Here is a 72,089-nt window from a genome sequence, read left to right on the forward strand (position 1 = left end):
ATCTCTCAGAAAAGGGGTTTTCTTTCAGTTGGGATTTGGCAAAGCCTCAGAATACAATGGGGAAAAAACTGCGAAGAAAATGACCAGTGGGTATCACAGGAAAACCTCCCATGAAGGCAAAAGAAAGTCAATGAAGACTCTCAGCTCTCATTACTGATAAGCTGCAGGTGCTGACTTAGCTATTGTGTGAAGGACAGTAGTGTGGTGCCTCAATTTGTCCAAGCTGCTATAACAAAATACCATAGACTGGGTGGCTTAAAAACAAAACAAAACAAAACAAAACAATGTCTCACAGTTCTATAGCCTGAAAATCTAAAATCAGGGTGCCAGAATGGTCAGGCTCCAGTGGAGACCCGCTTTGTGGCTCCAGACTGCTGACTTCTTTTGTGTCCTCACGTGGTGGAAGGGGGAAGGTATCTCTGTGGGGTCTCTTTTATAAGAGCACCAATCTCATCCATGAGGACTCTACTCTCATGACAAAAGCACCTCCCAAAGACCCCAATTCCTAAATCCATCACGTTGGGCATTGGGTTCCAACATAAGAATCTGTGGGGCAACACAAGCATGCAGACCATATGCAGCATATGGGATGGAATGAAAGCGATCAGTATCTTTGTATTAAGTACAGAATCCTTCACCTGTTACTTTCAGATCTTGACTCATCATATTGGTTACGTTCCAGCTTTCTCCAGCAGTGTGCCTTATCAGCTTTTACTCCCCACTATCCACCTGAACAACACCAACCCAATCCACCTAGGAGTAGTAATCGTTCTTTCAAAGTAGGGACACAATGATAAATGGGTGAATGGATGGATGGATGTCTGGATGGGTAGTATACATACATGAACTACCATTTATGGTATAATCTCTGTTCTACTTCCTTCTGCTTTAATAGTCCTTATTATTCCTGGGGTAATGGATAATTGACTAGATGCAAAAAGGAAATCAATGGGGGAAATATATATAAACTATTATTAAAACCTCCACGTTTTATATTCCTTTCTTCCCTGGTGTCTATTACTCCTTCCAAACCCAGTTTAATAATCTCTCCTCTATAAAGTCTTCCTTACTCCCACCTTATTTGATCATTCCCTACTCAATAATAAAAGCATATTTGGTATACACTTATAGTTGTAGTTGCCATGCTATTATTCTTCTCAAGTCCCATCAGACTGTGGGCACCTAAGCACTGTAGCTTATGTAACTATAGGTTTTCTCATGCTATAGTCCTAATAGCACAAGGCCATTTTATTTGTTTGACTTTGCTAGGGGAAACTTTGTTCCAGATGATACAATCTTTGATACCTGAAATAATTTGAATCATGTTTTTAAGTCCAAATTGTTATCACTCGATCTTCCTTTTTTCATGTTTTTAAAGTTTACTTATTTATTTTGAGAGACAGAAAGAGAGCAGTGGAGGGCAAAGAGAAGGGGAGAGAGAATCCCAAGCAGGCTCTACACTGTCAGTGTAAGCCAAACATAAGGCTTGAACTCACGAACCTGTGAGTTCATGACCTGAGTTGAAATCAAGAGTCAGATGCTTAACCAACTGAGCCACCCAGGTGCCCCCACCACTCTATCTTCTTCAAGTATACTGAAGTTAATTTTACCTGTCTTTGTGACTCATGTTTATTATTTAGAACTGCTGTTATAGACGCATTTTTGAGGTCTATCAACATATGGGATCATGCTTTCTTGCATTTTTTACAAATATTTAAAATTTTCTCTGTAGTATCAGTCAGCAGGGTCACCAGGCATGAACACCGCTGCTGGGTGGGGGTAAGGGGGCATCTTCCCAGGAGCTGCTCCTGAAACCGCCACGGTCTTTGGCACCAGCCGCCAGGATCTATGCAGTCATTGGGGTCTGGGACAAAGTAGCTGCTGTTGGGGTCACCAAGGTCACAGGCATCATGGCTGCTGCAAAGAGCACCAAGACTGTCAGGGTCCTGCGAGCCACCACTGCTCCTAGAACCACTGAGGTTATCCGTGTTACCACTGCTGCTGCTCCACAGGATGCTGCCATTGACCCCCAGATTTGCCACCACCATGAGGTCCAACCCACCTACACTTAGCTCTACAGATGTGTGCATCATTCTGGCATCCTAGTGGGCTATGCAGAGAAATATTTGTTGGCTCATGGATGTCCTAGTGGCTGTAAACTGAAGGAGAGAGTCAAAGGGAGTGATTTACACTACCATGATGCCCATGTCCCCCCCCAAGGGGACTTTCTAACAAGTAAATTACATGAACATTAAGACTTGTGTTTCGGCTGTCCTAAGACTTGAAAAAGAATGAATAATTATTCTTCAGCCTCAAGTCTCCAAGTCTATTCTGGATGAGTGAATTCCTTCAGAAAAGTAAAGCCTGCGAATGGACAGTGTGCACTTCAATGTGGTAGTAAGCAAACAAGATAAAAAAAAAAAGTAATAGATAAATGGTAAAAGGTAGCCCCAAATTTTCCCACTGATAAAACTGTTTAGAAAAAATGTTAATTACTGGACTTGAAGCAATAGATATAATCTTCTTAAAGCCTTACTTCTTTGGACCCAAATTTATTCAATTAATTTGCATCTATAATAGTAACCTTTCAATGGTGGTGGTAGTATGTGTGTGTGTATGTGTGTGTGTGCACGCACACACATACACACACACTCTCGAGTGGCAAGTACACATGTAATCAAGTAAATCTTCTGCTGCTTTGTTGAGGCAGGAATCCGTGAAAAGGCACAGATGTGGAAAATGTGGAGGGCAAGTAGCAAGCATGTATGCCCACAAACTTAGCAGGTTCCTAGCTGGAGAACACAGTATAATTTTTACTCAAGTCATTAAACATTATTGGAAATTATCTCTTTACATGAGAGGAGACATTTGTTTCCTGATCTGTTGAACAACTTCTATGAGATTTAAGCTTCTTAAGTTTTCTTAATTCCTATTAAATTAATTCAAATTTTAAGCTGCAAAATGTTCAGATGTTTGTCCGTAGCTGTTTCTCAATACAAAACAAATGCCACCTTATTGTTTAGCAAACATATTCTAGTTTTCACCAAAGCACAGGACACACAAAAATCATGACACGGTGTAACAAAAATTATTTCTTGTTTATAGAGTACTTTAAGCATTAACTAATATGTTTTTGTGCCTGATTTTGGATACTTTGAATTTTCTTAATAGGATCTGGTTTAAGTGGAAATTGTCTCTGGAACTAAAAATTAAATCCTGTTCTAAAAACTGTAGACATTGCTATTTCTCATTAGTACAATTAAGAATAAGTCCATACATGAGTTTAACTGTAAGTGATTCATAATTTAAGAGAATAGCAGATTGTTCAGGACTTAATATTTCATCACTATAATTTTATAATTGTCATTTGTAATAGTAGAATTTCTATAAAAGGTAAATGGATGTTTGTTAACACTTACATTAGCAAGTAAGCTGGCTGCTGAAATTTTACTGTAATATCTGATGAAATTCAAAATCAGCAGGTATTTCAACAGTCACCAAAAAGTAAAGTTACTTTGCAACTGCTAGTCACTAAGAGGCAGAGGGACTGTTTATGTTGTGATTATTATTTGTGTAGTCTCGGTAAATGTTATTGGACACTTCGTGATGTTATTTACTTGCCATTATGAATCCTATTTTTACTGGGTTTTTTTTTTCCTTTATTCTTTGATGACATACTGACATCGTATAATAGAACCTGTAATCATTTTGCTTTATTTCTATATTCCATAGGGCGTTTGTTTGTTGTTTTATCTAGAGCCTTCAAAGTCCTTTTCAAAGTACAGTCCATGAACTAGAAGGATTAGCATGACCTGAAAGCTTCTTAGGGACATAGAATCTAAGGCCCATTGGATCAGAATCTATTCTTTAACAAGATCCCCAGGTGAATTCTATGCACATTATAAAGAAGCACTCTCCGAGAGCATAAAATTCCACGTGCATGTTATTGGACTTTGTAACGTAAACATTCAATATTGAACCCGGGAACTGTTGCAATTGAATTTTTAAATTGAGAGAAAAGAATTATATCAAAATCGTGCTAACTTAAAAAGGTATGTTGAGGTCGGTAAACTTACATCCCTTAAATGTTTTTTGTGATAAATAACCATAAGTGAACAAAACAATTTTAAGGCCAGTGAGGTATCGAAATTCTTATTTCAAGTGTCATTTAGAGTATTTGGCAGAATCTTCATTCAATCAACAGTGCCAGACACTGACTGTAAGAAAGCAAAATGTCATCGATACAGTCACTGTCCTCAAGTAGATTATGTTCTGGTGGAAGATATGGACCAATAAGCAGCCATCTGTGATAAATAAAATTTAAAATCATATGCAATCTGAGTGTGCATAGCAAGACACATTATTCTGAAATTTTAATACTTTCTCTGACATTTCCATCCACACTGTGACAGAGAGAATTTAGATTGCTGTATCAAAATTACTAAGAGAAAGAAACAATAGAAAGAAGGTCGTTGTTATTGTTGTTTGTTATCTTCCAACTAGACTCCAGAGAATAAAACATGAAAGGTGAAAAGGGGAGCGGATCACAGAGATCACACCCCCTCAACAGACTGCAAAGAGAACACAGAAGAGTAAGGGTCTGGGCCTCTAACAGTCTTTCAGCCTCCACATGGGCGCAAGTAAGAAGGCAGGTGTGAAGCGTCATCAGAGAGACAGAGATAAGAGGTCTGGACAGAGAGACCACAAGGAAAGGAGGATGGTCAGCATAACAATCTTGGAACAACATTCACACTCAACACCTGGCAGCTGAGGGGAAGCCAAAACCTGCAGAAGAGCTGAGGAACTACTATCTTCCAGTAGCTGCTTGAGTGAGACCACATCATCAGTAGTTATCAGTAAGTGACCCCAAGTTTGGCTGAGCAGCACGCTGCGATTTTCCTTTTTAATGTTCCAACACCATCATACCACCCCCCAAAATAAATAACAACAAATAAATAAAAGAGGATGAATCACTTAACACCTGAGCAGTGGACCACCAAAGTGGTCCTGGAAAAGTCCCATGACCTGGCTCTAGGTGGAACTGAACACGTACATGTTTACTATGTGCCAGGCAAAGGGTACATACTATATTTTATACTCCCTCCAACCCTGTAATGTAGGTGTTATTATTATTATTAGCCTCACTTAAAAATGAAGAAACTGATTCTCAGGAAAATGTCACTTGCTAAAGAATATACAGAACTCAAATACAGCAAATGGCAAGCCCAGGATCTGTCTGATTACATGACGGTACTTTTAACCTCCATGGTATAGAAGTAAATCATAAGAGACAGGAGCACATTATTATTAGGAAATTATTATGTAGAAGGTTTATCTAATTTTGACTTTGGAAGAGAGAAGAAACATGCTGAGAGATGTGAAATCTGTGCTCAGTCTTCAAGATAAGGAGGCTACTGAGGCAGAGACCTGGCATTCCAACAAACGGGAGTTGGAGCTTGAAGCATGAAGACAAGTTCCAAGGTGGGACACAATCTGGTGCATGGAGGTGGGGAGGGGAGTAGATGAGCATTCAGTGTGGCTGGAGCTGAGCAGAGTGTAGGAGGAGGTGGAGTGAGGAGGTTGGAGACACGAGGGCTGGGAGCTGTCTTACAGCATGTTAACTCCTGTGAGCTTCACACATTTCAGAACAGATATGAACTGAAGACTTTTGCATAAGGAAATAAACCAGATAAAAATTAACTGCTTCAAATAAAGTAACATCACTTCAGAGCCATAATAATTACAATGTAATATTGGAGACTACTATGGTTCTAAACAGCACCTTCTGTATAGCCATTATTATGTCATTTACTGCTAAGTGGTTTCAATATTTACTGATTCCATCCCAACCCTCCTCCAAAGTAAATGTTTCCACGGCTGTCCTAATACTTGGTACATTATAGGATACATTAGTTGGACTGAGTAAAAATACTAAATGTTCAATATACTTGAACAGATGTTTTTCAGAAAAGGAAACATAAATGGCCACAGCAATGTGAAAATATGCTTAACCTCATTCACAGTAAGAAAAATATAAATACAAGCTATAAGTGAAGTAGGGTACTCTATTACCCTGTCAGACAGTAAGTCAGAAAGTCAGGATTTGCTGGTGGCAAGTTTGATGAAATATGTCAATATGTAAAATTCATATATCCTTTGATACAGTAATTCTACTTCTATGAATATATTTGGCAGATATACCCAATATGTGTGAAATGACACGTTCTCAAGAATCTCCACTTTGTCATGACTCTCTTTGCCATATGTTCAATCCCTTGCTTTCTGGATCCCTCTGTTTCTCATCTTATTTTCCCATCTTGTAACACAGCCTATGGGGCACTCCTAGGATAGACAGATTTTTTTTAATTCATTTCGTGTTTTAAATGCCTTTATTCTATGCTCAAAATTGTAGTAATTTGGTTGGGTATAGAATTCTAAGTTGTGCATAATTGTCCTTTGTCTTTCAGTTTCCAGGGTTAACAATAAAAAGTCTCAAACCTTGTAAATCTGTGTTTCTCTTCTGAAAAGTTTCAGAATCTCTTTTTTCCCCCTCGTCTTCTGGAGAGATTTCACAATGATGTGCTGCTGTTTTCATTTTATTTTTCTCTACTTCATAGGTCGATATTCAGTGAGCCCTTTCAACGTGAATGCTTTAGTTCTGGAGAATGCTTTCATGTTATTTCCTTAATAGTTTCTGGCCCTCTGTGACCTCTGTGCTTATTCTCTGGACATTTTTTCAGTTGCATGTGAAACAATCAGGAATGAGTTAGTGTTCTATTCTTTCTTTTTTCTTCTTATTAAAAATACCACACTGTTCTAACCATGTTGCTTTTGTTAGCCCATTCAGTCCTCACAAGAATACTATACAGAATGCTTACTATTATCTCACTGTACAAATAAAGAAACTGAGGAAGAAAGATGGTGGATAGTTTAGATGCCTACAATTTGCACAGCTGGTTATGTGGTGGAGCTACTTCTTAACCAGTTTTCCTCTTTGAAACAAACTGCTTCAACTCGCTTTACAAATCTTCAGTTGATTTTTTTCCCCCTGTGGTAATATTGTATTAATTTCTAAGGTTCTATCTTGTTCTCTCATTTTATCTCTTGTGTAATGACTTGTTCTGTTTTTCACATATGCAATATCTTTATTTTTAAAATTCATTATGGATTTTTGGAGTGTCTGGCTCCATTCTATGTTGTTTTTGGGAATTTAATGTTGTCATTTTTCTTTTGGTTTTTGTTTCTTTCACATTAAAATTTTCTTTAACTGCTTAGTGATAGGGAATGAAGCCTTCAAGACAAAGTGGCAGGTGCATATAATAATCAGATTTGTTGACTGATGGGCCTCACTCTGGGGCGATACTTCCCAACTTTGGCTGCTGGGTATTTTAAAAAAGAATGCTATTTCAGGGGCACCTGGGTGGCTCAGTTGGTTAAGAGGCTGACTCTTGATTTCAGCTCAGGTCATGATCTCATGGTTCCTGAGTTCAAGCATCCCCAGCTCTAAGCCTCCCTCAGCTCTGAGCCTCCCCAGGCTCTGAGTGTTCCCAGTCTCTGAGCACACAGCATGGAGCTTTCTTTGAATCCTCTCACTCTCTCTGTCCCTCCCCCACTCACAAGCACTTACAAAAGTGTTTTTTTTTTAGTACTGGTAGTTCAGTCTATCCCCAGATATTTTGATTTGGTTGAGTGGAGGTGAGACACAGGATTCAGAATACTTAAAATCTCCCCCCGGGAGATTCTAACATGCAGACAAGATTGAAAATGACTAATCTTGGTGGACCCTTAGCATCATTTGGAACTAGGTATTCTGTTTGGGGAAAGAAGCTTTACAGTCTCCTTGGATTGGGAAGTTGAGGTAAGACAGAGGACAAGAATATCAAGATGTCCATATGCAAGGTATGAAGATGGGGAAAGCAGTGAGATGGGGTTTTATTATATGAGTAAACTCATACAAAATCCTATGCTTTTAATAGCAAGTCCCACCCCCACCCTCAAGTGTCCAGTGCCCCAAGTGAAGAAACCCTACAATTTCACCCTTTCCAGAAAATAAAAGTCCAGTCTGTTGCCAATGGGAAAAATGGTGTCACTTGACTGTGAGAAGTTGGAAGGGGAAATCTGGAAAGTTTAAAAACATACCATGAACCCGTTTCAGCTCAGGTGTCTGATCATTTGAGTTTCAGAGTCTTTCCAGAATTTTGTACTTCAGCAGGGGAAATCTGCTCGTTTGTGGGTTGCCCCCACCCCCTATAAAACAGTCGGGCTTCTCTTGGTTGTTGAATCAGTTACCATGCATCCTCTCTGCTTTACAGTTCCTAGAAGGTTGACTTCTTTTGTCAGCTAATCTGTGCCATTCTTTTGTTTTGGTGTATTTGTGCCTTTTATGCCTCTTTATTTTCATTTTTTAAATGTTTTAGATAAAATCTAAATGCTTAACCATAAATCTCCCTCTTACTGGTTCTAAATCCAGCTAGGAATCGGACTAATGAAGAATGTGAACCTCGAAGTCACAACATCAAAATACGGAAGAAGAGAGCTTAAATACGGGTGAAATATCAACAGAGTTTCTCAGGACTTGTTTTTCAACAAGTCCTGAGAAACTCTGTTGATATTTCACCCGTATTTAAGCCACAGGAAAAAATGTTAAGGAGCTGTAGTTCCAATAATACCAGCACACACGGTTCCTCTACTATGCCTTGGGCTAGGAGTTCTTCCTGTTTGACAATTAGTATACCATTTTATGAACAGTTTATTGGAAACATTTCTTTATATGTTTGTCCCAACCTCTTAGCAGACCATGGATTTCTCAGTTTGAAGTGCCTAATAGACCATTACCTAATGGATGGCCAATTAATTTTTTTCAGAGCAAAGGAAGAAGGGAGGAGGAGAAAGGAGAGAGTTAGGAAGGAAAAGTGATACCTGTTCTCAATAACTTATCAGAGATTGAGAGACACCCGACCAATGAGACTACAGGTTTGACTTGACCCACTGTTACTGCAGACTTGACATGTGCTAATCACTATGTATGACACTTTGCATATATTCTCTTTTAAATTGCTTGATAATCAGGGGCACCTGGGTGGCTCAGTCAGTTAAGCGTCTGACTCTTGATTTCGGCTCAGGTCATGATCTCACAGTTTGTGGGATCGAGCCCCATGTTGGACTCTGTGATGACAGCATGGAGTCTGCTTGGGATTTTTTTTCTCTCTCTCTCTGCCCCCATATCTCTCTCTCAAAAAAAATAATAATAATAAAGTAAATAAACTTAAATTGCTTGATAATCCTAATAGCTAGAAGGCATCATCTCCAAGTTCGAATTGAGAAAACGGAGTTTATTTTTTAATTTTTTTAATCTTTATTTTTGAGAGAGAGAGAGAAAGAGAGAGGGAGAGAGAGAGAGAAAGCATGAGCAGGGGAGGGGCAGAGAGAGAGGGAGACACAGAATCCAAAGTAGTCTCCAGGCTCTGAGCTGTCAGCAAGAGCCCGACGTGGGGCTCGAACTCATGGACAGTGAGATCATGACCTGAGCCAAAGTCGGAAACTCAACCAACTGAGCCACCCACACACCCCAAGAAAACTGAGTTTCTGAGAGGATAAATAAATTGTCAAACTCACAAAGTTATAAAGGCTTTGAAATGGACTGTTTTTTCTGAGCCCCGAGTCTATGCTTAGAACCCAATGCTGCCTCAACTCCTGAGTCAGGAATGAAACTCAATTCAATACAGTTGTCTTTCCTCATCAACAGAGTCATTCAGAACATGAACAATATCCCACAGCATGGAAATAAGCTTGTGGAAAGGAGGATCAGCATCATTTGCAGGCCCATATTTTCATTAATTCATTTTAAATGAATCCTACATACTGACCAGATCTACTTAAATGTAATAGCCCCATAGAAACAAACTGTATCTAGCACCAAATCCTTCTACTCCAACTTAAACCCATTTCTTCTTCTTTTATCCTCAAGAGAAAAGGGAGATATCTGATAATTTTGTTTCTAATAAGACTGCCACACTTTTGAAAATTGTAATTTATAGTGTCTCTTACACAGTAGCAGAAAAGAAAAATCTTCTCGCTATACTCAGCATTGACCAGCCTCTTATTATTTATGTATTCATTCTTTATTGGATTTATATAGTATCTTTCCCCTGAAGAGCTCAAGGTTCTCTTCGAGAACTTTTAAGCAGCAAATATTATTTCAACATAATAAGCCTGACTCTGTCTCCTACAGAAAGAAAGCAGAATATCATAAATTTAGCCAGAAAAGGGTCACTAATCCACAACAAGCCAAGCCCAATTTGTAAATGCAAAGCACCCAAAGAGGGTCAGCGTCACTGGGAGTAGGAGCAGAGCCAGAAGGGAGAGTTTTCTCTGAAAGGCATCCAGGTAAAAGAGGAGTATCAGCTTTTCTTGCCCGTGAAACTCATCTCTTGCAGTGCCTGTGGGAAAGAGTGGATGGGGAGGTCCTGTGGGTGGGAAGGAATAGCAATGGATGGGAGAAGAAATGATATGGGAAGGGCAGTTCCTACGGTAAAGACAGCAGAGAGGAGAGCTCAGAGTGAAAGGTAAGAGAAGTGAATAAGCTTTAATGGGGTACCAAGGAACAGGGGTTTATAGCAGATCCTGACCTTGAAGTCATCTGTGCCACTATCCATGATCTAAATACAGCCACCAATGGTCCTGGGGATAAACTATCTCAGAGTGATTCTTTTAAACATATATCTTTACACAAGCTTTGTTTAAACATACTGTGATGGTAAAGAAATTAAATAGATCATATGGTTAAGGGTATAGTCTCCTAACTTAAGAAAAACTCACACCTTTGAAGAATTTCATTGTTAGTTTGTGTGTGGTCTAGCTAGGAGGTTTGGCTATCCAGACATGAAAGCATGGGTTTTTCTCCATGTTTTTTTTCTCTATCGTCCAGAGCATGGGAGTCTACTTATGGGATTCATATGCCCTGAGTAGATAGACAACCTTATCAGACCCAAGATCTTGAGCCGCTGTTGCACCTGGTGTGGTTAATTCTGAAACAACCAGATTAAGAGGCAGAACACCCAGTTAAATGGCCCATAGCAACTCAGAATATACAAGAAGAAAAAAATTAAGACACTGAACTGATATAACTCCCTAACAAGAAAATCTGATTCCATAATATCAGGGAGAGAACTATCAGAGTCGGAAGGAATATTTTGTAAAGCTACTTGGAGAGAGATAATAGGGTGAAGCCCCCAAAGAAATGCTTGAGTAATAAAAGACAGTCATGAAATACCCTTCTGGGAAGAGTGAGCCTCATCTTAGAAGGACAAAGCTTTTGTTTTAATAATTACTGTTTCTCAGAGCTACAGAAAAAAAGTAGAGAATTTCCCTCACTATTCTTGCCCCAACAACACCATTACAGGGGTTAAGAAATTAAGCTCTAGAAGGACTTGATTTTGCTTCCAGGCCTTCCTGCTTAGTTGTTGGATGACTTTAGAAACTCAAACTCTTTGAGCCTCAGGCTTAGCAGTAGGAAACGGGACTAGTAATAGTATTTGTTTTATAAAATATGTCTGTTGATTCAATGAGATAATGCATATACAGTGGTTCATGTAATGCATGATTACTTAGCCTATGAACACTCTACGAATATGTCTTTATGGACATCATTATTATATTTTTATAGATTCAAACTTTTTTTAAGTTTATTTGAGAGAGAGAGAGAGAGCATGAGCAGCGGGAAGGGCAGAGAGAGAGGAGAGAGAGAATCCGAAGCAGGCCCTCAGAACAGCCCAGCACCCCACGTGGGGCTAGATCCCACAGACCATGAGATCATGACTTGAACCAAAATTAAGAGATGCTCAACCGACTGAGCCACGCAGGTGCCCAGATTTAAACTTTTACCTATCAACCAATAAAAAGAAATAACCACACTTGAGTTCTTATCATTCCCTATGCATAAACTTTCTTCAAAGTTTTAAATTATTTTTCTTCTTGACACAAATAGTTTATTTTTTCATAACAATTACAGTTTATTTCAGTTATTATTTGACTCCCCCACTGGAATATAAGCACCAAGTGGACAGACCCTACATCCTTCGCCAGAACCATTGTAAGTACCAACCCAAGTCTGATGAAGGGGAAGCACAGGCTTGGCACATGGTGCAGGATATGTAAACCTTTACTTGGGTAGATATGAATATAAACCAACGTGTGGGTCCAAAGAGTGGTTGGAAACAACTCCATCTTTGGTGTCAGTGGCTGTTCCGCTCTGTGTGCCCTTTCTTACACGGCAGGGAACACAGTGAGTGGCAGCTGCTTTATTACTGATTGAAAACTGGTTAATGAATTATGACTGCTTAGCATAACAGAGAGGTGAGTAAATTTGAAGAGGGCCAGGTTGATCAGCAGAGTGATTTAAATGTTCAAAAATAGGATTTAGGACAAGAGGCTGAGGGAATTGGGGTTATTTAGCCTGGAGAAGAATATGGGAGAATGTTGTACAGCAGGCTAAGGCCAGCTGTTCTCCATTTTTAAAGACTAATCCGTGTAATGAAATGCAGGAGGTGATGTGTTAAAATAAATTCATCAAGGGACTGAGGATTTTTTAAACATACATTTATGTTCCGACTTTGGGGAACTCTCAGATTTAAATTATACCGAGAATTAGAGTTGAAAAAAATCACAATGGAAATAGCTATAATTAGTCAGAACACAAACCATACAAACAAACCTGACTACCTTAATCGTATGTGTAGCCCTTGCTTACTAAATTTGTTGTACACTTATTATTTCCAAGAAAATGGTTTAAATTCAGTAAAATTTTGATTCACATATGATTCATCACAGGGTTTTCCCCAGGAAATAAACTAATCTAGAACTTTATGGGTAAAAGAAATATGCAAGATAATTAATAGCATAAAATTTTGCATAATCTTGATTCGGTAATAAAAGTACTAGGATTTGATGATCTGGAATAATCACTTAACTTTCATCTCACTTTATGTAATTTACTTCCCAAAACATGTCAATTGTATCCATTATGAATGCATTAAAACAAATTACAATTTCAAAATGTATCATTTTAGGAATCTCTTAGTAAGGAATTATTTTGCAACTTAAAAACTAATCTTCATATGAACAATTCTGTCGCTATTTAATGACTATTTCAGAGTTAACAGACCTGTACTAGAAATACATGTTCTAATTTTACTCAAAGGATGTTGCCTTAGTCATTTTTTTCCACAGGTCTTTCTTTCCTCTCTGCTGACTTAGAGTTTGCCTATAGAAGGAAATCAGATTTTTTTAGATATCTTCTGAAAATAATTACTGCCACATAATGGGTATGTACTAAATATAAGCACTGTACGTGCTTCTGTTTTTCACAACAGCCTTTAAACTCACCAGTATTGCACTGATTTTCTAGATGAAGAAAATCTAGTGAGTAGCATTGTTGGCATTCTGTCCAAATACATAGGACTCCAGAACATATGCCTAACACTTTCAAATGTGCTTACGAGGGGCGCCTGGGTGGCTCCCTTGGTTAATTGTTCGGCTTTGGCTCAGGTCATGACCTTACGGTTCATGAGTTCAAGCCCCACATTGGGCTCTCTACTGACAGCTCAGGGCCTGGAGCTTGCTTCAGATTCTCTCTCTCTCTCCCTCTCTCAAAAATAAATAGACATTTTAAAAATATGCTTATGAAAAATAATTGCTCAAAAGAGTAACAGTAATCTGGGGAAGTTTAAATAATACATTTTATAAATATGGATTCAAATTATAGGCAACATAGTTATAGGGCTGTTACAGCATAGTGGTTAAGACTACGAATTTTGAAATTAGACGGATTAGGTTCAAATGTTGGCTCCAAATGTTTGCCATCTCTACACAAGCTTCACTCTCCCCCTGTGCAAGATGCATTTGATAAGAGTTACACCTACTCAAAGCTGTTTTGAGGATGAATGTACATCCTGAATGTAAAACACGTATCACAATACCAGGTATACAGTAGATGTTCAATAAATGTTACGGGTAATGCTAAACCACATGTCTTACATAGACATAGAAAGCCCGGTGTTCATTTTTACATAACAAAACAATGAATTTCTGATTTTCAAACTAGCATATATGCCTTTAACATATTATTTCACTATTTCCTTTTTTCTGCCACTCTCATACTTCCCTTCCAGCTCTGTTGTTGGAATGGAAGACAGTAAAATGGTTGCAGGATCCTGCATTTTTCACAAGTGTTTTAATTTGATTTGTTAGCTCTCTTGTGGATGGCTGCTGTTTAATAATACATTTTCAAAAAAAAAAGCATATCTTTTAAATTAAGTTGTTTACATTTCAAATGCAATATGGTAAAACTCAAGTACATTGTCATTATTCCACAGCCTTGGAGGTTTCATACCATCAGATTCTTTGAAAGATGTTTTTTCTCTTCCCAGCTGCCTAAGTGGTACATGAGCGCCATCTGTTGGCCAAAAGGAGTCATGAATTTGACTTTTTTTCATTAACCGTTGTTCTCAACTACTGTCTTGTAAGGCATCACTCTAAAATTGACCCAAATGAAGATAAAATTAAAACAGCTAAATTGTCCATTTGTAAACTGATTTTAACCTTGAAGGAATGAATCAAGAAACTTCTTTCATTTCTCCCACAATAACTCAAAAAAATGAAATAAACAGCAAAGATATAGTTTAGAAATATTTTGTGGATCCAGAATCTTCTTAACCATTCCGCTCCTAACAGGCACGTGTCCAAAAAGGCCAATTCAGAGAAGAGTACTGACTCCATGACTGCTGTGTTGTGTGTGCCAGACCTCATTGCAACAATCACCCAGCATCTCTGCACTGTTCCCAGGTGATGCTCCACTACCTACCGGGGCTGCTAGGCCAAACTTACTCAGTTCTAAGGCTGGATGGACTCGAGCCCTCTGCCTTTCCCGGGTGTGGGCCACTCTCGAGATTTCTATCGGCCATTTTACTAATGTGACACTATTTTTCCACTGTGACATTGTGAGGCCTTTGCTCTTACTGTTCCCTTGACAATGTAATATTTTTTAATCAATATATTAAAAAATTCTGAATATATATTTATTCAACTTCTGAGAAGACTCTGAGTTGCACAAATTTAATAAGGTCGTTGTTTCATGTCTTTGGAGAAGCAATAAAATGAGATAAAATCCTGTTGTACTTTTATGCATGTGGTTGTATCTAACAAAATCGATTGGAGACAATTTGTTCACTGGAAATAATTAAGAATTTTATTATTTTTAAATGCTAAAAAAGATTATATATACTAATTTGCATTTCCAATGGTACAAAATTTCCCCAACTCTTAGAATTTATGTATTAATTTTTAATGGGAAAAGGAGGCATCCCAGATTCTAAATATAACTCTCCGTCTTTCCCTCTTTTCCTCTCTTTCTCCCTCTCTCCCTCCTTCCTTCCCTCTCTCCCTCCCTCCCCTGTTTTTGCTTTATCATAATATGAAGAAGAAAAATTTTTGAAAATTTATTGGTGAAAAAAGATATAGCTCAATCTATTGTTCCTAGGGCTTTGTATTTAATACAATATAATGACAGTGATAAAACAGTATAAATTCAAAGAAGTTAACAAATCCACAGTACTTCAAAAGTGTATATTCGTAAGTAAAGATAATACGTTGCTTAAGAGACATTTTATGTGATCATTGTAACATCTTGTTAGATCAAGTCCTCTGGTTTCTTTCTAAAATGGAGATTTGTATGAAGCAAGTTTGTCAGATAGCACTCGTGTTACCAAAACTCCTGGGCAAACCAGAGAAGGAAGATTAGGTAGAGGGGAAAGATTGAACTATGATGCAATTCAACAGAAGCATAAGTCTATCCCTTCGACAGTTCCAGAGCAAAGATGGATCCTCAGAGGTGTCCCAAAATTAGGCAAGGGACCTGGACCTTTGCACCATTTCACTGAGCAGTCATCAGATGTGGGCTGACCACACGGAGACCCCATGACCTTACGCAAGGCAGCTCATTTTGACCAAATGTAATTCCCAGGATCTAGCAGCCATAAGTACTACCGACAGCTGGTGAATGAAGGCTTCTAACCTGAAGGGGCAATCTGGGCCTTACACTTCAATGTCCACTGCCTCGCTAGAGCTAGATAAGGAAAACTCCCCATTGCTTATTTTTTTAGTTTTTAGCCTTCCTCACTCATCTGATATATCCAGCCCATAGTTTAAATTCAAATACCATTTAATGCAGAAATTCTGAAAGTGAAATCTAAAATTAAAATGTTAGACTTACCGACTCTGAGTTCGTAGTGACTTAACAATTACGACTTCTTGAGCAGAACAACTGCTACATTTTTAAGTGAAAGAATAAACTCAGTGATGGGGTGCCTGGGTGGCTCAATAAGTTCAGTGTCCTAGTCTTGATTTTAGCTTAGGTCATGATCCCAAGTTCTTGGGATCAAGCCCCACATCAGGCTCTGGGCTGGATGTGAAACCTGCCTAAGATCCTCTCTCTCTAAATAAAAACAAATAAATAAATTTAAAAGTAAAAAAAAAAAAAAATCAACTCCTGTGGTACTATTTTCAATGCCAGTCTTTCAGCATCATGTTCCCAAACTATGGGCCAAAGTACTGGGGTACTATACCCCTATACTGTACTATACCTGGGGTACTATAGTAAATCCACTGGAGACCCACAGAATGTTTCTAAATTTCTAAGGAAACACAAGAATGTCAGATAGCACATGAAATAGCACCTCAAAATAGTTCACAATTTTAACATTAGATCAAACTCTATTCCTTTTAATGATGAGTCTTTGTAGAGCTGCAGTTTCTGGATGAAAAAAACTACTGACATGCAAAAATCAATGTAGAATAAGAAATGAAGGTGGCAAGATCCAATCCAATTGTAAGACTTGAGATATTGTGCAGTACCCAACAGATGCACACATCCCACTAATAAGTAACCATGGTTAAGAAAGAAATATAACATTTTCTTCTTTCACTTTAAGTGTAATACTTCTTAAAATGGTTGCTGAGTTGCTGGGAAATAAATATGTATTGACATCAGTGGGTGCTAAGTAAATATTACTGAGGCACTAAAGACGTCATGAACCAAGAAAATTTGGGAACCTCTCTTTCAGCATTTGATCACAGTTGAGAGAAGGATGTTCCAGGTAAAAGAAGTTGCATGTGCAATGGCCCTGCAGTAAGGGCACATCTGGCATATTTAGATCAGTGTGTCTATCTCGTACAAGTAAACACTGGCACACGCATGTAATAAAAGGCACAACAGGATGTGGCAGAGGTAGGGCAGGCTGGCTCCGACACACATTATAGACTTAACTATTAACTTAATATTACTTCTTGAAGGCAATAGCGAGGGTTTTAATACTGGGGAGGCACAGAGTCAGAGTTGCATTCTAAAAAGATAACTCTAGCATAACTATCAATAGAGTGTAGTATTTTATAAATATTTGAGACAGTTTAATGACCCAGGAAAAACATAATGAGGACCTAAACCAACACACATTTGGTTGGAGTAGAAAGGTCAGACTCTAGATATGTAATTAAAAGAGCCTGGCCATCAACTGGATGTGAGAGAAATTCAAGAATGACTACCTGACTTTTGTCTAGTACAACATGAAGATCTGTCTATGTACCGTGATAAGGAATGCAGTGGAGAAGCGTACTTTCACAAGATGATGATAAGTTTTGATTTGGCACATAGATCATCTAAATAGAGCTGGCCAATAAAGCTACCCACATGGATCTAGAACTCCAGGTAAGACCAAACAATGATATTATGCCCATAAAGTGAAAGATGTTATCTTTCTGCCTTAGAAATACAGAAGAAGGGAAGAGGAGGGGAGGGGAAGGGAAAGAAAGGGAAAGGAAAGAAGGGAAGGGAAGGGAAGGGAAGGGAAGAGGGCCATATACCTGCAATTATGTTCACCAAAAAAAAAAAAAAAAAAAAAAAAATCTAGAGTATTTGAAGCAGTATAATAAGTGGGTGACTCCACAGCATCATCAGGAATTCAAGCACCTAAGTTTTCTGCTCTACTTCCTGAAGGCCTAATCAAATTCCAAGATGGTTTTTGGAGCACTAATAATCTCATCAGGCAGAAAGAGAAAGAGAGCTGGCCCACTGTCTTTTAAAGAGAAAGCTATATCCCACATGACATTTCCTTCACATACTATTGACTAGAAACAAGTCAGATGTGAGATGACCAGTTAACCCAGGTTTGCCTGTGATTTTCCCAGTCTAATTATTGAATGTCTCCCAAAACAGAAAACCCAGCAGTCCCAGGCAGACTGGGATGATTGGACACTCCAGTCATGTGATCCCATCCTGCAGCCTGAGAGACTAGAACAAATGCTTTTTAAGCTGTTGAACAATGAATTCGATTAAAACCAGGGTTTTCTACTAAGAGGAAAAGAAAAACTGACATGCAACTAGCATACAAGAATATAATAGACATTGATAAGCAATTAGCGATGTCTTCTGTAAAGATAATAATCAAGACTTTGAGCACATCAATACATAAGAGAAAGAGAAGGAGAAAGAGAAGGTCATTCAGGAGGTGGAAAGGACTGTTTAAAATGGAGAAAAACTGTAACAAGTGAAAGAAATTACAAGAAAAGAGTAAATTTCAAGAGGAAGTTTTCACCATATAATCACATGCTGCAAAGTCTGAAAATTACCGCCCGCCCCCCGCCCCCGCCAGTTGTGTTGCAGCTAATGCAGCCATGGGTTGGAGTTCAGGTGCCCTGGATACCTAAGAAGAGAAAGGTTATCAAGAACTGGGGGTAAAACACAGAAGGAGAGGTGAAGGGCAAATGAAAACAAACCTCACTTCTATCAGAACTACCAGTATCAACATTAGATCTCAGGGTGATGCTGAGAACAGATGTGCTTCATTTTTTCCCAGCTGTTTGAGATATAATTAACACACAACATTGTGTAACATTGTGTAAGTTTCATGTATACAATGTAATGATTTGATATATGTATACATTACAAAATGCTTACCACAGCAAGGCTGGTTAACATATCCACCACCTCACATAATTGCAATTTTTTTTGTGTGGTGAAATTTTTAAGATCTGATCTCAGTAACATTTACATACATGGTATAATGGTATTAACTATAGTCACCACTAGATCCCCAGAACTTACTCATCTTGTAACTGAAAGTTTGTACCCTTTGACCACTTCCCCCAGTGAGATATCACCTCATGCCTGTTAGAATGGCTATTATAAAACAAACAAAAACGTAAAAATAAATTTTAAAAAAGCAGTAACAAATTCTGGTGAGGATATGGAGAAAAAGGAACCCAGTGCACTGTTGGTCAGAATATAAATTGGTAAACATTATGGAAATCAAAATTATTCAAAAATTAAAATACAACTACAGCACGACCCGACAATTTTACTTCTGAGTATATACATGAGGAAACAAAATCGAACCGTGAAAAGATATCTGCACCCCCACGTTCACTGGGTTGCTCTTCACCATACCCACGTCTCGTGCCAGGTGTTTCATAGCTGTGTACACTAGTGCTTTAACAATGTGAGAACGTACATTTTCTTTGCCCTGGACACCTTATTTCCTCTGACAGAGAGCTTCCTATAATTTAGGTGCTCTGTCCTGGCTGAGTCTTTCTTCCTGGCAACATCACAAAGTATTTTATCTGTGTCTGCCATAGAAACTGCCCACTTCAACATTTGATCAGTGAAAAAAAAAAAAAAACGTTCATGGTCTTAATTCTCAAGTTTTCCTGTCTATGATCATAAAATTCTTGACAGGGTGGAAAAAAAGCAGAGGTTATGGTTTTTGATGGCAAATGAAACATAACTTCATTTTTTAATGTTTATTTAATTTTGGGGGGGGAGGGGCAGAGAGAAAGGAGGACAGAGGATCCAAAGCAGGCTCCACACTGACGGCAGCCAGCCCATGCGGGTCTCGAACTCACAAACCATGAGATCGTGAACTGAGCCATCCAGGCGCCCCAAGCAAAACTTCATTTTAAAAAACAGAACTCCAACACTCTATTTATTCCAGCTTATTCACTCAATTACTTTACCATATAATGCTTACTTATGAGGATTTTAAGTTCACTGGCCACCCCTCTGCCTTCTCCTTATTTCTCCTGCTTTCTCAATTTCCCACTGACCTCACTTCTTTTCCTGTCCAGCTTAGGTTTCATGGCCCACCACATCAATCACACTTTTTTTTTTCCCCAGTATCCTCATTTCCCCTATTTCCCTTGTCCTGGCAAATCTCAACCATGATCCACCCAGCTGCCCAGTCTGTCCATCTCCGCAGCACAGCACCTGAGTACCACTAAAGAAACTCACATGCTACTCCTTGTAGACTCTCTCGCCTGTTCTTCACAGAGGGCTACTCCATCCTCAAAATCAAACCGCTTTCTTCAGTCACCTGTATTTTAAACTCAGCAGATGACCTTACCTTCCACCTCACAGATCAAAGAGAAGCCATCAAATAGGTACTTCAACCTCAGCACAGCTGCAAAATCCTCTTGTTCTAATGGAAGAGGAGCTGGCTCTCCTATCTCTCCATGTGTCACACTGGACCTCATCTTCTTTGACCTTCTTTCTTGAAATATTGTCAATTGCCCCTTCCATCTCCCATGTTATATTTTTCCTTTTTAAATTCCTTCCCCTGCATAGCCAAGCAAACAACTCTCAGAATTAAAAAAAAAAAAAAAAAAAAAAAAAAATCCTTTCTTGAGTCCTTTGTTTCTACTCTCTCTTTGCAATCAAACATCTCAAATAAGTTTTTGTGTACATTACCTCCATTTATACCTGCCCCCAATCACTCTGCAATTTGCTCTAATCTGTATTCTGTCCCTGGAACTCCACTGAAATGACATTCAGTGAAGTCACCAGTGACCATGATGTTACTATAGCCAATGAATGTGGTTTACACCCTTTTTGCATAGACCGTGTGTCAGGACACAGTAGGACTTCAAAGAGTATTCAAGTTGATACGGCTTTGCCACTTGCTAGCTATGGGACTTAGGACAAGTTCATCAGTATCCACTTTTATATGTAAAACGAAGACAAAAAGGGAAAGTACCTAAGAGTTGTTTTCATAAGTAAATGAGATAAATAATAGCACAAGATACATAAATAAATATTAGTTTTGTTGGTAACTATTTTTGTCTCTCCCTTTTATAGGAGACAGTGTTCTAGGAATTTCTCATATTTTTGCACATCTTGAGAACAGAGACACTGATAGCTTTTTGTTGTGGAATATCTTTCCAAAGATTTCTATATACCATGTCTTCTTAGAAGTAAGCATGTTATTTGCTACCCAGTATAGTGGAGATAATATCTCCCTCCCAGGAAAATTTGGGTAATTTTGCTCATGGTACATGTTAAAAGACTGGGGTCAAGGTCCATATCTGTCATGTACACTCACGGTGTGTGCAGCATCACCTGGGTCCGCTCTTCACTGCCTCGCGGAACTTGGAAGACATGAGAGCAGATGCAAATGCAAAGTTCATGGCGTCTTTTCAGTCACAGACAATATAGTCCTTTGTATTCTGACTCAAGAGTCTCATGGCTTCTATCAGTACCTTGAAATTGTGGTAGACTTACTTGTTAGCTGGCAAAACAGAGTGAATAAACCCTCCACAGTTCTTTTGTTTGTTTACCCTTCACAGTTCCCAGGCTCTTGGATATCTCAGTCTTTGGAAACTTGAGAACATTTTCATGAAATTCTGTCTTCGGCTTCCACTAAACTCCACTCTTGGCTTCTCCTCTTACCTCTTCTTACTGTATTTTGCTTCTTAGTCCTACAGTAGTCATGTGTGCATTGTTGGTGTTCCTCAAAGTTCTGTCTCTCTTTACTTTTCCATCTTAATCCTTCCACATTTGTCCAAAAACACTCTTCTCTTTCTGCATGCTTTCACTTAACCTTTTTTGTTTTTTGGGTTGTTTTTTTTTTTTTTGATAGAGAGACAGCAGGAGTGGGGAAGGGGCAGAGAAAAAGGGAGACATGGAATTCAAAAGAGGCTCCAGGATCTGAGCTATCAGCACAGAGCCCGATGTGGGGCTCAAACTCAAGAACAGCGAGATCATGACCTAGGCTGAAGTCAGATGCTTAACTGACTGAGCCACCCAGGCAACCCTCAGTTAACATATCTATGTCAATGATTCAAAATCTATACCCATAGTCCAGATCTTTCTCCCAACCAACAAAATAGAAAGCAACTTTAAGAAGTCAAAAAGCCAAACAGAAACATCAGCAATTTCCTCGTACTGGATATAGAGTTCAAGAGTCATTAATGAACAAGGGCCACGATAGACATCCCATGATAGACATCTCAGGTCAGTTAAGACCTATAGTAAACTGAACTCTAAGAATAAGGCAAACTCAAAAGGGATTTGACTTCACTAAACATGATCTGTCTGTCTTCTATTTCCCTGACAGAAAACAATCAAATCCTCTCCAGGCCAAAACAGAGTTTCCTGAAGATTCTAAAATTGTCAATATACCATATCCATCATTTAATTTACAAAAACCAAGCATACCAAGAAGTAGGATTATGATCATGAATTAAAAAAATAAACAGACCATATATATGTAGACCCACAAGTAGTCCAGATATTGAAGTAGACAGACAAGGACTTTAAAATAACCATATAATACATTCAAGCAAAGAAACTTTAAAACAACTATTTAATATCAAATAGAAATTACACACCTAAAAAAATCCTCAATAAATAAAACAGCAGAAAGAATTAGAGCTAGTCAACTAGATAAAAAATTTGATAGAAACAGATCAAAGCACAAAGAAATAACAGGGTACAAAACATAGGAAATGATTTAAGAAGCATATGAACAGGGTGCTGAGGCCTAACACATATGTAATGGGAGGTCCAGAAGAAGAGGAAAGATGTAGACAAAAGCAATATTAAAAGATAATTTGGGGGTGCCTGTTTGGCTCACTCAATTAAGCGTCCAACTCTTGATTTTGGCTCAGGTTATGATATCAGGGTTCATGAGTTCAAGCTCCACATTGGGCTCTGTGCTGACAGCATGGAGCCTGCTTGGGATTCTCTGTTTCCCTCTTTCTCTGCCCCTCCCCAGCTTACATTCTATTTCTCTCTGTCTCTCAAAATAAGTAAATGTTTTTTTAAAAAAGATGTTTTGCTTGAAGATTTTTATAAAACTGATGAAAGGCATCTATCCAGCCTAAAATTTAAGAAGTTATATAAACTTCAAGCAGGATAATAATAAGAAAACAATGGGTGCCTGTATGGCTCAGTCAGTTAAGCATCTGACTCTTGATTTCAGTTCAGGTCATGCTCTCAAGGTTTGTGGGTTCAAGCTCCATGTGGGGCTCCATTCTGATGACACAGAGCCTGTTTAGGATTCTCTCTCTCCCTCTCTGCCCCTCTCTTGCTCTCTCTCTCAATAAATAATAAAATAAACTTTTAAATAATTTAAAAAAAAGAAAACCACACTTATCAAAAACAATGGGCATAAGTTTGAACAAACAATTCACAAAGGGGTGCATTCAATGACCAAAGACACTTTTCATGGCCAGAATAGCCCTGTATGGTCTGTGCACATCTACCTCTCATATCTTATTTCCTACCACCTTCTACCTCAACCATGACTCTTTCCATTCTTACAACAAATCCAATCACATTCATGCCTTAAGCTCTATCTAAGTGTTTCTCCCACTCTCTGGAATATGTTGTCTACATTTTCATGTGGCTGTGTTCTCATCATTTGGAGGCAGCTCCCGATTACCCAACTAATTATATTCCTTCCTCACTCTCTCCCTATCACATTATTCTATTTAAGTTCTTCATAGCACTTCTGCTATTGAATGAATATCAGCTTCTCTGCTCACTTGTTCTTTTCTTTATTGAGTAGAGCCTCTCCAGAGCATCTAAACCTCATTTGTGCAAAGACATTGTCTATCTTATTCATCACTATATCACATTTCAGAGCTGAAAAGAAAACTGGGCATGTAAAACATGCTCATTATTTGATGGTTAGATAAATTAACAAGTTAAAGGATGTATATGTCATGCTCATCACTGACTTCATGAGCTAAGATATGTAATTATCTTTAGATATTAATATCCTTAGAATTTTCTCCTGCTCTGTTCTACTTACCTATACCTCTCAAGGTCCAGCTACATTTTTGTATCTACATAACAACTTTGTTGATTAATTCCACCACCAGTTATTTTCTGAATTTTGGTGGTTTTTTTTTTTTTGTATTTTCTGAATTCATACAGCCTTACAGCTTCATCAATATTTTATCATTTCATTTTATGTTCTAAACTTATTCAAAATCGTAAGTTTAATTATTTGCTTCTGTATGAGACTAAAAGCTCCTTGAAAGCAGTCCTTTTTCTATCTCCCACAGCACATGGCATTTTTCTGAACAGTATTCACTGATTTACAGATTGGTCGATGATGAATGTAGCATAATAGATAAAAAGGGGAAACAAGGCAACAAGGATTCAGAAAGTAAGAAAAGTGGTGACAAGAGAAAGGTTGTAGCTCTCTAACCACCTGAGACATATGGCTGTAATCCTTTAAAGGGATTACCCTCATGTTAATGGTTTTAAAGGTCATTTTTCAGTTCATTTTTTCCTGTATCCTTTTTCTCTATCTTCTCACTGAAAATAAATGGAACTGATATGCTGGTGATTGTTAGTGCCTGACTGTCTTTGAATCACTTTAGTTTGGTCTGTCTCCAAAACTGTGAATTGTTGTCTAAACCATAAAAGAAAAATTGTGGTGTTTGGCAACCTTTCCTCTTGTTAAACCACCCAAAACCTATCAATCCTTTAAATCTTGCTCAAATTCTTACCCTCTCTAAAGTCTTCCCTGGCTCATATAGACCAGATTAATATTCCCCCAACACTTCTTGTGTATCCCTCTTTGTTCTCGGCATGTGGATAAATAAATAGGTATTCTGTAAGTCTCCATTTGAATAAATTATTTTTAATTAATAAAGCAATTTAGGATTTAAGGAGTAAAAAAATAATACACTCTGAATCTATTAGAAAGCCAGTATGTTTTCAGAATTTAAAAGAGAAAAATACAGAATCCACAAGTAATTGAGGAATGCGGAGAGTGACAGACTTATAAAACAAGTTGAAGCAAAATAAAAGAATATTAGGTACAAAAAAAAAAATCAGATGGACCATCACTTTAAAAAGTAAATATATATAAAAGTACTTACTGTGGTTTAAAAGGGAGAATGGATCATTTATGAAAAGCAAAGGTGATTTAGCTCAGCTGCAATAACATGAAAGATTAAACAAGACATAATGCTCTTCAGACACAAAGGTGACAAGAGACTGGATAAAAAGAAAATCGCTATGTGAAATGCAAGAGACTTCACAATACGGAGAAAAACTAAGCGAGAAAAAAAAAAAGTAAAGGTGAAAACAAATCATTTATCAAAAGGTGAGACAGAAAATAAGGACACCTGGATAAAAAAGCAAAAACATCCTTAGAAGAGTGTGAAGAACAAAAGCAGACTCACCTGAAGAGAGACAAAAAGTAGCTGCCGTAAATCCGGTGAACGACCTGGGCCCGAAGAACAAGAACACGATTGACGTACACCGGGTGGAGGTAGAAGGAACGTGAAGGAGCTGAGATACAGAAAGGGCTTTAAAGATAACCTTGGAGTACATTAAAAGAGTTAAAAATAGGTGAGGCACAAAGGGAATAACTCAGCTGCAGGGAAAAGTACGACCCTTGTACTGCCCCAAATGAGAACGCCCCGTTACCACGAAGATACACGCGACAGCACACAGCGCACGCGGAGCTGGAAGAGACTGCACGACACGGAATCGGAACACGGCAGGAACCGGAACACGCAGGAGTCGCTGGACGAGCCGAGCGCGCGGGACTCGAAGACGCCGGGCAAGAGACTAAGCGGCCAGGTACTCGGCCACACAGCGCCAGAGTAAGTTGTGATTTGCCGGAAGCCAAAATAATGGTTTCGGGGGTTTACAAAGAGTGTGGGCAAGTGATGCAGTTGGTGCAAAATGAATTCATGAACAATTGTTTGGCATTGTGGGGGGAAAGGAAGGGATGGGAGGTGAAATAATAAAGTCACACAGAACTCGGAGGTCTTTACTAGATTACCATGGTAGAAAGTCAGGAGATGGGCAAAAGTGAGATGGGACAATGGCCTTCTGTAATTTAAGGATGGGATGGCGAGGGTGGGGCGGGAGGGCAGGGAAGGGAGGATTTTCCTACACAGATGCTGAAAGCGTAACACACCAACATCTTGATTCTGGAAAAATGAACTTACCCAGGAATCAAATGAAGAAAGGTGAATTACATTATATAAGCAAAATAAATAAATAGACAAAGAGAAAAAAGAGTGAGGCTGTAAGACCTGGCTGTAAACCTGAAAGAATTATTTCGTGCATGTATTTTACAAAATAAATTTCAAATCTGTGAAGAATAATATATAGAATAATAGGAATAATAGTAGAAAATGCAGTTTGTATCATTTCAAGAAAAGGAAAACCTTGCTTACCTCACATCATATACCCAATTCACTGCAATTAAAAAAAAAAAAAGTGAATGTTTACCGAGTCTGAAGTATAGAATAGCCTTCCTGAATACACATATCAAAATAAATCTGTAAATTAGCTAAAGTATGTACATATCAGAAATCACTATGAGAAATATAAAAGGTAAATTTAAAATAAACCAGGAAGACCATTTACAACCTATATGACAGTTACCAACTTTGCTATAAAGAGATTACTCCAAAATAAATAAGAAAAAAATATCCTAATCAATGAGAATAAGCAGTCCCCAAAAAGAAGAAATATAAAAGCCCACTACCCTTTTAAAATTTTTATATTTCATTATTATTTCAGGAAATATAAAGTTACAAAATAATATGATAGCTCATTATGCCTTTTAATTTAGAAAAGAAAAAAAGGAAAAGAAAAACTAAAACAAAATCATGGTAAAACTGTAATATCAAGATATCATGTAAATGAGCACTCACATATACTCTAACCCCAATTCACATGTAAATGGATGCATGTTATATGGAAGACAATTTAGCAACGTATATCATAGCCTAGCAGTTCAATTTAGGATAGGAATTTATCAAGATTAAAAAAATAAAAACAGGACTATAAATCAAAATATTTCTAAAGTGAAGCTAATTGCAGAGTTGTAAGAAAAAAGCATTGGGAACTAATATATTTAATAATCTAATTTGATCAAACAAATCACTCAATATACATAGGGAAAAACATTGTTCTAACGTGTCCTAATATGTTAAAAATTAGTATTGGAAAATATATTATGACACGTAATACCGTTCACTATATGCTACATAGATGAAAACATGAACAGTGTTTATCCTGAGTAGTTGGTTATAAGCAATTTTTATTTTCTTTTTCTTATTTATATCTTATCCAATAAATAATCATTGTTTTAGTAATATGAAAAACAATGTAAATATGTTAGAGTAGAAGGCAGTTTAATGCCATGGGGAAAATGACTTATAAGACAGGATGTAGGGGCACCTGGGTAATTCAGTGGGTTAAGCATCCGACTTCAGCTCAGGTCATGGTCTCCTGGTTCGTGAGTTCTAGCCCTGCATCGGGCTCTGTGCTGACAGCTCAGAGCCTGGAGTCTGCTTCAGATTCTGTCTGTCTGTCTCTCTCTCTCTGCCCCTCCCCCACTCATTCATTTTCTCTCTCCCTCTCTCTCTCTCTCAAAAATTAATAAACATTAAAAAAAATTTAAAAAGAATAAGACAGGATGTATTTTATACATTTATGAAGAGAAGTAGACTACATACACACACACACACACACACACACACACACACACACACACACACAAGACAGACACACATAATTAACTTCAGGAAATTGTATTCCAGACTATTTTAATGGGTAATTTTTTCAAATTGTTCACAAGAAATGTATATCACTTTTGCATTAGATTTGTAAAATGTTCTTGAATAAGAACCACTTTTTTTGTTAAGGGGGAGCAATTATTAAGTTGAAGTTTGCAGAAAATCAAGGTACATGAACTACAAAAGCTATCCTTGTATGTGTATCATGGTATAGAAGAAGATAACTCAGAGAAAGGAAGAACGATGAAGAAACAAGTTGTTTTACTCTGATTATGAAGAAAAACAACTGCATGGGGAAGATTTCAAGAAAAGTAAAATACACAGAAAATGAAATAAGTGATCAAAGTTGATTTTCCTGGGTCTATAGTGATGAATACCCTTCCCAAAAAAACTAGGAGACAGGAGTCCATGAAGAATGGGGCGTTAAGATGACACATCAGTAGTTCCAATGTTAGGGCAATAAATAGAGAACTTGAATAAAAAGATCATGTTCTGTGGACATTTTTAAAATTTACTATTGAGCACTTTAAGAAAATCATTGCTTGGGGCACCTGGGTGGCTCAATTGGTTAAGTCTTCAGCTCAGGTCATATGATCTTGTGGTTCAAGAGTTCAAACCCCCCATTAGACTCTCCGCTGTTAGTAAGGAACCCACTTTGGATCTTCTGTCCCCCTCTCTCTGCCTCTCTCCCGTTGGTTCTATCTATCTTCTCTATCTCTATCTCAGAAATAAATAAACTTAGAAAAAAAGAAAAATCATCACTTTGTGTTGTGCATACAAAGGAGAAAGAAATAGATTTTTTTTTAATGTTTACTTATTCTCGAGAGAGAGAGACTGAGACAGAGTGCGAGTGGGGGAGGGGCAGAGAGAGAGAGGGAGACACAGAATCTGAAGCAGGCTCCAGGCTCTGAGCTGTCAGCACAGAGCCCGACGTGGGGCTCGAACTCACAGACTGTGAGGTCATGACCTGAGCCGAAGTCAGACGCTTAACCGACTGAGCCACCCAGGTGCCCCAGAATAGATTTTGAGAGACAGAGAGTGAGAGAGAGAGAGGGTTACTCTGCCCTTAGGACCTAACAACCTAATGGAAGGAACAAGAAATATAAGTAAATATAAATATATGTGTAAATAAATATGCACGTATTAGACATTGTTGGTGAATGTCAAAATAAGCAGTATCAACCATGAAGTATAAAATAACTCAGAGCAGGGAGAAAGAATGAAGGGTTGCCTGGGGTTATTCAGAAAGTTTTCACAGAGAAAATGGGATTCTGAATACCATTTAGGAAGTAGAAAATGGGAAAGACAATGTAACAACGCACCTAGGGTGACCCAAAAGTTCACATCACTGTTCCTTTTCCAGAGAGGAAGAAATAACACCTCAAGCAAATGGCAGCCCAACTATGCGGCTGTGCACTCCACCTTTATGTATGTGCGGCAAAGAGGAAAGCCCTGCCTCTTCATGTGTCAAGCAATGTTGTACTACATGGAATCGTTTCTAGCTGTAAATCGAGGGTTCTGCAACCCCCTTGTACTCCACTAGAGGGCTAACAGAAAAACCAACAAACAACAATTGAGGATGTGTACACAAAGTTAGACGTAAACCATCTGTAGTGTCCCTGAGGTGAGGAGGGTGCCGAAGAGAAGCAAAGACAAAGTGAAGGCAGTAAGCAAGCAAAGATACGCTGCCTGGGGTGGTCTCAGGGGTAACTCATGAGAAGAGTGAACAAAAGTTGTGTTTCTCCGGGAAGCAAACTTTCAAAAAAGAATGGAAGAAATGGACCGACAGTTCACAAGGAGAGAGTCTGATTTATGTCATGCACCTAAAGCCAAGTAAGAAAGGAAACAGCTGGAAATCAGAAAATGGTCCTGAAGTTCCACTCTTGCCATGCCTGCAGCAAACATTTGAGTGTGCATGTTCTTGTTTGACCTGAGAATGAATAAAAAATGCGATGTCCTTAGAAAACTTGATACCCTGGGGTTATCATAGATAGAAGGAAAAGGTTTGTAAATAAGTATAAGATACCATATTTGTTGAGATCAATTGTGAAAGACGAAACAGGAAAAGGAAAAGGAGAAGAGAGGAGAAAGTGAAGGGAGGGAGCCCTTAGGGGAAAGTCCTTTAGCCCATTGGAGAAAAGTCAGCAGCCCCTAGAAAGGGGGGGGAGGGGAGGCAGGAACAGTAATGGTCGTGAGGTCCACGAGGAATAAAGTTTGCATTTATGAAGAGACCTCCAGTATGGACTTCATGAAATGTAAAATGCCTACAAGGCCCTGCCCAGCCTGAACCCATCTTCTCTCTAACCTTACTTACCTCCTCCGTCTTCCTCACTAACTGTACTGCGACTTCCTCCCAGTATCCCATTGACACCAGTGCATACTCCCAGGTTAGAGCCTTTAAATTCCTGTTCCTGTCACCTGGAATATTCCTCACTCAGATATCAATGGCTCACTCCCTCACCCTCCAACTGAGACCTTCTCTAGGTGCCTAGTAAAAGTGCAAAATCCTATCCCCCTGCAATACACACAACAGTACCCACATATACATTTCTTATCACAATTCCCTGGTGTATTGTTTTTCCAACAATCATTGAATGCCTCTTAATACAGTAAACTGCATTTTGCTTATTCATTCAGTTGTCTTCTGTCTTCCTATTTAAGATGTAAGGTTTATGAAGGCAGGAGTTTATGTTCACTTCCATATTATCGGACCTAGAAGATTGCCTGGCACACACATGTGCACTATAAATATTTGGAGAATGAATGAATACTTTAAAAATTAACAGTGTACTAGCTTAGCATTCAAATAGAAGAACACTGAAATTCCCAAGCCCTGAGGAACAAAGGACAAGTAAGCACTGGACAGAAAGAGGATAATTTAGGTGTTTCGTGTTTTTACTTAGCTGAAAGCTACATGAACGGATGAAACTGATGCAGGAGCAAGGTTCCTTAAAGACTTAATATTTAAGAAGAAAAACAATACCTCTTCCAGCACAAAAGACCATGATGACCACTGTTTGTAGAGATATTTTCTGTGCCAGGGGAGAAAAGTTACAATGTTCCCAAGGAGAATTACTATGAACTGAACATGTAGACAGAAGACCTGACTGGGAGATAAAAGTTAATGAACATAGTTTGTATTTTATAATTTCTGTGGAGTCAATGATGAATAACACATACCGTAGAGGATGAAATGTATACATTGTGGCTACCTAAGGGAAAATTCTAAGCAAGACACCGAGAAGACCAAGTAAATATGTGGAACACAAAGGAGAGTGTGTATTGCTACAGCATTGCTGTGTCACACTGATGAGTAAGCAAACTGAATTTATGAAATTGACAACCTGGGTCATTGTGGAACACAGGGAGAGAAGACGACTTGGCTCTACGAAATAGAGGTCCTTCAAGAAAAAGTTAGAGGGGTGCCTGGGTGGCTCAGTTGGTTAAGAGTCCAGCTCTTGGTTTTGGCTCAAATCGTGATCTCATGGTTCACTAGATTGAGCCCCACCTTGGGCTCTGTGCCACCTGCACAGAGTCTGCTTGGGATTCTCTGTCTCTCTTTCCCTCTGCCCCTCCCCTGTTTTCTCTCTCTCTCTCTCTCTCTCTCTCTCTCTCTCTCTCTCAAAATAAATAAACTCTATAAAAAAGAAAAGAAAATAACTCGTGTATAATGAGGAATAGCTATATAATTTATGTAAATTGTAGACATACAGAACCCTGTTTGTGTGTTCTGACAGACACAAAAACAATTTTGTATAAGAAATTTGCTTTCTCCAAAATCTTAGGAATGAGATTATATTGTACAAAACAGCACATTAACTAGGTCTTCTTCATTTTGATGAGCATAGAACTCACACTAGGCCTTGCTCTTAACAAACTGAACAAGTGTTTACCTGATGTAATAATGAATATAAATGAAAAGGCAAATGATGAACCCAGAGTCTGTCTGTTTTTATTTAAAAAAATTTTTTTTTAATGTTTATTTTTGACAGAGAGAGAGAGAGACAGAGCTTGAGCAGGGGAGGGGCAGAGAGAGAGGGAGACACAGAATCCAAAGCGGGCTCCAGGCTCTGAGCTGTCAGCACAGAGCCCGACACGGGGCTCAAACTCACAGACCACGAGATCATGACCATGATGCTCAACCGACTGAGCCACCCAGGCACCTCCCTAGAGTCTGTTTCAAAAGAAAGGCACAACACTACATATTTCTACTGGGACGAGGAAGATCAGGGGAAACACTGCAGTGCCGGAGAGTAAAATCTACACGTATGCAATAGTATAAAGTCAGGTATACCTAAACTAGGAGAAACAGAAACATCTCTTGCTCTCCTAAAGCAGGAGAAGCAACCTGCCCTCCTAAAGCAAGAAATATTAATAGATGCTGGCAATGAGAAAAGATGACACAGCCGAGCAGCACATGAGGTGAAAAGGTATACCAGGAGCACGTAGAAGAGCAGGAATAAGAGAACAGAAGGTGACGGTATTATACGTCTGTGCTGGGAAGGAGAAGAGCCATATGCACCGTGGCACAGGGGGGAAAAATACAACAAACTTGGGCACAAAGACAGAAAGATGACTCACGGGGGATGGCTTATAAAGATCCTGCTTTTCCCTGGAAGGAAATACAAGGCATCTGGATCACATTGGGAACAGATGAAGCATACAGGGGGAAAAGGTGCATCTGGAGTCCACAGAGGTGTATGTGGTTGAGGCGGGGGTGGGATTAGGTGGAGGAATGGAGGCAACTAATAAGTACTGTGAGCAAGAACGATACTCTTAGGAACACTGAAGGAAAATTAAATATTCTTTAGTCCCACTAGAGGAAAGGGAGGTACTTTATGCTGACTGACAGATGTAAACACTGTTAGGGAAGTGTTGTTACAAGTGAAGCCTTAAGAAGTATATCAAGAATGGAAATAATAATTATACAGCAAAAGGAAGCAGATCTACTTTGTGCATTGGTGACAAGTGTGTGGTAGGGATTCCATTCCAGCTGAGTGTTTTGAGCACACCAAAGGAAAGAGGAGAAAGATAGCCATCTTTCTTGGGGATGTTCTTGGGGAACTTGGGGATGGGGGTAAGTCTACCAAGGAGAAAAGAAAGTCTGAAAACAAAACACTGGAATGCACTAGAAGAACATTTGAAACATCCAAGAACTTTGGCAGATCAGTAAAAGTACTTCCAGTATCTAGAAGAGACAATACCCATGGGATTTACTGAGGGGAAAAGGAAGGAGAAAATTATGAGCTATGAGTGTGGACACATGGAGCATCCCAACTAAATCTGAATATTATTGGGCTCTTCCAGGAGACAGTGACTCATATTCTACCTTTTTTCAGATTATATTTGAGTATTTTTAATGTGGAAAAGTATTTGGGTGCATTTGTGTATGAGTTCCACCAGCAAACTGGTTTGTTGGAATATTGCTGGGATAGGCAACTTAACCCTCACAACATGCTTAGGAAAATTATTTACCTAGAATGTCAATAAAATTCCTCAGTATAAAATAGCACTGTTCAACTTTGGAAGCAAAAATATCACAGATTAGGGTCTCCCTAGGTCAACAAAACTTTGATTCTGTGGGTCAGTCCTTGCATAAGGAATCTACATCCAGAAGTCACTTTATGAGCTGTAGCATGATGTAAATTGTAGCTACTGCACTTCTGGCATCCACCACTTGCAGCTGTCCTGAGATTCCTGGCTACCTCAGTGGGATGTGTTTCTTACAAAGAAAATACTGTATTAAGCTACAAAACAGAAAGTGATGACAGGAAGTTGAAGAGGTCAGGCTTTCTGATAGAACGCTGTTTACGGTACAAAGAATGAATAAGGTGTACTACTCTTTCGCCAGGGTTACCTGCCTGATTAGTACCTCATTCAGAGCCAGAAATCTGCCACTGTCCTGGACTCTCTTCTCCTTCTGGGGTCCGTGTCCAGTCAGAAACAAGCCTATTCCTTTCCATCACCATCACCATCGCTATTGTCCCACCCCTTCATGTTTGTCTCCTACACAGTAGCTTCATAACTTGCCTTGCTGACTTCTGTGTTGCTACCATCAAGTACATCCTCTGCTGTGACCAAATCAGCCTTATCTGACTAAATCATTTCCCTTCTTCTTTGCCTTTAATAATTTCTTCCCACATACAGAAATAAAGTTTACCCTACTCCTAGAGTGTGAATAGTGAAGACAGTTTCATGACCTCCACACATCTGCCTTTCTATTCCCATCTCTCACAGCTCACCCATACCTACCTACCCCGTCAATGCCCCAACCCACACCTACCTACCCAGTCAATGCTACTTTGCAGCCAGCACAGACCTCGCTGCCCCTTACCTCAAGACTTTGCATATGCCATTCCATCTGTCAGAAATCTCTTCTCTCCTTGTCTGTGTGATGATCTATTTCTTTAACAGTGCCATTGAGGGTCACCTGCCTCCCTCTGTGAAGCATTCTCTGATATCTTCAGTGTCAATAATTCTCTCTTCTGTCCACTTATATAATTTTGTCACTGTGCGTATCACACTGGAATTTAACTATTGGCTTAAATATATGCTTTCCCTTCTGTATTGTGATTTTCTTGAGAGCAAAGACTATTTCTTTGCATCTTTCTAATCTCAACATTTTGTAAAATGCTATGTATAGTCATGTTAAAATATTTCTTTTTGCATCTGTAGAGTATAGACTAATTGAATGAAAATAATCTAGGAGATATGAAGAACTAAAAATTCAAAGAAAAAAAAATATGGAGAGAAGACTTTAAAAGAAAATTGAATTACAGAAGTTAATGTGTCCTGAGATTAAAAGAACAAAATGCAATAATTACCTGTTAAACTTGACTGTTGTATAAAATGGTAATCCATCTATGTTTTAATAGGTCTAAGATATCTAAAAATTATACACAAAAGTCATGAAGACCGTGTGTGAGAAAATGATATCCATATAGATTTACCTTCACTAAAATATAATATCTGTGTTATGGAAAGAGAAACAGTGATATACTGCCAAGATAATAGAGAATAACAAAGTGATTACTGACTGTTTGGATGGAAAAATATAATGCATTCTGCCTGATGTGCCAAATAAAAGAGAAGTTTTGTAAGGCAGCAGAAGAAATGAAATACTTAGAAACTCTTAACCACAGAAGAGTAAGTACGATAGCCTCAAGTTCAAAGAGTCCCAAACCATAGACATAATATGAAATAGAAAATTGATGAATAATAGAACTGATGATAAATTTTATTTAGCATGAGAAGAGAAATGGCAATTTATCTGCTGAGCAAGGGGAAATGACCATATAACTTGGGACAAGTAGAAGAAAAAGTGATGGTTTTACACGCTGAGAATAGAAAAGAACTTTCTGAAATTGAATAGACTTAATAGAGAATTCCATGCTGAAAAACAAAGGGAAGAATTGGCTCGTGGAACCATAACACTAATACTAGTGATCCTATAGAATGGCCTCTTGGAGGGAAGGGTGCTGCTTGTGGGGAGCCAAAGGAAAGATGGCCAGGAAGAAAGAACTGGCCCCCTACAGTGAAGAAGGGGCCCTAGACAGAGGAACAAAGAGCAGAGAAGTTCTGGCGCTCATTCAAAAAACAAGAACACATGGTATTGGCAAAAATGTGAGAAAGAAGGCAAGGTATATAGTATATATAAAAAAGAAAACACTAGATATGTAAGAGGAAGCACTTTGATCTTCAGATGCTATGGGAGAAATCCAATGATAAAATCATGAGAAAATTTGATAGACTAGACATATAAAAAGAAGAAAGAAAATATCACTTTTCTAGACCATCCACTGGGAAGGAAGAAAGATAAGCTTTTTAAGCTGAAAAAAGACCATGCTTTTCTGAGAAAATGAATAAAACTTTCAAAACAGAGTTCTAAGAATATCTTGGGGGAAATGAAGACATAAGTAAATTAAGTAATAAAAAAATTATAAAGGGAAATTTACCATGAAATTTAGTAAAGTAAAATAGGAAACAACTAACATGTATAGAAAGAGACCTATAGAGTCTTAACCCAAATGCAAGAGTTCTCAAAATTGGTTTCTTTAGTAGAGATAGGAAATGAGAGACAATGATGGTGGACAAAGGTTTGGTAGCCAGAGAAAAAGAAAGAGGAAGCCAATCAGCTCTTCATCTTTCCCCAGGTTGGTAACCAGCTTATTGCAAATACTGACTGGGCCACAAGGAAGATCTGTCATACTTAAATGGAAATTGAAGATGGTTAATACACTGGATAGGAAACTCTAGTGGTTTTTTTTTCTTTTTAAAATTGTTTTTTATTATTTACTTATTTTGAGAGATAGAGAATGTGAGCGGGAGAGGGGCAGAAAGAGACAGAGAGAGACAGAATCCAAAGCAGGCTTTGTGTACTCAGTGCATGATCATGACTTGAGCTGGAGTTAGAAGCTTAACCAATTAAGCCACCCAGGTGCCCCTCTAGTTTTGTTTTGTTTTGTTTTGTTTCAAATTTGAGAATGTTCTGTGAATAAAAATAATTTTAAGATTTTCTGTTATTTAGTATTGGTCATTAAAGCTCTGAAGTCTACCACGGTTTTATTTAGTGGCAAGGGAAAAAATGGATGGCTGAATACAATTTCACTGGAGAGCAAGAGACCAAAATAAAACTGCATTTTAATTACATCCCAAAAGTTGTGTACATTAAATATACCAGTTAACTGTATTTGTTATGGGTGTATTTGTGGATATGTATTTGCATATGTATATCAAATGCATATACTCACCTACTCTATGAAACGCCAATGCAAAGTGCCATAAAGACAAAACTAAGCACAAGATACTGTGTATATCTTTTAGATATTTCTGATCAAATTAAGTAGTCAAAATAAACATGAAAAATGGAATACTACAAAGGAATTAAATAACTTGTATAATTAAAACAGTGTAAGAAATAACACAATTTCCTGTGATGGTGATTATCAAATAATTCAAAAGAAGCGTAGATAGAAGGATTTAAAGCACAATTCCTGGAGTAGCCTGGAAAGATTTCACAGGGGAAGAAAGTCCTGTTAGCTGAACCTGGAAGGAAAGTAGCATTTAATCATGCAGAAAAGGAAAAAGAAGAAAGAAGTATGGCTTCTGGGTACAGTAGCACTGAAAATAAAGCACAAGTGGGTAAAAGGTTACATACTGAGTAAAGAGAAAAAATCAAGTAACTTAATAAATAAGTACTTCTGTGGACTGCCAGCCAACCTGGAAAACCCATCATGGACTGTCATGGTGTAAGGTCTAAAACCAAGGCTCAACGTTATGTGTTATTTTGACATCTGGAAACTGGGAGGGCCTAAAATGGTCTAACCATGCTCCCCCTTCCCATTCTGCCCCCATGGAGAAAGTGCCCTAGCTAAATAATACTCTTTCTTGAGCAGGCACAGTTCCCGCTCATCCCTAAATAGTGGGTTTCAGTACCCTCCTGAGCCACAAAATTATTCAAACCAGACAATGACATCCTCTCACTGGGACAGGAGATACACTGTCCTCTTGATACTACAGAGCCTGCTCCCTACCTTCCCTGGTTGTTCACTCTTGTTCCTAAGTGGCCCCATGTGCCATGTAGTATCCATCTCACTCAGGCTATGAGTATACATAACTTCTAAACTGCTGCCAATCTCATCTGTCCAGTGCCAGGTGTGTGTGTTTGGTTATCTCCATAACCCTAGAGCAGGAATCCCTGCCAACGGGCTGAAGAAGCAAGTAAAGCATTTGTTTAAAAACAAACGATCAAACAAAAAAAACAATGTCTTGACCTTAGATCAACTGAGTGAAAATCTCAGGTGTTAAACCCTCCCCTCAGTGATTCTAATGTCAACCCTGATCTTGGAAACTACTGTCTTAAAGGAAGAGGCATGCCCTCCCTTTTTACCATTTCCATCTTGGACAGGGCTTGCAAGGACACCTTAAGAATGGTAGAACAAGAAAATAGAAGAATTGTGGGTCCTTGAAATCTTGCTGGTTCCTCATACAAGATTAGACTTTTATATAAGATCTAAAATGTCTGTCATCTTTTAGCATGTTATTATTATAGGTCTCTATAATATAGACAGCAGCCAAACCTATACCTTAACTAAAACACAGACTTTGGTGGTGATTCCATCACTGTCACCTTTGAGTACTTAATAGTAGACAAATTCTTTAAGACTCTCCCACCTCTCCCACTGTACTATTTATTTCATTTTCAAAAATAGATGGAATTATTATTTCACACCCATTTAAAGGAGTAATAATAACTCAAGATTCTAAAATAAATGCCAGGCATGAGTGGACCAAAATTGAAAAGTAACTATTCAATTTTAACTTGTTTAAACTCTACAGTCCACACTTTCTGCAAATGATAATAGTCACATTTTACAGATAAGGAAATCAGATCACAGAAAAGTTAAGAGAAGTCCTCAAGGTTATATAGCTGGTCAATGGTAAAACTGGGACACTAATCCAAGCACTTCAGCTTCAGAATCTGTGATTTTATCTATTGCAACATACTAAAGACCAATTAAATGAGCATTAATAAATGACAGCACCTACTAACATGTTTATCACATATTAGGCATAAATAAATTTTTCACCCTTCTCTTCTAATCTTCACTGAATAAACTCACACACACACACACACACACACACACACACACACACACACACACACACACTCTTATTTTTTCTTCTCTCATGAGATTACTTAAACAGTAGTTTTCCAGAAAATGATATTGAGGCAGAGTTGAAAGGTAATGTAGGGAAGTTCTTTGGCATGGGTAGGAACATAAAATCTCTACCCAATGTGAAAAGGAAATATCCCATTTCCCCCACCAATTTCCATCAGCCCCCCACCCAAACTACAAAGCTAAATTTGCATCTACTGTCTCAACACAAAATTCAGCATGTAAAAGTGAAATGAAAGTTCATTGATGATACTTATAACAGTAAAATTACAAGCAAACTTGTTTTGACAACCAGAAGTTAAAAACAACATTCACAATAAAAGTACTGAGTCCTGAAAATAAAAAATTAAGTATAGATGCCCCAAGGATGTAGAAATGTCACAAATGGAATGCATGCTGAAAAGAGATGTCCCTCCCTAAACACATTAAAGGAAAAGACTGTCACCTACTAGACACATAGACAGGAAAAGATGTCCTGACGGGGTAGAGAGAAGAGTATACTCCTGGAGCTTATGGTTATAAAAGATGAGGTACTTGAATACAAAGGAGGAGTATGACTGACCCACATGTCATAAAAGATGACACACTTGAGATGCTATAAGGGAAAAGATGATTTATCAGAGAAGTTAGTAGGTAAAATATGGAATGTTGTACTATTACAGAGACAGATGGTGGCTTGTGAATAGCTCTTCTGAGTCAGCTTACCATGCTTTTGTTCCTTTCATGTTGGGAGGGGTGGGGTGAAAGAATTAGAAGAAAGCCTCCTGAGATCTTCCAATCTTACCAGTATTCCCTTTGTTTTTACTGAATGCATTTAATAATTCAACAAAATGTGTTTCCAAATCTGTTAAGAATAGCAGTATAATTTTTATCCCAAGAAGCAGTAAGCAAAACCAGAAAGTCTCCAAGTTTAGGCATATACAAACAAAGGAATTTTCCAATATGATCCTATAAAACCCCTGCCATCTTGGCTTTGAAACGTTGTTGAGCTGTCTACTACTTCATCCATAGTATGCATATAATATTCACTACAAGTAAATTCATCCTTATAACTATCCTTAGAAGATGTTTGGGCTTAATTCTGTGAAGGGTGAACAAAACTAGTGTGAAATACCACACTAATTATGGTTCCAAAGAAGGCTAAGACCTTCGAAATTACAAACCCAAATTATTTTCAAACATTATTTTATTAATAGACTAAATAATAGATGTCTGTATGATAAATGCTTCAAAGGAAATTTTAAATAAATAACTCTTCTAGAAAGCTGGAGAGGAACTGCCACTGACGTTTTGGGCTTTTTAAAGTCGTACCTGTGCACTAAATGTGACAGGAAGTCATTGCTTGAAAAGTATCCACAAAACAGCATAGATTGTGGGAGTGTGTTGAGAGGTGCTGTTCTGCACTGATATATAAAGAAGGTTTCAGGAGCACCTGGGTGGCTCAGTCAGTTAAAGTGACCGACTCTTGATTTCAGCTCAGGTCATGATCTCACTGCTCGTGAGACTGAGCCCCACGGCAGGCTCTGTGCTGACAGCTGCTTGGGATTCTCTGTCTCCCTCTCTCTCTCTGCCCCTCTGCTGCTCATGTTCTCTCTGTCTCTCTCAAAATAAATAAACAAAAAAAAGAGGATTTTAATCCTGTCTAGACCTCTTAGTAGCTCTAAGATTGTGAACAAGTTATCTAAAATTTTGATATCTCAGATTCTTATTCTGTAACATCAGGATCACATTATCATATACATTAAAGCATTTTCATAAAGATTGAATGAGTTAAAATCTATAAAGTGCTTAGGATAACACTTGGGTACATACATATTTGACATTACTATGCTTACCATATGACCTTTAAAAATACTCCCCTCAGCTTCTTGCCTGGATATAGCCAAAACCTGAATAAATGAGGACATTTATTTTTTTTTAGGAAATTCAGAATCTCAAGGAACTGTGCTTTTCCTATCACATCGGCAGGAATTCAACAACAATGACAATATACTCGGTGCATTAAAGGAACGGTGGAAGCTGCATCTTCTTTCTCTGCTGGTGCATAGCTAGGTTGGTACAACCACTTTAGATCTTAGTTTTTTTCCATATTTTCTCAGAGAAGAATGGAAAAAAATATGCCAGATGAAAACAGTGATTACTGATCTGTGCTGCATGCAGCATGTAAGCATTATTTCGCTCATATGAGAATGGTTATAATATGATCTTAAAACCTGTATGCAAATACAGCACAAAATAGAAATTTATAGACATCATAAGAGACATAGAAAAAATGCTATGCAGGTTTAGAGTTAGAAAAGCTGCTTCCATCTGAAAGTAATTGCATCAAGTTTCAGGTGATCATGGCGTTTGTGCAAGCTGGAATCTAGACTGTCAGGGAAGGAATGTGGGATAACTTTGCTAATAGGGGGAAAGCATCAGATAGAAGACAGGATTGGGCATATTTAGGAAACAGTAAGGCATCTAGTTTGTCTACAACTGATACAAATGGACGTTCTTTGTGATGTCCTGAGTCAGAACTGGAAAACCACATGCATTGAGTCATGTTACACAGAGACAGTTATAAAAGAAAAAAAGAATCAGGAAAAGTGGCGTTTAATTTTTTTTTTTTTAGTAAAGCTTTAAAATCCTAAGATTTTAAATGAAAATCCTAATTCCAGGAATATCTAGTCTGAACGTTGGTCAGTTGTGGCTGCATCCCTCTTGAGAGCTGAGATGCTGAGTTGTGCTTTACAGGGTCGTCACGTATACAGCGCACACACCCCACACCCACCTCTCGCTCCTGCTCTGTTGCCAACCTTTCCCGCAGAGGACTCTGCCGTCCACAGAAGGACATTAGAAGCCTGATGAATGGAAGGACCAGGATATATTTCAAGACTAGATTGTCTCTTTAAGTTAAAAAAAATGTGATTTATTCATTCAGTAATTTATACCAAGGTAGATCGCATCCAAAAGGAAAGGCAATGCTGCCATGTGCACGTTCTATGACCTGGGAAGGGAGGTGGCTGCTGATTCTGTTTAAATGCTGTTTGTTTTTTTCTCATTTTGCCCCCTTAAATCAAAACCAACTCAGATGTTTGATTTCTTTCCTCTCTTCTCCATTATATTTTCCTTTCTTTCTTCCAAACAACATGAAAGAGAAGTGTGGCCTGTTCTTTCTTGTGGATGCTTGTTCTAAGGAGTATAAAACTCTTGTAAATGTTTAATTAGTATTCATTACCTGAGCTTCGTCCTCTTCCTAGTCCATGATGCTAATGCATTATGACATGTATCAAATTAGCGTGTTTCCTAATGTTCTTTAATGTCTTTCCTTTATGGTCTAGAGCTCTCCACACCCCCGCCATTTTCACTTTTGACCTCTATGCTCTCTCAGTCTCTCCAAGGAGCTGATTTAGGAGGGATTCCCCTGGGATTTTATAGTTTGTTTAAAGAATGTACATTTGTTTTCTATGTAAAAGAATTTCTATATAAACAGGATTGTGAAACATAAGAAATGTTAGATGCATGTCTCTGAGAACAGGAGTGTCTGTTTCCTAATGATAATAAGATAGACATTTACTGAATGCTTCTTATGAGCCAGGCCTTTTCCTTAGTACTAAATGAGTCATAACACATTTACAATTAAATTAACTCTTAACGATTAACTCTTCTCAACAGTTTCAGCTTCACAATTCAAGAGGGAGCTACCGTTTTTCCTTCCACATTGCACAGATGAGAAATTGAGAAACAAAACGCAAAGTAGCTTTCACAACACCCACAGCTGGTTGGGAGCCCAGCCAGGTTTCAAAGGCAGGCAGCCTGGTTCCAGCACCCCACCTGTACCCACAAGGCTAGCTGCCTCCCACCTGTCCCACCCCCAGTGGTCACACATGGCCCAGCACGCAGGACATGGTCTGTGAGTGCTCACTGGCTTCACCTCAATTTCATTATGAAGTGCTAAGATACGTATAAAGGGTCAGATAGGAAAAATAGAAACTGCAAATGTGTAGCTATCATTTCAAGTGGCAGAAAACATGATTAAAAATGTTACATTAAGTCCTTATCTATGACTTTTTTTGTTACTTGCTCATTGTCATTTTTTTTTTACATTCACCCATGCACCTTAAGGAAAGATGTAAGATAAAAGATTCTTTATAACACAATTCTGTTTTAATCAACCACATATTTTTATGTTTAAAAATTCGAAAATATAGAAAAGTAGAGGAAAATAATAAATGACCATGTTTCCATCACCCCAGATTGACTAATGTTAGCATATTTCCTTTATCTTTCTTTGTTGGTAAAATAAATAAAACAATGAAGAAAAAGTTGCAGTGCCCTTTAGGGAACACAATTCTTTTTCCTTGGCATGATCTAGTTTTCTTTGATCGAAGATGCTGGTTCATTGCCAAGAGTGAATCTCTTTGCAGCCAAAGATGAATCTTCCCTTATAACTCACCACCCTTCCTAAGTAACGTGTAGCAAGAAGTATGGTGTCTCTAAAACTATCCTTGCAATTGCCTTGCTAGGGTCAGCTAAAATAGCTGAATTGTCTTTAAATATATTAGTTTACAATGTTTTCAATTTTTCCCATTATACATTAGGATAACATAATAATAATCTATTTTCAACCTCATAAATACTCCATCTGAAATACTATTTATAAGCCAGTATCTCTGAAGCCACATTGTGGAAACCTTGAGATTTTCCCTTATTTTTCTCATAAAATGTTTTTAGATTTCAAGATGCTTTCCAGAGAAATCCTCCACAGAAAGTACAAGAACCAGTAAGTATTCTTTAAGCCTCAAACCAGTCAACAAAATCCTTTACTTCCATCAGCTGAATGGCACATCTGTGAGGAGCTTTAGCTCTTCATTCCTTTTCATATATTCATTCTGCTTTTGGGAAAAGTTGTTTAGAGTGTATCACCTGCATGCTTCCATCCCCCCCTTTATCTTTGGTTTCCAAAAGAATGCCCCAAATCACTTATTCCCACTATATTCTCCTGCTACTAGTTTCCAAAAACTTCTCCTAACTATGAGTGTCCAACAGCTTCTTCACTTACAAGAAAAGAATATTTTCTCTTTGTTGGTTTGTGCAGAAAAGTCATAGCGCGTACTTAGGTAGTAGAGACTAGATCCCAGCAGGATTTCTGCATCTTCAGGCTGCCTGGTTGTGCATCGGCAAACATCAGTGCATATAAAATGGTAAAACACTGCATAAATATTGGTGTTATTTTTTATATAAAAGGTATGTTTTAATTAGTTATATTATTCAGCCTTATAAAAATTATCACTACTTACAACACAATAATGACAGACTCACGTTTACAAACACTATAATTTAGAGCTATCAGTGAACATGAAAGCTGTGATAACTTTCTGAAGTAAGATGTATAAAAGACCACTATTTATATCACATATGCAAACATACTCATGCACGCATCTAGAGGTGGAATTATAAGTGAGAACATATAAAAGCAATCAATATTGCTGTTTAGTTTCTTACACAAGAACATGACTACTGAGTTTGAGTAAATGAAATGAGATTAAACGTTTAAAAATATATCCATAGATATGAAACATAACTATAATCCTAATGTACTTGAAGGCACCCCATTCCCGACCAGCACATGCTTCTGCAGCCCCTTTCTCCTAACTAGATTTCCTATAGCTGGTAATGGAGACTTTGTCATTATCCACTTATAACCCATAGATTGGAAGAAATTGTCTCCTTGAGGACAAGGGCTTGGTTCAGGCGCATTTTGACATAGGAGGCTCCAAGCCAAGATTTTGTATACAGCCCCCACTGAAGTCAGACAGTGTCATTTCTCACCTGCTGATTTATTCACACGTTTGCATTATTCCTCCTAATATCCAAAAGTGCAATTCTAGTGCCACCCATTATAAGACTATCTACCACTGGTCTTACTCAACACCTAGAGGAAAAGCAGTTTGTACCACGGATACACAATTTGCTACCAAATTTCCTCTGAATCTAGAATAGCTGGGGGACTATACGCCACTGAGATGCCCTGTCTCACAATCAATGTATTCCCCTCTGATGTCACACCCACTGTGCTTCTGGGTTCTGATTTCCTCCACATTGGTTGGAACTCCCATTTAACCATGTCTGTCACGGCTCTTTGTGACCCAACTGGCCTTGGCTCTCCTTACTACAGGTTTGAAGGTCTCTGCTGCCTTCATCATGGTCTCCATGGCAATTATAACTTGACTAGAAGGCAAAGGCCTTGCTTCTGAGTCACTGATTTGCAGGAAAATACTAGAAAGGATGACACAAGTTATTGCAGCTTTCTGGTCACCGCAACATAACCTCAGGTTTCCTAATTCCTACTTTGGAAAACAATGCTCTTGGAAAGATTCCTTTGGCTACCCCACATGCAGTGTGGATATGCTCATATAGGGAGTCTCTTGCTCTCTGAGCATCTCTCTGAGCATCTCATATAGGGGGTCTCTTGCTCTCTGAGCATCTCCAGGAGTCTCCTTCAACTGGGGACCTATATTCTTCAACAGACTGTCTCTCCTTTCAGGCTAAGAATCTAACCTTAAAGTCTCTGTTCACCTTCACAGAAGCCTAAAGGCATACACAGAAACAACACAGCTGTCTAGTTAGAATGCCCCTGTCCCTCAGATGGGAAAAACTGTTCACCCTACAGTGTGTCTAAAACATACTCATTAAATTCCGTAGGCCTGGGTTACTCACATTTATCACATTCTTAAAGACTATATCTTACATTAGTGGTGAGTCAAACCATATTTTTCACTCAATTATGTTTTCTAATGGGTAAACTCCACAGGCCCTTATCTGTCTTTCTGCTCATGAGCCCTTCCTAATTTATCTTCATTTTTCTGATACTGAAAACTCTGCACTAAGTTTAGTGGTCCATGTGAAATATCTTTGGAACCCTGTGAAAGAAAACTCACCATATGCAACTGCAAAATATTGTTGCCAAGGTTTTTTTGGTCTGTTATTCTGGAGATACATATTTAATTTTATTCACTCCTTAGTGTTTTCTGCATCAGAATAGAGACTTTTGCTCCAGTGTTCTGTTTTTCATTGTATTTTACAATGCCTGTTTCACTTTATTTTACAATTTTGTCCCATTTTAAAATCACCTTGCCATTCTCCAGTCTTATTGGTAACTCTACTCTTTTCAAACCTTATTGTATAAAAAATGGAACATTAAATATTATAAAATGCAATGTGCATTAAAAAGTAAAATGGACCAATTGGGTAATGGCCCACTTTAAGTTATATCACACTAATTAATTTGTAAGAATTTCCTACATTATATTTTTGTTCCCAATTTCTATATTGAATTTGACATTTAAATGAAGAATTCATATGCCGTGATGTCTTGTCAAATATTCTGCCAACAAGCCAAATAATATTCACACTAATTGACATGTTTGAGGTACATAACTGTGAGTTCTTTTGAGTCCAAGGAGAGGAAAGGGGAGAGAGAAAAAAGGAGATGTGAATATCACAGGGTAGACAGTTTTTAAAATATACATTTTGGTATAAACAGTTTCCTAAGCTTATTTTTCCAAGAATCTCAACCAGTTTCAGGAATTTATTTGCTATCAGAGTTTCACATGTGTGTCACCAAAGCATCGGGTTCTCTAGCACTGACAGAGAGTCTAATACTACTATGCCTTTCCCACTATGACATGCCCAAGGGCCTGGAAGGGCCCATGTCATCTCAGAATATATGACTCAAATCAGTTTCAAAAAAAGCAACAAGTAAAAAAAATAAAAGAGTACAAAGATATAAAAACAAATCAAAACCCAGAGGAAAATAACACTATGGCTCAGCCTGCTTGCGGTGTAAAATCCCGGTCTAGTTCATGCTGCATTTATAGCAGACAACAAATGTTCAGAGCCTTGCCGGTGTTTTGTTTATGTTTTTTAGACATACAGACATGTTTTTTTTTTACAGTTAAGTGTGTCTTGAATTTTATTAAAATGTTTTAATATTTTTTTAAATTTGAGAAATTCTTAGTAAGTTTCTAAAAGAAAGGAAAAGTTTCATGAAGGAGATCTTAGACTACAATAAGGTGAGTCATGAATAAGAATGACTTCTATGAAGGAGGTGGATATATTTGCTCATTTTCCCTTAGGGTTCTGGGGATGTTCCTAGTCAGTGGTAGAAATGTCTGAGTAGGTGTTCCTTTTCTTTAGTTTATTTTCAATGTCAAAGAATGAAGTTATCTTTTTTCCAGCTAGAACATAACCCAATACCTTTGTTTCCCTTGTAAGTCACCTGGAATTAGCCACAAGTGAATTTTTTTTTTTTACATTTTAGTAAATCAAAACTACCATCCTAACAGGTTGAATTAACTGTTCCAAGCCTCTAATGTGTCTGCCAGCCAGGGATGGGCTGGTATGCCCTTTCTTCACTGGCTCCATAGTCCGCATCCAAACACTCTGTTGTATTCACGTCTGCAGCTTTTGTCTTTGTAGAAGTTGTACTGAAGAAAGAATCCAAATTTGCATGATCAAAACTACCACAATTTCATCAGGCAGGACTATACCAAGAAAGGTATGGTACCTGAGGTATGGTACCCACAAAGCTGGGCCCTCCTTTAAAGTTTCCTTCTCTTGATAGAAAGATGAGAGTGAGGGGACGCCGGGGTGGCTCAGTCGGTTGAGCGTCTGACTTCGGCTCGGGTCATGATCTCACAGTTCGTGGGTTCAAGCTCCGCATCAGGCTCTGTGCTGACAGCTCAGAGCCTGGAACCTGCTTTGAATTCTGTGTCTCCCTCTCTCTCTGCCCCTCCCCTACTCACACTGTCTCTCTCTGTCTGAAAAATAAATAAAAACCGTTAATAAAAAAGAAAAGAAAGATGAGAGGGAGAGGGAGGAAGGGAGAAGGGAGAGGTGGGACAAGGAAGGAAGAGGAAGAAGAAGAGAGAGACTGAGAAAATGAAGGTAACACAGTGCTGGTAGTGTCAGTTTTAGAAAGGAGATCTAATGCAGAGTATAGTGAAGATGCACAGCAATATTGTATTCTAATCGTGAACTTGGCAAGAGACTAGATCTTAACAATTTCTACCACAAAACAAAAGGATGATTACATGACATGATAGAGGCACTATCACTACAATGGCGATCATGTCACAATGCGTCGTGTATCAAATCAAAATGCTAGACACCTTAAATTTACACAGAGTTATAGGTCAAATGTATTTTAATAAAACAATAGGTAGGGGGGAGTCACTCAAACCTTATCCCATCATCGCTCTCCAATACACCAGGCTGAGATCCAAGGTAGCCACCATTTTTACCCTAACCAACATATTCTGTGTGTCTTCTTTTCTACTTTCTGATACGTAGAGAATCCCAGTTTCTCTAGCAGTGGCTTACATTCTGTCAGTAACCCCCATTGTCTACAGAACGTGGTTCAGACCTTAGAAATCCTTTCACTACCAGGCTTCTTCGCCTCATTTTAGCCTCAGGTCCATGACACTTTGCTTAATTGAACTAATTTATTTCTCAATGAACGCGAAGACCTTTCCCCAACTGTCCCTTTACTTGAGCATCACAGTGAGGTGGTCCTATTCCCTTTATCTTGGAAGTTTCCTCTGTCTTTTATGTCCGTGTAAAGTGCACATAGTTTCAAATCCGATGAACTTTTCACTTTGAATTATTTTCCAATTTCATCCTCTGAAAAGATTGCTATTTACTTTTCCCTTCTATCCTCCTAGAGCATGTGGTCTATATGATTTTATTTGTGTTTTCTTTATATTTAAGTGTGATTTTCACTTACTAGGAATATGCATTTTGAGGTCCATGATGAAAATTTCTGACATATGGTATGTAATGAAGAACTGCTATATTAATAAATAGAGAAATTGTTCTAATTTTATTTTTTAAGATTTATTTATTTATTTATTTTGAGAGAAAGTACAAGCAGGGGACGGGCAGAGAAAGCGGGGGAGAGAGAGAGAGAGAGAGAGAGAGAGAGAGAGAGAGAATCCCAAGCAGGCTGTGCACCGGCAGCACAGAACCCGATGCAGGGCTCGAACTCATGAACCAGGAGATCATGACCTGAGCTGAAACCAAGAGTTGGAAGCTTAAGTGACTGAGCCACCCAGGTGTCCCAAGAAATAGTTTTTATATTTATTTATTTATTTTTAATGTTTATTTGTTTGAGAGAGAGAGAATGGGCACAAGTGGGGGAGAGGGGCAGAGAGAGAAAGAGGGAGACAGAGGATCTGAAACAGTCTCCTGGCTCTGTGCTGACAGCAGAGAACCACATGTGGGGCTCAAACCCATGAACCATGAGATCATGAGCCGAAGTCAGACACTTAATTGGCTGAGCCACCCAGCCACCCCATTTTTCTTTTTAAATCTTACCTCATTACTCAAAGGAAGTTCTACATTATGGCTAATAAAAATACATTGAATACTTACTCTATTCACAATTCTAGGCTGGTCATAAGACAAATTATAAAGAAGAACACTTTTCCAGCATTTATTCTCTTTAAGTTAAAAATCTCTTAGGGCAGCTGGGTGGGTCAGTTGTTTGGCGTCTTGATTTCCGCTCAGGTCCTGATCCCAGGGTCATGGAATCAAGCTGCACATCAGACTCTCCCTCTGCCCCTCTCTCTTTGCCCCTCTCCCCTGCTCATGCTCTCTCTGTCTCTCTCTAAAATGATATAAAATAAAATAAAAAATCTCTTCAGGCCCTTCTCATCTAACTAAACTTTGGGTTCCTCCAACCACCTAGAATTCTCTAAATTTTTCGAAGCTCCAACCTAGCACTCTCAGAAAAAGTCTCATTTTTTAGACTCAACTTTTCCCTGAAACCCAGAAAACCAAAACAGTTACCTTAGACTTCACACATAGAAGATAAAGGTGTCAGCCTTTTTCCTGGAGCTACAAAGGACAACTGGGGACTTGTCTAGTAAGAAGAGAGGAAGTCTTTCCAGTGACTGGTCAAAAGTGCTTGGGGGTCTTTCTAATGAGAAGAAAACAACTTCCCCTTGCCTATCTCCTAAAGACAACTGAGCAAATCAAAAAAGATAAATCTTCCCTCTATTTACAACAACACATTGCCTTTTTATGTTAATTCTTTTGTTCATGTAAAAAAATACGGTTAGGTTAAAAAATAGTAAAATATGTTAGAGTTGTTTTTTATTTTGATTACATTTGAACAAAAAATTTCCAATTATATGAATAGAAAAACTGATGTCCTGGACACTGCAACTTCCTAGCAATGAATATATAGAAAGAGGTTTTCTTCCATTCAAAACTACTAGGTTAGAGGCCCATGTTTAATTTGGAGCAAAAGTTCAATTTATTCTAAGAGGCTCAAATAGAGTACATGCCGACTCTTCTCCACATTTGTATCCAGTAGAAAGTAAGCAGTGGCTCTTCTGTAAATTCTCCTTCAAATTCTTTGTAGATCAATAAAGATCCAAGTAAAGCTAATTTAGAAAAGCCTTGCCTGGCATTGGAGTTACGCTGCAGGAAAGGGTAAAAATGACTTATAAAAAAGAAAGAAAGAAAATGAAATTGTGTTCTCTAAACGAAAAGTGGTGTATATAGAGTCTGTATAATCTGTTAAAAATATGAGTAATAGGATCAGGAAAGAACTAAATTCCAGATGCCAGTTGAACAACTCCAAGCTGGGAGAACTTGGAACTTTGTTTTGTCATTCGTGAAGCAGGGATAGTGGTGGTGCATTCTGAATTAACCTTCTGGACAGAAAGCAGACCATCAGTGAGATCATCACTCCCACCCAGATAATAAGAACAAGATAGATACACTATAACATCATAGTTTTTAAAGAAAGCATTCAAGGGGTGAGGAAGCAAAGAAACCTGAATGAACTAAATTCCAGAAAGTGATGAGCCTCTCCCAGGAGAGAAGAAACCTGATAGCTTTCATCCCATGTAGCATGGTCAAAGGGAACCACCAGAGACAGTCAAACTTCTAACAGTGTTTCATAGCTTCATACAGGCTACCTGCTCAGGTTAACATTCCAAGGATCACTGGTCACAGAGCAAGCCTTTACCTCCCTGCCAAACCTTCCCCGCATGCTTCATCCAGTATAAGGGAGAGATGCCCAAGGCTGTGAGGAGGGCGTGGGAGCTGAAAGAGAACCCCTGCTCTCCACGCAAGGCAGACTGCTAGCAAAACTTTACAATGATAATACAAAGACATAAAATCAGCTTCATATCCCTCTTGAGCATAGAAGGAAAATCTTTAAGAAAATTAACAAATTAAATCCAACAGTGTGTAAAAATTTAACTCCAAATAGAGTTTATCTTAGGAATGCAAAAGTTACTTTAACATGTGAAAACAGCCGGTTGTATTTGTTAACGTATGCCATGATGTTAATGTGACATATTAATAAATAACAGTAATAGGTATTGATGTTAACAGAATAAAGGATATAAATCATACTAATATCACAAAATATGCATTAAAAATTAGTTCTAGTATCTACTGAAGGTTTTTAAAAATCTCTCAGACCAATAAGAATAGAAGGGAACTTCTTCAGTCATCTATGAAAAACCTATAGGTAACATTATACTTAGCAGTCATAATATTTTAGCAGTATGTATACAATATATATTATCAATATACAAAATAATTGTGTTTCAATATGTTCGTAACAAACAATTGGAAAATAAAATATAATAATACATATAATTTACAATGCAATTTCAAAAAATATCTACACTGAAAACTAGGAAGCAATGTTGAGAAGTTGAGTAAGACATAAATACAACATATTCATGCTCATGTATTAGAGAACACTACTGTTAAAATATCCATTCTTTTCTAAAGTTGTCTATAGATTCAACACAATCAAAATGTCAGCATGCTGTTTGTAGAAATAGACAAGTTGATTTTAAAATTTATATGGAAATTCAAAGGATTTAGAATCACCAAAACGAGAACAGAGTCGGAGAACTTACACTGCCAACTGATGTCAAGAGTTACTATAATACTATAGTAATCAACATGGTCTGGGATTGTCAAGATATGAACAAATATAAATCAATGAAATAGAATAGAAAATCTATAAAGAGATCTACACATATAACATCAGTATTTGAGAAAGGCAGCAAACAAGTCCGTAACAAAGTAATGTATTTTTAACAAATAGAGTTGAAATAAATCGCTTTCCCAATATGAAAAAATAAAACCCTACCTTATTCAATATGCAAAAAGCAATTCAACTTAGACCATGAACCTAATCATAAATACAAGAACCAAAAAGCCTCTAGAAAGTATGTAGGAAAAGATCTTCATAAACTTGAAGCTGGACAAAGAATATTTTAAACAAGACTGTAGAAACACTAACCACATGCACATAAAAAGACAAGTTGGACTTTACCAAAAATTTTAAATTTCTTTTTATCAAAAGATACCATAGGGAAAATGGACAGGCAAATAAAAAGAATGAAATCGTGTCATTTGTGACAACACACATGTATGTAGAGGATATTATGTCAAGTGAAATAAGCCAGAGAAAGACAAATGCCATAGGATTTTACTTACATCTGGAATTAAAAAACAAAACAAAACAAAATAACGGGGCGCCTGGGTGGCTCAGTCGGTTAAGCGTCCGACTTCGGCTCAGGTCACGATCTCACAGTCTGTGAGTTCGAGCCCCGCGTCAGGCTCTGGGCTGATGGCTCAGAGCCTGGAGCCTGCTTCCGATTCTGTGTCTCCCTCTCTCTCTGCCCCTCCCCGATTCATGCTCTGTCTCTCTCTGTCTCAAAAATAAATAAAAAACGTTAAAAAAAATTAAAAAAAAAAAACAAAATAACAAGCAAAACAAAACAATAGCAGACTCATAAATACAGAAAACAAACTGGTGGTTACCAGGATGGAGGGGTGGTAGGAGGGATGGGTGAAATAGGTAAAGAGGATTAAGAGGTATAAACTTCCAGTTATAATATAAATACCTCACAAATATATAAAATACATCATTGGGAATATAGTCAATAATGCAATTACTTTGTATGGTAACCTATGGTAACTAGACTTATTGTAGTGATCATTTTGTAATGTACATAAATGTCAAATCATTATGTCATATACCTGAAACTAACATAATATTGAATGTCAGCTAAACTTCAATTTTAAAAATAATAAAATTGGGGTGCCTGGGTGGCTCAGTTGGTTAGGCGTCTGACTCTTGGTTTCGGCTCAGGTCATGACCTCACGGTTCATGGGATTGAGCCCCATGTCAGGCTCTGTGCTGACAGCATGAAGGCTACTTGGGATTCTCTCTCTCCCTCTTCTCTCACTCTCCCCTGCTTGTGCACTCTTGCTCTCTCTCGCAAAACAAATAGACATTAAAAAAAAAAAAAAAACACCACTTAAAAAATATGAAGAAGAAAATGAACAGGCAAACCATAGTTTAGAGAAAAAAATATTTACAACGTATATCTGACAAAGGGTACAAATAAAGGGCACATAAAGAACTCTTTCGAATCAGTAATTAAAAACAAAAACCTAGGCAAAATCATTAAACTCTTACTTTCAAAGAAAGATAAAAAAAAAAGGCAACTAGACCCTGAAATAGTGCTCAACATCATTAGTCATTGGGGAATGAAAAGTGAAGCTTCAGGGAGGTACCATTCCACATCCTATAGAATGACTAAAACCAAATCATAATATCAAATTTGGTGAGAATATGAAACAACCAGAAGTCTCACATGTTGTCATTGGTAGAAATGGAAAATGAAAAAATGTCATCTTCTTACAAGGTTAAACATGACCAGAAGTCCCAATCCTAGGTGTTTACTGAAGAGACAGGAAAACGTATATCTAAAGAAATCCTTGTTTGGGAATTTTCAAAGGACATTTATTCATAATAGCCAAAAGTGGAAAGAATTCAAATGTTCATCAATATGAGACAGGAAAAATAAAGTACGGTATATTAATACAGTGGAATATAACTAATCAATTTTTAAAAAATCAGACACGCTCCAACATGGAAAAATTTCAGAAAGATGTTATGTTGCATGAAAGAAACCCTACACAAAAGAGCAGAGAAAACATGTTTATAATTAAATAAGGTTCAAGAACATCTAAAGTACAGTAGTGCCCCTTATCTACAGTTTCACTCCCCACGGTTTTAGTTACCCACGGTCAACCACGGTCTGAAGCAGATGATTGTCCTTCTGACATACAGTCAGAGGTCCGTAGTAGCCTAATGCTGTCACAGTACCTACATCACTCACCTCACGTTGTCTCATCAAGTAGGCATTTTATCATCTTGTAATCTCACAAGAAGGATACAGCACAAGATACTTTGAGAGAGACCACATTCAGATAACTTTTATCAGAGTACATTGCTATTATTGTCCCATTTTATTATTATTTGTTATTAATCTCTTACTGTACCTAACTTATAAATTAAACTTTATCATAGGGGAGCACCTGGGTAGCTCAGTTGGTTAGGTGACTGACTTCTACTCAGGTCATGATCTCACAGCTTGTGAGTTCGAGCCCCTTGTCGGGCTCTGTGCTGACAGGTCAGAGCCTGGAGCCTACTTCAGATTCTGTTCTCCCCCTCTCTCTACCTCTCCCCTGCTCATTCTCTGTGTCTCTCTGTCTCTCAATAATAATAAACGTTAAATTAAAAAAAAATAAAGTTTATCATAGGTATGTATGCACAGGAAAAACATAATATATATAGGATTCAATACAACTTGTGGTTTCAGGCAACCACTGAGGCACCTTGGAAGATATCCCCTGTGGATAAGGGATGATGACTGCAACAGAAATTAAAAATAGTTCCCTGGAGCGTCTGGGTGGCTCTCTTGGCTGAGGGTCCAACTCTTGGCTTCAGCTCAGGTCATGATCCAGTTCCTGGGATAGAGACCCACGCTGGGCTCCACACTGCTGAGCGTGGAGTCTGCTTGGGATTCTTTCTCTCTCTCTCTCTCTCTCTCTCTCTCTCTCTCTCTCTCTCTCTTTCTTTCTCTCCCCCCCCCCCTCTTTCCCCTTCTCCCCTGCTCGCACACACTCTATCTAAAATAAGATAAATAAAATAAAAAATAGTTCTCCTGGGATTTTGAGGGGTGAAAACTGATAGCTAAGTGGTACATGGCAACTTTCTGGAATAATGGGAATATTCTACATATCGTTTGAGATGATGATTATGATTATATGCAACTGCCAAAATATATTGAATAGCAACAAATCCATAAGGTAATTATGTATAAATATCTGAACTTAAAAAGTAATGTATGTACAATATATAAAGAAAAATAGTATCTATTTCATTGATCTTTATATAAAGTTCTTAACACAGCTCTAGATACATAAGTCAGAGCTTAGCACAGTGGCTGACAAAATAACCAAAATATTTTATTTTGATGTTATCTTAAAAATGGTGCCTCATTCAAGGAAGTAGGCTTGTATAGGTAATTAAAAAAAAAAAAAAAAAAAACTAAATGGAGGGACAGAGTCACAGATGCAATCCTTCCTAGCATCTACCATCCACATTCTCCTAAAACAGAGATCATTACCCCTGTCTTGTGCATAACATCTTGGGAAGTAGAAATAAGAATTCAAAGTAAGTGTATTATGAACATTTCAAAGGCCTAGAGAAACATTTGGAATCATTAAGATTAACAACCACCAACCTGGCATCAGTGAAGCAACTGTGATTTTGTTCCTGTCCATGTTGCACCAGTTGTGAAAATTCTGAAGAAGTAGGTCAAAGCATCCTCTTTCAAAGATACAACTGAGCTTGAGATCCAACTTGACACACTTTGTCTGGGAATGGATGTCCTCCACTTGTTTCTGGAATGAGCAAGGCAAGTTGCTGAGGGAAATATAAGTTCCCAGTTGGCCTTGCAACAGCGAGATTCAGTCTCAACCGGAGAGAGAAGCTGGAGGAGCAAACAGATGCATCAGGATTTCTGATTGTTGAAGGTGAAGACCCTCCACTGAGGACACGTAAGGAAATTACTTTTTTTTTGTTGTGAACTTGCCCCCTTCCATTGTTATCTCATTCCTTATCCTCAGTGAGTGTTAGAGCCCTGAAATGTTCATCTTTTATGGTTTGGGTCATTTGTGCCTTGCACAAATATATAATATAGATTAAATTCCTTTGCTTTATTTTTCTTCAGTCAAGAAAAAAATAATACCTTTGTATATTTTCAACTTAAGACACTTTATCCAAATTTACCTGAAGGTTTCATTCGACTATTATTGATTTAATACAATTCTGAAATATATAAATATATAAAGATCCTTAGAATAATGCTGAGAAGCAGTATTATAGACATCATCACAAAACTCTGTTCTCTAACAGAGCTTTTCACAAAGAATGTTCTGGAAAAACAAAGCAAAAAACAGTTCTGTAGAAAGTTCTGTGGGAATACAAGTTAGGGACATGCTGCACTCCTCAACCTCTCTATTCATAAGGAAGGTGTGTACAAATACGACGTACATGTCCTTTAACAAAGGACTTTGGGGGTGCCTGGGTGGCTCAGTCAGTTAAGTGTCCAACTCTTGGTTTTGGCTCAGGTCATGATCTCACAGTTTATGACTTAGAGCCCCATGTCAGGCTCCACACTAAGGTATGGAGCTTGCTGGGGATTCTCTCTCTTTCTCTCTCTCTCTGCCCCTCCCCTCCCCTCCTCTCTCTCTCTCTCTCTCTCTCTCTCTCTCTCTCTCTCAAAATAAATAAATAAACATTAAAAAAAGGACTTCAGATAATTTGAACATGGAAATTTTTTCTAATAAAGCATTCATTAAATACTGGATAAATACTGAATCATTTCACTTGGACCTGGATCTGTGATACTTTGTGCAACTCTGTGAGTAATGATCCTGAAGCTTCCGTATAAAGAGAAAACTTGGAAGTGGGTTCAAAGTTTCATCACGACTTTGATTATTCATTTTGTAAAAACAACTAATTCATCATTTGGTGCTAACTTTCCTGGAGCTTATTTCCCAGGGCAGAAAGTAAAAAAGATCAAGCAAGGATAGATACAGAGGCAAACACTTGATAGCTCTCATTTGGGACTTGGAGGTATTTGGGCTTCGGTGAGTTACATCGTCAACAATGAAGTGAAGATTATGTTTGGAGACGGAAAGTAGCTTCCTGCATTTGAACACTCATTAGCTTTGGAGAAAGAAAATGTGGGTTTTCTCTGAGCTTTGTGTGACCTTGAGCAATAAAGTTTACTTTTTTTTTTTTTTAATCTGGATTCCCATGTGCAAAATACAGATGATAGAATCTGCCCTAGCAATTTAGGTCTGCAGTGGGGATAATATCCAAGGGAAAGGGTGCATTTAAATTTGTTTAGAAAAATCCAAAACACTGTCAAATGTGAAGTATGATTAAGATATAAATTTCAAAGGCAGAGAGGTTGGACATATTGTTGAGAAAGAAGGTCAGAGACGAGGAATGGCTGGCAATTTTCCCAGGAAGTATATAATTGCTGCTCCTTTTCTGTCACAGGCTTTCTCTTAACCCTTTGGGAGGGTGGCGGAGATGTTGGTTTAGAAGCTGACAAAATGGCCAACAGCTGAAAAATGCACTATTTCACTTCTTTTCAGGCTTAAAACAATCTGAGAAGTATCCCTAACCCTCTGGGATTACCAAGAAATTCAACAGAGAGAAACATAAGTGAATCACAAAGAAGTTCAAAGAATGTGAATTTCCAAGAAATTAAAAGAATTTATTAGTGAACCTTACCATTCACGTGCGTGAACTTGAAGACACTTTGCTATTTCCAACAAATGCATGTTATATTTCTGCACATATGTAACTTGGATATCAGCTCTCTGGCTATCTCAAATCTTTTACTATAATGAGGAGAACCTTTTTAGTAACATTTGAATTCAAAAACCCCAAAAGTTCACCCTAAACACACTGAGATCTGGAGAGCTTACATTTTTCCTCATCCTTTCTTACTCAAATTCCCGTCTTTATCTAAACCATTCATCTCTCTTCTAGGCCTTGCTCTTTAACCCCTAAATGCTACCTCTATGGAATGTGAGCCACAATTGAAAGTTTATGTGCAATACGAGAATTAAATTGAGTTACCTCATGGCAGATAAGTTTAAATGTTATATGTAGACATTGCAGCTTCAGACATTTCCCTGAAAATATTCACCTCCTTAGAAAATTTTCATGGGCTCTTTCTCTTCTCTGGGCCACTATGAACCCTGGCTCTTTTCTTCTCCCCAAAGGGTCCCCCAGAAAAGAGGCAAATGATTTATATTTTAGCATTAATGAGAATAACAATTTAATTTAAAATGAAGATTACAGGCAGGAAGAAAGTGCAGTTTAAGTATTAACTTGATTCTTCTCTCCCAAAAGATGGTAATGGGGAGATGAGAGCCTAAAGGAACATATGGTTGTCTTTGCCTTCCGAAGCTTATGCATGAGCTAAGAGTGTAAAGCCACTAAGGTAAAATCCTGGAGGAAATGGCCTTTTGCTAGCTGAAAAACTCTTTTTATTTGGTGGGGAGGGGAGTAAAGTTAGATCTTGATACGATTTTATATAGACAGGGAAGGACTGGATTTCTTTGTATAATAAGGTAGAAAAGGTGTCCTACTTTGTAAAGCTGAGTGCTGGGTAAATGTGTATTCACTTTATTATTCATAAATATGTCTATGCACATTATATTTTGATTTCTAAAACAATCCATTTAAAAAACTGAGCCATTTTCCCCAAACATAAATATATATAATATTTAAATTATATTTTTAAAATGTTGCTTAAATATATATTTAAATAAATATAAATATAAATATATATTTTTGTTGATTCAGAAAGAAACAGCAGAAAAGCTTCACATCTTAGTGGACCCTTGCCTGCATTCAGGAGTGAAAAAGGTTGAGTTCTAGTACAGACTCATAAGATAAGAAATTGTGACCTTGAGAAAGGCATTTCTCTGAAATTTATCTGTGAAACAGGGATTATATTTTCAAACTGGGAGGGTTCACCAAACTCAGATTCTTATTTTATAGATAAAGAAATTGAAGTCAAGATTGATTAAATAACTTGATTGAGGACAAGGGTGTTCTGATCACAAAGCCTCAGGTGGAGCCCGGGGCCCAAGCTTCCAATGGTCTAGCCACTGAACAGACTTAACAGAAGCACCTGTGGGGTCTACCTATCAGAGCTTTGTGGAATCCAAGGTGAATGAAATATAATTCAAGGATGATGGTTCCTTGGCTCTGAGGGCAGAGTTGTTACTTCTTGCTTAAGTGAAGAGTTGTTACTGTTGACCTAAGATGGGCTTGCATCCTGGATCTACTTGTTTCTTTTTCCTGACATTTTCCCCCTTCTATTTTTGGAATTAAATCAGTATTAACACAGGTTTGTTTCAGAGTTGAAGCTAGTCAGTCACCTTTCTCTGGTCAACAGTGCCATCTGGTGGACACATAAAAAATCTCTGCATTTGCTTAGAATCGACAGTTCTGGGATCCTGAAGGTCTTTCAAGCCTCAGGCAGGCAAGTCCAAGTTGCAATTTTAAACAATGTTAGAAAGACACAGTGCTTACCATGGTGTGGGAGTTCAAGAAACAGAAAGAGGATTATAAATTAAGCTTTAGTAATATCAACAGAGCTTTCAAGAAGCTAGAAATCACCCAAGGAAGTAATTTTTTAATGGACTGCACTGATCTTCCTGATAGCTCATGACTCCCTAAGATAGTATGTCCAATTTATGTCATAAATAATTTAAAAGCACATTTTATCCTTTCCTTCCCCCTTTACTCTTGTCACTACTGAAGCAGATAGCTAAAGAAGGGGCAACTTTGAGAAAATGAAAACATAACAAAACAGCAACAGCAACAACAGCAAAAAGAAATCCCTGTTAATGTGTAGTTTCAAGGTTCAAAAAGCCCAAATGCTTGTGGCAATAAAGAATATTCAGACACAAATGTGAAAGAATGATCCAGATCCAGGCAGGGAAAGCCTGGGTGGGCAGGCAGGGATGGGGCTGTCGGGAAATGTGGAAGGAGTAGAGGAGAAGAGGGTGATGAGCTTGTCAGGTTCACGGGTTCCACACTGTCACAACGTCCAGGGAGACAGGCTCAATCAGGAAGCAGCCTCCTCTTATGTCTCAGCAGATGCTGCTGCAGAGAGTTTTGTGGAGATTCTTTTGCACTCGCAATTAAGGAAGCAGATTTTTCCTGTACCAACAGAAACATGCGAGACCACACTCTTGAAAGGTCAGGGAAGCAGGGCCATAAGGACAGTGACCTTGGCAGTCTCAGTCATGGACTGATGACATCAAAGATGAGATTGTCCCTCCTTTCCACCTCCCTACCACAACGGTACTAAATAAACTGTGATGGTGACCTTTATGTGTCACCTTGGCTGGGTCACAGTACCTGGATAATTGCTTAAGCATTCTTCTAGACATTTCTGTGAAGGTGTGTTTTAGATGAAATTAACATTTAAGTCAGGAGACTTTGGGCAAAGCAGATTATCTTCCATAATGTGGGTGGGCCTCCTCCAAATCAGTTGAAGGCCTTAATAGAAAAAGACTAAAGTTCCCAGAAGAAAGGGAATACTGCCAACAGACTTCTTTCAGATGCAAACTAGACTGTGTCTTGGGTCTCCATCCTGCCAGCCTACTCTGCAGATTTTGAACTTGCACCTCCATGATCATGTGAGCCGATTTCCAAAAATAAACATCTATGTATAGAGATAGATACACATATATGTGTACACACACACACACACACACATCCTATTGTCCTATTAGTTCTGGGTTTTGTTTGTTTGTTTTTTGAGAGAGACCGTAAGTGGGGGACAGGGGCAGCGGGAGAGAGAGAGAGAGAGAGAGAGAGAGAGAGAGAGAGAATCTCAAGCAAGGTCCATGCACAGCACAGAGCTCGAATTGGGGCTCAATCCCACAACCCTAGGATCATGACCTGAACTGAAATCAAGAGTTGGACGGCCAACCGACTGAGCCACCCAGGCTCCCCTGGTTCCGTTTCTTTGAGGAACCCTGACTAATGCATAGGTTCCCAGAGATTAGACAAAACTCAGGATAAAGCATACTTATATGATAGGGGAAAGAGACTAATTGATAGTAAGATCCTGTTATTTCTGGTAGAATGGAAGATTAAAATAGAATTAAGTTGTTATACAGAAATAAAAATGCGCAATTTGTTTATACACTGAGGTGCGAGTCTGCTGCATCAATGAGAGGAGAGTCATGGAGGAAATGTGCTTTTATGCTTGCCTAAGAGAATCCAGGCCAGGACTATCAAGTGCTGGTTATGTTGCTTTTCTTCTGTAGCACTGACAGATTTCTCAGCAGCATTGTTTGCAAAAAAACAAAAAACAAAAAAAAAACAAAAACAAAACAAACTATTTAAATTTTTGTAATGTTTATTTATTTTTGAGAGAGAGAGAGACAGAGTGCAAGTGGGTGAGGGGCAGAGAGAGAGGGAGACACAGAATCCCAAGCAGGCTCCAGGCTCCGAGCTGTCAGCACAGAGCCTGACATGGAGCTAAAACTTGAGAAGGGTGAGATCATGACCTGAGCCAAAGTCGGATGCTTAACTGACTGAGCCACCCAGGTGCCCCTGCAAAAACTATTTACATATCATTTTCATTAAAGTAAATATATAATGCAAAACTAATTTGTAAGTTTCTAATAAAGCAAAAATTGTCTTTAATTGCATATCAGAGTGACTACAGTACATCTTAATTCGTCTCAAAATACAAACCTTTAGAATGCATTGTTACCAGATACATGAGATCTGTTTTTGTTTTTTTGTTTTAGATCTGTTTTTGATACTGAGGGATAAGCTAGTTATTACTTTGATGTGAAAATTCGCATTTAAGAAGTTGCTTTATTTTTCCCACATGGCTGTTGACTCAGAACAAATAATATTTTGCCAACAATTTTTAATTCATCCATGCTTTATTTTTAGATTTGATATTATAAAAATCTTTCTATCTTTGCTTTGACTTGTTTGTTACCATTATTTTCCTAATCAACTTTTGACACAACTCAGGAAATTTTTTCCAAAGTATATTTTCAATTTATCTTAAAAATATTATTTTACTAATAATTCAAAGACATTTACCCCAAATGCATGTTTAATTTATGTGTAGGTCATGTGTCTATCAGAGAATAGCTTATATTAGCTTTTAAAACAGAAGATATCTATATCAGCAATATATAGCCCAAGACAGATCTACTGTCATTTTGATATAATGCACCTGTTTACCACATCTATCTGGGAATAAACAGAGTGAATAGATTTGGCCTGTGGACCATCTGAGCGGTGAGTTACCTAAAGAAACAGGTCAATAGCATTGTGACAAAAGTCACAACCTGGAGTAAAAGTTTGTAAAGGGTCTCAGGGACCTCTCTGCCAGAGGTAATGCAATACATCTTAACACTTCAGAATTGTTGGATGAGATCCTTTTGAAGTATTTTACTAGAAAAAACTTTAGGAAACATTTTTCCTTTCATCTACCGAGAAAGGTGACAAGATAATATATTATCTCAGTGGTTGAAGATAATATATTATCTCAGTGGTTGAATAACAGTAAAATTTTTAAAGCATTTTCATATGCTTTATACTTATGCCCACCTATCCTGATATCCAAAAATCTTTAGAGTGTGTTCCCAAAAAAAAAAAAAAAAAAAAAGAAAGAAAACAATGATAATGACCTTAGCTTGAAAATAAATGAAGGAAGATAATCTACCCCCATCTATATCTACAAAAATAATAAGTTTAGGTTTGACATCCATATGAAATAAGTGCTCAGTAATCAAATATGCAGTGAAAACGACAGGGTATTTCAAAAATGTTAATGGTTTTATTGTTTTATATTTTCAGAAAACTATTTTAGTCTTCTTTTTTAGTTTGTTCTATTTTACTTCCTTGAGGTCTAGAGCATTTCAATTCCATCACTGGATCAGCCACAGAAGCTCACAGATCCCTACCCCAGCCGGTCCTCTCTTAGGGGTCAAAACAATTCTCATCAGGTGTCTCTTCCCACTTAGAGTGGCTTGGAAGTTAAGTCCTAGTGCTGGAGTCTGGTGTGTGGAACCTCCTCTTAACAAAGCAAATTGTCTTTCCTTGATGCCCAAGACAAAAATGATGACCAAACCACCTAGTCTCGAAATAGAACCCATGTTTTGCTGTACTTTAACAGAAAGGCTGTGTTCATGAAGATACCATATACCGTTATAGGGAGTGTCTGTGCTCCAGTCATGTCTGGTAGGTCCTGTATTTTTTTCCTCCCATTGGTAATATGCAGCCATATGAACACTCTGTTTCTGTTTCAGTTGGGTTCCCGCCCCCCCCCACCCCCCTCCCCATCATCCTTAAGTGGATTCAAAGAACTTGCCAAAGCCAGGTCTCCATGGCCCTTTGCTGAACTCTTTAATTAATTGTTTCAGTCATATAAATGTTCAACAAAAGATCACCTCTATTAAATACTCATAATATTAGCCACGGGTACCTTCATCTAGAACATAGATAACAAAGTGAGGAAAGACAAGCTTAAATTGTAAACTAACCCATTAGGTAGCTGAGACCCACACAGGCCAGCACAAAAGAGGGTCTTCCTTCTCACCAGGAAGGGGATGGAGAGACGATTCAACCTTCCCAGCCTATTTATTCAATGACTATCTGAGAGCCATTGAAGAAGGAGAAAGAAAGAATTGGTTTAAAATAAATAGCATTTGGAGAGTCTCAGCCTGTCTTCACATATCTTTCCTATTACTCTGGCTTTTATCATAACATGTCTTCATCCTTACCCCCTCATCCTAAGGCAAGTCGGGAAGGCTAATACAGATTAGAAGTCCTCTCCTTCACCTCCAGCATGCAGAGGAGGACTCATCAGGGTCAGAAGGGATGGGGCAGAACTTCGGCCAGTCACTTCCCTCCAGCTGCATCCTAAAACTAATCCCACATCGAGGAGGAAAGTACTGAGTTGGATATATGACAAGGTTACTGGAGGAGGGAATAAGGGAAGAAAGCGTTTTCAGATTTGAGAACTGAGTTCAGGTTCTGTGATGCTCATTCAGTCATTGGCTCCCATTCTGAAGACAAAACACTAAGACCAGATCATATTACTAAATGTGAACTTTAGGCACCTCAGGATGCTTACACTGAACTTGCTGCAATTGTCTAGATGTGCTTGCAAACTTGGAAGTAGAGCTGTGTGTCCAGTGCAGTTTTGGGCATCATTTTACCAATGGAAACAACTATTAACATGTGTTTTGTAAGGGCACAACTGTGACCGTGTGACACACACTAAAATCAGAAACTGAATAATTTAAATTAATTAACCTCATTACATGATGAACACTGTTCAAGGAGCTGAGAAGGATGCAAAGAAATATGAGTGAAGATCTGTTCTTCACAAGATTAAAATTCTTAGGAAATGAGCAAAATGTTCCAAAATGGGTAAACTGAATGATTCCACAGCACTGCTGTGGGGTTGAGGTGATGGTACCGAAGGCAATGGATGCATCTGAAAATGCAATGGTAGAGGAAGAAACAAATCATTCCTAATAGTGCATAAGACATTTTCAGGACATATTCAATTTGGAAACAATTCCTTTTCTGCCAAAAAGCATAAATACACATAAAGTTTCTCACCAGATTTACAGATATCTATAGCATGTATTTTAAGAGAGCATATTGGGAGAGGATGAGACTTATTTAATTTTTTAAATCAGCCAAGATACATGTGTAACAGCTTACTCACTGAGAATGAGTGTCTCAGATGTGTTTTTTTTTTGGGGGGGGGGGGTCTTAGATATTGTTTTATCAATCACTTCATTTATTTTTCTATCATCAGTTTATTTATTTTAAGCCTTAGTGCTATTTAAAATTTACTCCCTGCTTTGGGTCTCCAATATTAGATTTTTCATTTTCCTGTGGGAACACAATGCCTTTATTATGGAAAGGGCTGTTAGAGTGTTGTCTTGTAAGTATAGGGACAAAAGGTAAGCCTTTGTCCTTTGTGGTGCTGTGGGGATGGGATTTTTTTTTTCTCCATGTTCCCTTCAGGTACAGAGCATCCCTGAGGCAGATGGACCCTTGAACTCTCCTGTCCCCAAAGCCTGGTTGTGGCTCTGAAAGCAGGCTCGGGAACTCTCCTGAGGTCAGCATTTGCAAACAGTGGATGTGCTGGCCCAGCTGAGTCCCCCTACTCTCGAGCCACAAAGAAGACTGATTTTTGGACTGGAGTAGGCAAACCTTGTGGATCTTGGAAATTTGGGCAATGGGAAGCCCTCTGGTATTAAAAATTGCTTGTACTTTTAACGATAAAGGAAATAAGGTCTTGTCGCGTACTCTAAGCTAGTAAAAGAGAACATACTGGCTATGGTTTTACATGTATCAGAGTTGATTGCAAAACAATTTGGAACATGAAATAGTAGTAGTAACTATCATGCATGTGATGCTTGGCTAAAGCAAGCCTGCCTTCTAAGTTTTTTATATTTGTTTCTGAATATATGCTTAGGGAAATTTCTGAAAGCTTGTCACTAAGATATTAAAGCTGGTTATGTCTGGGAGGTAGGCTATAGGGTGATTTTTAGTCATAGCAAAATCACACACAATTTATGCAAGTAGAAATAAGAACCATTGTAAGTCTATAAAGCAGTTTGTTATTGTGTTTAGTATTACAAAAATGAAGATTCCACATATATAAAGTATAAATATTTCTATATATGATATATGTGATGATTCTCAGTTGATTGGACCTACCCTTTATTTACCTACATATGTTTACTCAATCCTCACAACAATAGTATGACATGAAAAAAACATGGCACAAAAGAGACAGAAAGGTCTCATGTACTTGATGACTGTTTGTCTCTCCCAGGTGACTAGCCCTGTCCCTGATTGCTATCTTGCTTGCTATGGATGAAAGGTCCGGAGTCACACCAAGAAATGAAGGAAGGTAGACTAGTTGCAGATCAGAAACCTTAAAATGCCTTAAAATGGATTAAGCATATCTCTTCCTGTGACTGGCTGTATAACATCATTTTAGTTAGAAACAGCATTGTGTTCAGCTAAGAGAAGTTGGCACTATATTTGCACTTCCTTTTCCCCATAAGCTGTATAAGTTAGGTTTGCAGATATATTCAAAGTTTAGTCTTTGTCATATCCAGGGTTTTGTTTAATTTAGAGGGATAAATAATCAAATGTTGACAGAAATGAGCAATGCTCCACTCAAAAAATCTAATCTTTCTGGCCTTTGTTAAAGAAACATCAGGGAAAATTGATGACCGTGAAGATTTATATTTATTAATCTAAGGAGATTTCTTTCTAGCGTTGGAATCATAATAGTTATTTGAATTATGGCTGGATAATGGAGACTGTTGAATCATGGAGTCCCCTTATGGTTAACACTCGTTAATCATTTTTATAATTAAAAATATATTCCTCAACTCAATCTACTTTTCATATTTAAAGAATATCTATCAGAATGAACCTTTCCAGATACCCAATATGGGAAGTTGTTTTTTTTAAGTGACTAAAAAATGATAATAACAAAATATAATTTTTTAATTAAAAAAAGAATGGTGGAGAGAAGGGAAGTCTAGTCAACTAAGCCTCATCACACACATATATATAGAAGTATAATGTCTTATATATATGGAAATCTTTTATTTCATAATACTGAACAATTTATATAAATTGTGTGTACTCATTAAAAAACTCAAATGCAAAGTACTGTAAATGAGACCAAACAGAGGTTATTTATTCAGAACTCACAGGAGCAAGGGATTCAACCACCATCACTTGCATTTGGCAGAGACTCAAAGGCAGAGATGGGGAGATAATGCCTTACGGTGGGAAGAAGGAAGTTTCAGACGTGCTCTTCTGGGTGATGATGACTGGCATGAGGAAGGTGGAGGGACTTCTAGAGCCCCCTTCTGTACGCTAACTAGAGGAAGGGCATGTTGTGTGATTGGTTAGAGGAACATGTTTTGCTTTCTCTGGATGGTTCAGAGTTGGAGGTGGAGGTAAAAAACAGAGAATCTTGCAGTCATTGACCACACCCTCCCTATTCGGGGCTATTGGTTACACAAGTGTGGTTTGGCTTCTCAGCTGGTGGAAGCTTCCTTTGATGCAGAGGTTGAAAGTCAGAATTCTATTATCACATATGGCCTGGCCATTGCCTATCCCTATATTAAGTTTCTTACTATTCATGATTTGAATTTAACTTAAAATGTTCTCCTTTAATAATAGGTTCAATCAATACTTCCTGATAACATTATCATTAATAGCTAAATATTATTTCATTTCATAGATGTGCTATACTTTCATACCTATCTTAGAGATATGCCATAATATAATATCAGCCCTCTTTTTAATGTCACTTGAATAATTTCAAATTGCCTGTATTTTAACAAGAATGAAATAAACTTCCTTGAAGATAGTTATATTTACCTTTTTCCATTTGTATTTTAAATATAAATTTTTAGACATTTTCATGCATGGAATCTGAATACAGAGTACTAAACTGTTCTCTAATTAAAATGCTTATTAACTCCCTATGTGGATGGAAGTGACAGATATCACTAACACTGTCACTAAAAAAGATTGCTAATCCTACAGATGGCAAATGTTCATTTATTATGAGGTTGAATATCTCAAGTTTTTGTTGACCATTTGTATTTGTTCTTTTCTCAATTGTCAGCTCATGTTATTTGCCCACATTTTTATTGATACAATCTATTTTCCTTCTGATTTATGTGCTATTTTTCACGTTGTGAAATTTTTCCAACTTCTCATTAGTCTTTTAATTTTTAAATAGTGTTGTGCTTTGTTTTTACTATGCAAAGTGCTTACACTAATGGCATTTGGAAAATTGCTAAGATTTTATGCCTACATATTATGGGTGATGGCCAGATGGCATTGTTGTCTTTAGAGATAGTGAGGACCATCAGATCTAAAATGCTGACCTTTATTTTTATTGTTGTGATTAGAAAATAAACTCATTAAAAAACACAAGAAGAATAGTTTCCAAATTACTCCACAGGGAGTAACCAAATACTTTATTTTAATAATAAATAGCCGAATACTTAGGCTATGCTATATCACCTGCTTACACAGATTGTATATTCTTTGATATACTCAACTTCTGGCATTTTCTCAGTTTAATCTATTATCCTTAATTTACAGTTATATAATCCAGGTGAACACTAATCCCTCAGGCTTTCTTCCACTCTTGCTGAGAGGATCTTAATTAGCTAGTTGACTTATGCAAGTATAGACAGTTGAACAGCTTTCCATTAATGAGCTCTGAGTGAGCAGGGCCAGTGGTTCTTTTTCTGATGGGGAGGTCTCCAGCAGAGTTTGAGTGTCCTTATTCTCCATCCACAATGGACCCACTCTAAATTCTCTTCAATCTGGTAACTAACAACTCCCCCCAAGTGTCAGCAGTTTTAATATTGGCTATAAATTCGAATTATCTGTGGAGTATACAAAAATTTTTCATATCTCATTCCATTACCAGAAACACTAATTTAATTGATCTAAAGAGACCCCAGCATCAGTACATTTTAAAAAATCTCTCCAGGTGATTCAAATGTTCATCCTGCACTAAAACTCATATTAACTCATTTTCCCCTTACCTTTTATTAATATGCCTTATATATTATACAATTTATCTTCCACAACATACTTGCCAATTTAAAATAATTGCAGCATGAGTTAGCTCGCTAACTACATCAACTTTTTAAGATATTTGCTTCTCTTTTGAGTGATTTTAAATATAAATGAAAATAGCTTATAGTGATTAAGCAAAAAAAGTTTTCCTTCAATATTTAAGTCATCTAGTGGGACTTGATTAACTCAACATTCATATTCTTATATTCAGAAAGATTCATAAATATTATATCTAAAAGGGATCCTAGAGATCATCTAATTATACTATTATACTTTATCTATAAGGAATCTGAGACCCAGAATTAATAAAGTGATTTTTCATAATGCTGAGGGGTTGTTAAGTGTTAGATTTTGGCCTATAATAATCAATATTTTGGTATATTAGTTCTCAAACACAGTATAAGAAATCAGTTCAAAACTTAGCAACAACAGCAACAAAACCAACACACATTTACGACCTCACACATGTCATATAGTTTCTTTGGGTCATGAATTCAGGAGTGGCTGACCTAGTTATTTCTGGCGCACTGCACTTCATGAGGTTGCCATCAAGATGTTGCTCAGGGCTACAGTCATTTGAACGCTTGACCAGGGCTGGAGAACCTGCTCCCAAGCTCACTCACGTGGCTACTGCCAGTTAGTTCCTTGTCACAAGGATCTTTCTTTCATAGTGCTGTTTTAGTATCCTCGTGACGTGACAACTGACTTACCACCAGAGTTCTTGAGCTAAGAGAATAAAATAGGAGCTACAACCTATCAATGAAATAGCTTTGAAAGCCATACTCCATCAAATTTGCAATTTCCTATCAGTGACACAAGACGTTTTTATTCACTGTAGGAAGGGAGTACACAAGGGTGTGAATGCCAAGAAGTAAGACTCCATTGAAAGCCATCTTGGAAGCTGTGTACCATGGGTATCTTCGCACATCATACAATTTTAGCTCATAAGTAAATCATAAATTTTAGGTCTTTGGCAGTGCATTACAATTCATTAAATTTTTACCACCACTAATATATTTCATGTCTTATCATCACTTGATATCTCGTTATTTGACAATGTGTCATCTAGTAACAAGTTCAAAAAGGTAGCTTAAAAAATATAGTTTCTTTTTTTTTTTTTTTAATTTTTTTAATGTATATTTATTTTTGAGACAGAGAGAGACAGAGCATGAACAGGGGAGGGTCAGAGAGAGAGGGAGACACAGAATCTGAAGCAGGCTCCAGGCTCCGAGCTGTCAGCACAGAGCCTGACACGGGGCTCGAACTCACGGACCATGAGATCATGACCTGAGCCGAAGTCGGATGCCTAACCGACTGAGCCACCCAGGTGCCCCTAAAAAATATAGTTTCAATACTTTGTGATGCTTTAACAAAATCTGCTTTGATCAATTGATATTTTTTGGCATTTACCTTAAAAAGATGTTTTTCTTCAGAGACCTGAGAATTTTAAATTTCAAATTTTTATTTTTCTAATTTAAAAGAATTTTTAAAAGTTTATCTCCTCAGAAGACATATGCAGTCTTTTCTATACACAAAAAGTAAGATTATTTTTCTCAATGATCAGTATACATGATCTATATCAGCACATCACCTACATCCTAGAGATGAATCAATTCTCATGTTTGAGATTGCCATGAACTTTAGGAATGAAGCAAGATGTGTATTATCAGGGTTTTTTTTTTTTAATGTTAAAAAGAATGTTAACATTTTATAATTTGGGGGTAGAAAAACAATTTTTAGTTAAAATTTACTTTAAAGAAAAAAAGTGATATTTAAAATCAGTCCTTAAGTAATGTATAATTTCAAGAAACATGAAATCTACAATACTGATGGAATGATTCCTTTCTCTTATCTCCTACCACTAAAAATATCTGCTATGCCCTGAAAAATAAATGTAAGGAATTACACGATGTGAATGTCTTATTACTTATATAATCACTAATAGCTTATTGAAATAGGACCTTAATAACTACTCTGGCAATTTTAAGGTATATTAAACTACTCAAGTAATTGTAAGCTAATGGTAATAGACATTATGTTATTACTAAAAGTAAGACAGAAGTAAGGACTCTCCAGTTCTTGAGCCAAAATCTACCCTCTGATGAGTTTAACATAGTTTATTATGAGTTTAATATAGCTTATTCTTTTCGCATAATACTAAAATGAAGCATAGCTTTAAATGACTTTAATGGCAAAATCCTTAAAAATTCCAAGGTCAGTCTATCTTTATAAGGAAGAATGATGCAGATGTGTCTGTCTGTGAAATGTGTCTCAATGTATTTTCATCTGAGTGTCTGAGGCCCTATGAAGCCTTGGCATGCCTCTCTTCATGGAATACTTTCAGCTATTCATTAGTTAATTAAGTCCATTTCATCCCCAAAAGTGCCTAAAGTAACTCTGGCATTTGTACGTAAGGTTTGTATGGATTTATATATGGGGTGGAGGACTATATGTGTGTGTCTTTGATGAGTTTGCCTCTGTTCTTGGTCTACATTTCTCTAGGTCTACCTGTGTCTTTCTGAGTTAAACAATTTATTTTTATGCATCAGTATTATATCTCATCTCATCCCAAAGAAGATTTGAGGCAGCTGAATTACCCTATATGCACAACTTTCTGTATGTCATGTATGTCTCTACCTCTGTATCTCTGCGTTTGTCTTTCCCTCTCTTCTTCCTGCCTCATTCCAAGACACAAATAACCCTATATTTAATCATTGGTTCTTCTTTTCATAAACTTTATTTTAAAAACTTTATCTCATTATTCATCATATGAACTTCCACAAAGTCTTATCATCAGTTCTGCCATCTGTTTCCAAAAATATGGCTACCCTTTTAGTGACTGCAGGGCACTTTAGCACCACCCTCCACTGAGTCTCAAATATATCACAACTAAACTTTGCAGAAGTATGCTTTTCAAATTTCAGATCACAGCTCTGGTCTCCCTAAGCTATTCAGAGATCTACTGCTGAAACTGAGGGGTAAGTCTGTTTCTAAAGCAGACCTCTTAGTGGTGCTGTTGGGTTATGGGTCATGCTCTTCCTCATTACCTTTTAATGAGTATAGGGAAAAATGGGTAATCAACACAGTTGCTGGTTAGATTGACCAAAACCCTCTTTCATAAGCTACGGAAATAAGATTTCTGAAAATAAAAGATGGAGGGAGAGGAAGTGGTTAATATTTTTAAAGACATCTTGGGCTCCAATCTCCTACCCCTACTGAATTACTCGTGTTTATGGGTAGCATTTTGTAACTGATTAAAAATAGCAATGAATTTTTTGGCGACTCTTTCATGGAAAAGTAGATTTGAAATCTCTTCTCCTTTAATCTGGCTTGGCCTTAGTGACTAGCTGGGCCAGAAGAATGCATTAGAAGTAAAAGGATGAGATTTCTGAGGCTAAGATACAAATAGCCCTTCAGTTTCCTTTTTTTTTTTTTTTTTTGAATATTGTCTCTGAAATATTTTACATGGGTCATCGTGTAAAAAGTTAGACCAATTTCCCTGAGTCCACCATGTTGAAGAGGCCATGCTCTGGAAAACCATCCCAGCTGAGCCTTGCTTTTCAGTCTCCCTACCAAGATTCAGGATATGTGAATTAAGCCATATTGGGACCAACAGTCTAGCCCATTTACCAGTTGAATACTAATGAGCAATATCCATAAATTGATGTGCATAAAATAGAACAATCAGCCAACTAAGCATGCCTAAATTCCTGACACAGATATGAGATACAATATAATGGTTGTTTTAAGCCAACTGAATTTTGTGGTTATTTTATAGAAGTATGTTGTTGGAGCACCTTACTATCCTACATTCTACAGGTTCTCTCAGTCCCTGACTTGCAAGTAAAATTTCAAATCCTTTCTTGATTTCCAAACAACACAAGCATCCAACACTCACACGTATAATTTTCCTT

The 72,089-nt window shown here is 37.8% G+C and overlaps 1 long non-coding RNA gene across 2 annotated transcripts; it reads left to right on the top strand.

Moving 5' to 3' along the window:
• The first annotated feature begins 25,857 nt into the window (after positions 1–25,857).
• LOC144614871 (uncharacterized) lies at positions 25,858–58,170 on the top strand. Of its 2 annotated transcripts, XR_013553119.2 has the most exons (5): positions 25,858–25,950; positions 40,483–40,613; positions 43,278–43,326; positions 47,010–47,103; positions 57,111–58,170. It is a non-coding gene; the product is annotated as an uncharacterized LOC144614871 (long non-coding RNA). The 2 variants fall into 2 exon arrangements; XR_013553118.2 differs by lacking the exon at positions 47,010–47,103.
• The last annotated feature ends 13,919 nt before the right edge of the window (positions 58,171–72,089 follow it).

This window comes from Panthera onca, chromosome F1 (genome assembly GCF_046562875.1).
Source record: "Panthera onca isolate mPanOnc1 chromosome F1, mPanOnc1 haplotype 2, whole genome shotgun sequence".
NCBI lineage: Eukaryota > Metazoa > Chordata > Mammalia > Carnivora > Felidae > Panthera > Panthera onca.